This window comes from Solanum lycopersicum, chromosome 1, assembly GCF_036512215.1.
Source record: "Solanum lycopersicum chromosome 1, SLM_r2.1".
Taxonomy (NCBI): domain Eukaryota; kingdom Viridiplantae; phylum Streptophyta; class Magnoliopsida; order Solanales; family Solanaceae; genus Solanum; species Solanum lycopersicum.
Genome location: NC_090800.1, coordinates 54,562,064 through 54,634,152, shown reverse-complemented (window position 1 = coordinate 54,634,152; position 72,089 = coordinate 54,562,064). Strand labels below are relative to the sequence as shown.

At 33.6% G+C, this 72,089-nt stretch overlaps 3 protein-coding genes and 1 long non-coding RNA gene across 7 annotated transcripts; 2 read left to right on the top strand and 2 right to left on the bottom strand.

The window, feature by feature from the left end:
• Positions 1-22,314: 22,314 nt before the first annotated feature.
• On the bottom strand, positions 22,315-24,255 carry USP (universal stress protein). 2 transcript variants are annotated; one of them, NM_001319177.1, is made up of 4 exons: positions 23,821-24,255; positions 23,587-23,690; positions 23,401-23,519; positions 22,315-22,744 (listed from the first exon to the last, which is right to left on the bottom strand). In NM_001319177.1, exons 1-4 carry the CDS (start codon positions 24,017-24,019, stop codon positions 22,648-22,650), a joined length of 519 nt encoding a protein of 172 aa, NP_001306106.1. In that variant the 5' UTR covers positions 24,020-24,255; the 3' UTR covers positions 22,315-22,647. The 2 variants fall into 2 exon arrangements, with proteins under 2 accessions (NP_001306106.1, NP_001306104.1); NM_001319175.1 differs by having other exon boundaries at positions 23,587-23,660.
• Positions 24,256-41,189: 16,934 nt separating this feature from the next.
• On the bottom strand, positions 41,190-54,289 carry LOC101257802 (uncharacterized). The gene is made up of 8 exons (XM_004229083.5): positions 54,048-54,289; positions 53,767-53,970; positions 52,633-52,741; positions 52,182-52,252; positions 51,818-51,883; positions 51,618-51,730; positions 47,827-47,926; positions 41,190-41,454 (listed from the first exon to the last, which is right to left on the bottom strand). The coding sequence occupies exons 1-8, from the start codon at positions 54,157-54,159 to the stop codon at positions 41,360-41,362; spliced, it is 870 nt and encodes a 289-aa protein (XP_004229131.1). The 5' UTR covers positions 54,160-54,289; the 3' UTR covers positions 41,190-41,359.
• A 2,861-nt stretch (positions 54,290-57,150) lies between these two features.
• Positions 57,151-61,102, top strand: LOC104646783 (uncharacterized). Of its 3 annotated transcripts, none has more exons than XR_011221101.1 (3): positions 57,154-59,555; positions 59,940-60,002; positions 60,776-61,102. It is a non-coding gene; the product is annotated as an uncharacterized lncRNA (long non-coding RNA). The 3 variants fall into 3 exon arrangements; XR_011221100.1 differs by lacking the exon at positions 60,776-61,102 and adding an exon at positions 60,289-60,507 and having other exon boundaries at positions 57,170-59,555; XR_740970.4 differs by lacking the exons at positions 59,940-60,002; positions 60,776-61,102 and adding an exon at positions 60,289-60,668 and having other exon boundaries at positions 57,151-59,555.
• Positions 61,103-66,410: 5,308 nt separating this feature from the next.
• Positions 66,411-66,967, top strand: LOC101258098 (protein PELPK1-like). Its single transcript, XM_004229084.1, has 2 exons — positions 66,411-66,606; positions 66,717-66,967. Exons 1-2 carry the CDS (start codon positions 66,411-66,413, stop codon positions 66,965-66,967), a joined length of 447 nt encoding a protein of 148 aa, XP_004229132.1.
• Positions 66,968-72,089: the final 5,122 nt, after the last annotated feature.

Below are 72,089 nucleotides of genomic sequence, written 5' to 3'. Positions count from 1 at the left end.
CTTAAAGACTTCCTTGAACTTATAAGATCTTGAAAGATTAGTGAGTATGTCATCGAGGGCCACACAGAGTCTTAGAAAATACTCAAAGTCCATGACAACGTGGTTTCAGAGCGAGGTTTGATACTAACGGAATGGCTAACAAAGGAGACGTAAACGACGCCAGCACCACCAACATCCGTATGGATGGTGGAAAGAAGAACCGTAAGGGGAAGAAACATCAAAAGGGTAATGAGGAGGTGCTGCCCGATCCCAAACCTAGCGAGGTGCTAACATCTCATCCTCCCTCGACTATCGAAGAAAGTGACGATGAATTGGGATAAGGCGCCATAGACGTCACCAGTAAAGAAGAATGGGCCGCAAGGGTGGAAGTGGCAAGGCAGACCGTGGAGATATTAGGCCGGCGCATCAATGTGGCCGACGACAAGTTCAAGACCCTTGAGGAGACCGAAATAATCTTAAGGAGTTGGAGGGTCGCCGACAGGCGGAGTTGGAGGGTCGCCAACAGGCGGAGTTCGAGATGAAGGAGGTCATCACTTCCTTTGAGTGTCGTCTTGTGGATGCACTTAGCATGATTGAGACGCTCAAGGCTGAAGTAAAAGCACTCATGGAAGGCATGGAGGTTGGACAATCTACATCACCCGACCATGATAGGGAGGCCAAGGTCGAGGATCTCAAGCCACCCATATTCAAAGGCGTGTGTGACGCTCAAGAGGTGGAAAATTTTCTATGGCACTAGAATTATTACTTCAAGTGTAGTCGGGTGAGAAACGGTGAAAATAAGATCAAAACTGCCATTTTTTATCTGTCCGAGATGGGTATGCTATGGTGGAGGAGCAAAGAGGCCGAGATTGGAAAGTGGACGTCACCATCAACAGGTGGGAGCGATTCCGTGAAGAATTCAAGAAGACTTCTTCCCTAACAACGTTGTGTACGAGGTTAAGCGCAAGTTCCAGGAATTGAAGCAAACGGGAAGCATTCGGGTATATGTGAAGGAGTTAACAACTCTAATGCTTCAAATTCCCAACCTCACAGATGAGGACTTCTGTTCCACTTTATGGACATACTGCAGAATTGGGCCAAGACAGAGTTGGAGCGGCGATAGGTCAAGACCATAGATGAAGCCATCGCACAAGCCGAGTCCTTAACAAACTTCAAGTATGAATGCCATAAAAGGCGAAGAGAAGGGATGCAAGAAGTAGTCATGCAAAAGGTGGGGGAGATCGTAGCCGAGGCAAGGAGCAGCAGACACACCCCAAACAGCACGACCCCACAAGACAGACAATAAGCGATTCGTGCGCCAGAATTACACGAAGAAGCGGGCGCAGACCAATAAATGAGATAGCTGCTACATATGTGGTAGAACGCACGACTATTCTAGGTGCCCCGAGATGAAGAACCTTGGTTCCATCCTACGAGAAAAGAAGGAGAAGGATGCACTAGAGAAAAGGCAAGATACGGGCACGACGCAACTGGGCATGGTAGGATTATGCAGTGTTATAGCCAAGCAGACAAAAAAGCTGGGAGATTTCAGCATGCAGTATGTATACATCTCCATAAATGGAATACCAGCTCGTGCCATGGTAAATTCCGTGGCCAAAGCAAACATCATGACCAAGATGGTGGCAGAGAGGTCAGGGCTGAACTACGTGCCAAGCAACACCTGCCTACAGACTGTTAACGCCCCACCAACTCTCGTATGCGCGGTCTCCCAAGGAGTGAGCATCACGTTGGGAAAGTGGCAAGGAAAGATGAACTTCACCGTCGCTCCTCTAGATATATTTGATATCATCCTCCGGCAAGATTTCTTCCAACGCTGCCACACTATAATCAACCCCTACCTCCAATGACTCATAGTCATGGAGCGGAAAGTTCATGTATAATACTTGTGGTTATGGTGCCAAAAAAGGAAGGACACGCCCACTTATCGGCCATGCAGATTGTGAAGGTCCTAAAGAAAGGGGAATCAATGTTCCTGGCTACAATTGCAGGTACGAGAGAAGACAATGGTACTATGGAGTCATTGCCACCGATCATAGAGAAAGGCTTTGAAGACAACAAAGATGTGATGCCGGACGAGCTGCTGAAGACTCTACCTCCAATGCGCGAGGTAGATCACAAGATAGAGTTGGAGGTCAGAGACAAGCCACCCACACATGTACCTTATCGTATGGATCCACCCAAGTTAGAGGAGCTAAGGAAGCAGTTGAAGGAGATCCTCGAAGACGATCACACTCGTCAATCCAAGGCACCTTATGGCGCGCCAGTGCTATTCCAGAAGAAAAAAGATGGGTCATTGCGATTATGCATCGACTATAGGGCACTCAATAAGGTGACAATAAAGAAAAAATATCCTATCCCGCTAATTTCAGAAATGTTTGATAGACTTGGGCAGGCCAAATACTTCACCAAGATGGATTTCCGAAAAGGCTACTACCAAGTGCGTATCGCGCATGGGGACGAGCCGAAGACAGCATGCGTGACCAGATATGGAGCATACGAGAGGTTAGTGATGCCTTTCGGCTTAACCAATGCACCAGCCGCCACCTTTTGCACGTTGATGAACAAAATATTCACCCCTACTTGGACCAGTTTGTGGTGGTGTACTTGGATGACATAGTCATCTATAGAAACACCTTGGAGGAGCACATGGAGAACCTTAGGAGAGTCTACCAACTCTTTCGGGAAAACCAGCTCTATGTCAAGCGAGAGAAGTGAGAGTTTGCTCAGCACGAGGTACACTTCTTAGGACATATCATTAGCAAAGGCAAACTATGGATGGACGAGACAAAGATCCGAGCGATCCAGGAGTGGGAGGCGCCCACACAAGTGACCGAGTTGTGATCCTTTCTTGGACTTACAAACTACTATCGTAGGTTCATCAGTGGATACTCCAATAAAGGCGCTCCGGTGACCGAATTGTTAAAAAAGAATAATTCGTGGGTTTTGAGCGAGTAGTGCCAAAAAGCGTTCGAAGGTCTCAAGGTTGCAGTGACGGAAGAGCCGGTCTTGACTCTCCCCGACTTCTCCAAAACCTTCAAATTACATACGGATGCCTCAAATTTTGCCACTGGGGGAGTCCTAATTCAAGATAGACACCCAATAGCATTCGAGAGCCGCAAATTAGATGAGGCCGAATGGCCGTACATGGTGCAAGAGAAGGAAATGATGGCCTTCGTGTATTGCTTACGCACGTGGAGACACTACCTACTAGGCTCCATGTCCGTACTCAAGACCGAAAACATGGCCACTAGCTACTTCCAATAAAAAAAACTTTGAAGGAGGCTAGATGGCAAGACTTTCAGGCCTAGTTTGACTACGTCTTGGAATACAAGCCAGGAAGAGGAAATGTCGTGACCGACGCACTAAGCAGCAAGGCCGAGCTTGCTGCCATCACTACGGCTCACTGTGACATTCAAGATGCAATCAAGGATGGTATGCAACACGATCCAGAGGCCAAGAAGCTGATGGAATTGGCGTCCCAAGGCAAAACCAGACGCTTTTGGGTAGAAAATGGACTTTTTCTCACTACCGGACGAAGGGTCTATATACCCAAGTTTGGGTCTTTCAGGCGGCGTATAATTAAGGAAAGCCACGATACACCATGGGCGGGAAATCTAGGGCAGCAACGTACGTGGGCGCTGATCGAGGCTATTTACTTGTAGCCACGCATGCGGGACGTATCAAGTGCTATGTGCAGACTTGCCTTGGGTGCCTACAAGACAAGGTGGAACAAAGGCAACTAGGAGGATTACTAGAGCTACTACCCGTAGCAAAACGCCCATGGGAGAGCATGACTATGGACTTCATCACTTCCTTGCCCAAGTTCGACGGGTTTGGTACGATCATGGTCGTGGTGGATAGGTTTTCAAATTACGCTACTTTCATGCCCTCCATAGCCGGTTGCACCGCGAAAGAAGCTGCTCGATTATTCTTCAAGAACGTGTGAAATATTGGGGGATGCCGAGACATATCATAAGCAATCGAGACCCCTATTTTACCGAGAACTTTTGGAGAGAGTTATTTGAGATACTTGGCACGAAGCTTTACTTCTCCACAAGTTTCCACCTGTAGATTGACGGCCAGACCGAACGCGTCAACGCCTAATTGGAGTGCTATCTAAGGCACTATGTTAGTGTGCATCACAAGGATTGGACCAGACTCCTAGACATGGTGCAGTTTTCGTATAATTTGCAGAGGAGTAAGTCCACCAGGCACACACCATTTGATTTGGCGATAGGACAACAACCCAAAACTACGCATTTGTTGCCAGCTTCTTTTTAGGGTAAGAGTTTGGGTGACTACCATCTTGCCAAGGGATGGGAGGAGAAGCTTGACACTGCCAAGTCCTACTTGGACAAGGAAGCCAAGAAGATGAAAAAGTTCACCGACCGCAAACGTTGTCCCACACATTATAAAGAAGGCGACATGGTCCTGGTAAAATTCAACCCGAGACAATTCAAAGCACTAAGAGGCGTCCATAAAAACTTAGTGTGTAAATATGATGGTCCGTTCAAGATCGTTGCAAAGGTGGGAAAGATATCGTACAAGTTGGAGCTATCTCCATACTTCAAGATCCATCCGGTGTTTCATGCAAGCGTCTTCAAGCGGTACAATGAGGACAAGGAAGATCCAAGCCGGAACCGATTATAACGGGCACCCATAAAATCACTGCCACACATGACAGAGAAATTGAGGTTATCATAGACTACCAGTCCAAACGGAAGCAAGGTCAACAAACCAGCGCCATTTTCCTTGTGCATTGGAAGGGACAAACTCTAGAGGAGGCCACATGGGAGAAATATGAAGACTTGTGGCAATTCAAAGACGAAGTCCAGGAATTCTTGCAGCAATGTGTAGTAGTCATCGCATCATCAAGTGGGGCAGCGTGTGACGTCCCGCCACAATTCCAGCCTGATTACGCATTCGAATAAGGGCAGAACGTTCTAGAGTTATGTGGAGAACTCTAGAACCTTTTGGAAGTCTCAAGAAGGTTAAGGAAGGTCCCATAACATTGTAGAATTCTCAATAAAAGGGACCAAAGTGTAATTATTTTAGGGACTTGTAAAGTAAATATAAATTGCACTTTAGTCCCCAGGAAGTAGTATAAATAGAGGTTCCCTCATTTGCAAAGGCACCAAGGAAGTTGTAAAGCAATCTTCCAAAGCGATACAAAAGCCTTGTTCAAAACTCTCTTTCTTGTTCTTTCTAAGTCTTTCAAAGCATTCTCTTAGCATTCCAAGTCTTAAAGGTTTCCTTGAACTTACAAGATCTTGAAAGATTAGTGAGTAAGTCGTCGAGGGCCACACGAAGTCTTAGCAAATACTCTAAATCCGTGACATAACGCTATAAATTGTTTTTAATTTTTAGCTTCAATAATTCTTAATATAGGCCTACACAAACTGATAGCTTGAAAAATTTATGTATAAGTCAAAGTTTCCAACCTTTGAACATTTAATTAGCTCGAGGAGCAGATATTTTATAGAAAAATCACATATATATTACTATGCTAGATTATGGTACAAGCTAGTGGCTCCAGTTTATGTAGTCAAACAAAATATTTGACTTCCTATTGCATGTAGAAATAGACGTATGTAGATCATTTGAAGTTTATGTTTTTTGTAGATAAACAGTGAAGGAGGTAGAAAGGTATTTTGATGCAATAGAGTCTGCATTTTTATGATTTCTATTACTTGACATCTTTGTGGTCCAAATATTTTATGAAGTCTCATAGAAAATAACATATAAAAAAATAAAATTTCATATTGGTTAGTAATGTATCTGCATAATGCATATGGCTAAAACTTCATAGCCATAAAGATAATAATTAGAAGGGGCAATACTTACTACACACTAAAATGTTTCAGAAACACACGATCATACAACTATCTAAATTAAGATAAGAAATTGCAAAGATAATGATTTAAAGCATATACAAAATGTCAGTATGAATAAATATTAAAGAACTATAACAAAGATCTTTTGGACTTAAGATCCATAATAATTTAGAAATCAAGAAATTAAGAAGATAGAGGCAAACAGAAGAAGAGTGAAGATGAATAAAAAAAAGGTGAATTTAGTGTTGTAATTACTTAAGTTTTTGTTTGATGAATTATAATGAGAATTTTTTTTCCTATTTTCATAGCTTTTCTTTTAATTGTTTCAGCTTTATCGGGTAGAGCTAACATGTATTTGTATTTGGTTTGAGGTAACAAGTAATTGGTGAAATAGTTGAGGTGCGTATAAGTTGTCTCTAACATGGATAAAGAGAACGTAAATTATAAGGAGAGTCACCATGAATTACAAATTGAAGAAACAACCAAATCAGTCAACATGGATTCTGACGAAAAGAGAGTCCCTGGAGTTGAAGAAACAAACCGAATCAATTGTCATTCACAAATACTTAAGATGCCCCAGATCGACTAATGTTGAATGGCATAAGATGACATCAAGCAGCAAGATATGTATTGAAACGGTATCAATTGGAAGGGGCTTGCATTCTCACGATCTGATTTAAGTTAGCAATCAAAAATTTATACTCAATGTACCTAACATTCTTCAATTGCCTAGAGTGCTTATAAAAAGTTGCAAGTTATACCGACTTAAATTTTGCAATATGTTCAATGGCAATATATTTTTTTGCTCTGTTCAATATCCATACTTTTTCAATGATATTACTCATCTTTTGAGCATCATCTGTTTAAGCCAGATAGCAAGAGAAGTACTAACTTTTTCATCAAGTTGTTTGCATACTCTAATTAATTTTTAATAATCTCTAATAATAACACACATGCAAAGTAGACGATTTGTTTTTCTACTATAACTAAACTGTCCATTTTTTATGCAGTTGTGTCCATTATAGAAATTATGTTGTAACCCTATAAGTGGACAGAATCTAGAAAAATTCTTAATTTTCTTTGTCGTATTGACCATTACTATGGGTGGATGGTATCAAAGTCCACATCATTTTGGTCTTGCACTTGTGAGATTACAAATCTTATTTATTTGTTTTAACTATTTAACAAATATATGCAAGTTCAAAAAATTAGATAGGAAGTCTAAAATCAATGTTAGAAGACATAATCTCGAACAATCAAACAACCATTAATGCATCGAGCTAAAAAACAAGTTGTATAGAAGGATACAAAATAACCGTCTGAACAAAAATTACTTTGAACAATAACATTACACAAACAAACAATAAAAAAGCTAGGACTTTTAGAAGGTTAACAAGTATTTTTAAAAAATGAAGAAGAAGAAATTAGAAGAATTTACTGAAAACATACCTGAACAAATTCGAGTTTCAACTTTCAACTGAAGATGAAGTGTTTGAGAGAGAGAAGATGAAACCTAAAAGTTTATTTAAAGCATGACTAAAATTTTCTAGAGAGATATATAAATTGTGAACAAATAAAAAAATATCTATAATTATTTCCATCACCTCTGATATCTCTGTCAATTGTTTCCTCTTCTCTCGCATTAAATGTGCCAAAATTTCCTCCAATCGATCAATACAATAATAGAGATTTACATCTATACAACACATGTATATACACCCATAGATTAAGGAAGAACTTCAAAAATCGAACCAACACTCACCGGGGTAAGCTTGGATCTTAGAGAATGAAAGAGGGCAAGATGATACGATCGCGGAAGAATAGATATTTATGTTGATTTGACCACCAAAAAAATTATTCTTAATAGTGCAAAGTACATCAAAAAATTACGTATTGACACAGTAATGCAATTCATTTTATTTCAATTAATTTGTCTGATCAACAACTTCCACCAATAAAGCAACTTCTCTGTCATTAAAAAGGAAAGAAATAGTAGAGCTGGTAAGTTTTAATAGTGTAATTATTGAATGTATTGCTCAATTTTAATTTAATTACTCCATTAAAAAAAATTGTAGGTACCACTCAAGTCAATATGAACTACCTCGTCTCGTAAAGGAATTAAGAAGTTAGATGCATACATATCACTGATAGTAAGTAGCGATAAACTGAAAAATCCATTACTTTTAATAGCTATAAAATGATTTATTCAGTTATGAAACTTTAAGAAAACCTCATACATACATAAGTTCAACGAGTAAAATGAAAAAGCTTGAAACTTACTATAATAGCATATGAACAATGATAAATGTCTACATTTGTGGATGCCAAATATTGACCGAATAGATAAAAACTTGCATAGCTTCGTATGCATTAGGCACATGGTACTTGAGATGATGTTTTGAAAGCCAATATCTTACATGCATATTTGATTTGTTTGATTCCAAGGCCAACTCAAGATCCTTCTTCATTGTCTTCTAACACAAGAACCTGTGAAAAATATTTGATAAGTCATTATCAATGATAGATAAAAATTATGGATAAACTCTTCCAAAAAATACATGACAAATAAAACAAACCTACCATAGAGACATTTAAAAGAAACAATTTAACAAAAGAAAGTACTTGTAACATAGAAAAAATCCAATAATAGATTTTTTTTATGTTGATGGTGTTCCGGAGCAGTTTTTAAGCTTTCTTGATATATCAATATGTTATCCTCTCTCATTAAAATCTTCGTCATAATAGTATTAGTTTTCTTGGATGCAAAAAACAGAGGGACCAGTGTGTTAGGACCGAAATAAGCAGGTGTAAACGCGGAAGCTAGCAAAGCAAACCTCGAAAGACCACGAGTAAGAAGACAACGAGAAATATACCAAAAGACACAAAAATTTAATGTGGTTCAGTCAATCGACCTACGTACACAAAGGAGATGAGCAATACATTATAAATATGAGAGTACAAAATACAGAGGGAAACAACCTCAACCAAATTCACTCAGAATACATGGGAGGTTCACACAAGTGATAACGTATCAAGCTTGTGACCCACATTTTCTCCCCCTAACCAAAACTCTCAAAGCCATTAAGACTACATTGGAAATGTTGATTAAGTTGGAAGGAACATTCCTCTATTTATAGAGTCCTAAACCTTTTCCTACCAGAAAAAGGATTAGTCAATCCAAAACTTTTTTCCTAAAAGGAAAACCTATTTATAGTAAGAAATTTAGGGCAAAATAAAACCCAACAAATCTCCCTTTGGCCTGAATTTCTGATAAAATAAATTTGTCCACCTTCTTCACTTAATCTTCAACAACTTGTTTCTCCTCTCCATAATCTTCTTTGCAAAACTTAAGTCTCAACACAGAGAACCTCTCTGAAACAATTTCTCCAACAAAATCTTCATTACTGTCAAAAAGGTTGCTGCTAGAACTACACCCGCCAAGATGAACACCTCTTTCTAAGCTGGTTCAATCATCGATTATCGAACCACTGAACCTGACTCCATCATTGAATCTGGCTCTGATACCACTTGTTAGGACCGAAATAAGCAGGTGTAAACGCGGAAGCTAGCAAAGCAAACCTCGAAAGACCACGAGTAAGAAGACAACGGGAAATATGCCAAAAGACACAAAGATTTAACGTGGTTCGATCAATCGACCTACGTACACAAAGTAGATGAGCAATTCCACTATAAATATGAGATTATAAAATACAGAGGGAAACAACCTCAACCAATTCACTCAGAACATGGGAGGTTCACATAAGTCATAACGTATCAAGCTTGTGACCCATAAATTCTCCCCCTAACCAGAACTCTCAAAGCCCTTAAGACAATATTGTGAATGCTGATTAAGTTCGAAGGAACATGTCTCTTTATAGAGTTCTAAACATTTTCCTACCAGAAAAAGGATTAGTCAATCCAAAACGTTTTCCTAAAAAGGAAAACCTATTTATGGTAAGAAATCAGGGCAAATAAAACCCAACAAATGTACCCCTTGACCTGAATTTCTGACAAAATAAATTTGTCCACCTTCTTCACTTAATTTTCAACAATTTGCTTCTCCGTTCCATAATCTGCTTTGTAAAATTTATGTATCAACATAGAGAACCTCTCTGAAACAATGCTTCAACAAAATCTTCATTACTGTCAAAAAGGTTGCTGCTAGAACTACACCACCAAGATGAACACCTCTTTCTAACCTGGTTCAATAATCGATTATCGAATCACTAAACCTGACTCTATCATTGAATCTGGCTCTGATACCTCTTGTTAGGACCGAAATAAGCAGGTGTAAACGCGAAAGCTAGCAAAGCAAACCTCGAAAGACCACGAGTAAGAAGACAATGAGAAATATACCAAAAGACAGAAAGATTTAACGTGGTTCGGTCAATGTACCTACGTCCACAAAGGAGATGAGCAATCCAGTATAAATATGAGAGTACAAAATACAGAGGGAAACAACCTCAACCAAATTCACTCAGAATACATGGGAGGTTCACACAAGTGATAACGTATCAAGCTTGTGACCCACAATTTCTCCCCCTAACCAAAACTCTCAAAGCCATTAAGACTACATTGTGAATGCTGATTAAGTTAGAAGGACCATTCCTCTATTTATAGAGTCATAAACTTTTTCCTACCAGAAAAATGATTAGTCAATCCAAAACCTTTTCCTAAAAGGAAAACCTATTTATGGTAAGAAATTTATGGCAAAATAAAACCCACACAGTGCCACTTTAATTTGATTGTCAAAAAGAGTTCTAAATCATATTTTCACCTTATAATTGACCTTAGACATCCAATGAACATTCAAACAAAGCCAATGGAACAAGCTTCCATAATTGATTCTCTCGAAAAGACTCAGTCTCTTTTCACTTAAATATGTTTAAGAAATGCATGCAAAACTCTCAGCGAGATATTGTTGGAACATCTAGATGACATGATAAAAATCAAAAGCATGAAGAAATATAAAAGTATGAGGAAAAAATTAAAAATAAATGAACAAATATTACCACAAATTTGAGAGAAAACGTAAACCTAAAATTGTTAGCATTAAAGACTCCCCGTTGAGAAGAAGATGAATAATTGCTTGTAGAAATGGTGTTGCCTCTTTTTTGTCAGGGATGAGAGAGATTATGGATGCTTCTAGAGTTTTGGAAAGACAATTACCCTTACTACTTTGCTTATAACTTTGCTCTTACTTTAGGCTATATTTATAATTATGCCCATGGTCTTCCTAATTATCACTCTTCTATATAGTAGTAAAGTAACTAGATATGAAATGATTGTGCTATGCATGGGCCCAACATATATCATTTTGAAAGAATGACCAGTGACTTTTCTATTTGTAGTTTGATTCTCATAAACAAATATTAGTTGGCATGATCATAAAATTCACATGAAATTGTTCCTTCATGCAAGCTGCTAGAGAAGACCACAAATAGAGGAAGAAGAATAAGAGATCCAAAGAAAAATCAGAAAGCTGTGTCGGAAAGAACCTACAAGTTCCAAATGATGTTTTAAGACGATCAAGTAAGAAAATTTATCTCTTGTTGGTGGTTAACAGTAATGACAAGTCCCATGCTCAAACAATAATTTGACCTCTAAATTCACATCAGTATCGAACACCCTCACAAAAATTCGAGCAAGTTAGGTGGAAAGCGAAAGAGTTCTGCCCTAATGTATCTTGCAGACTATACTAAGAACTTTGCATTTCTTTTGAGTTCAAAAGTATAGAATATACAACACAATGATAAAAAATAATTGCTAGAAAAGCATTTTCAAACTTTTTTACAACTAAAACGTCCTACAGGACTATATAAGGACTAAAACCATTCAACTTGCCACATTTATTTGAAAATTCAAAAAAAAAATCTTTGAAATTTCTGCAAAACTTACCAACTGACAACTGAGTTATTTCTATAGAAATTTCAATAAAATTTGTAGATGAAGGAATTACATCCTAAAACGCTAAAAAAGAAATTTGTCTTGTCGCTCACTTCTGTTTTTATGTCTTTGAAAGAAAATACTTCAAACAACTTCTGTAATAAGTTGCATATTTCACAATCCGTGATTGGTTGTGTTTGATATGATTGAATTTATTTTGTGTCCACTTCCTATGAACACACTAAATATCATAATTGTCAAAATGTTTACGATACAGGGCCTACTTAATATATTGTGGCACATTCATTTGATGCTAGCAATTAAGATTAAGATTTGCATCAATTGCAGAAACAATATCAAATGCCAGTACATATTAACACAATCTTAAAGAAAATGACATCAACTATGTTTTTACATAGTGAATACATCAATTTCACCATAGTAACTCTTGGGACATATAAAATAGACACAACAACGCAATTAAACTTTCTGAAATGAAATCTACAAATTTCAAGTTTTCATATCACAATTCAACTCTAACTCAGTTGTACTTCATACATAAAGATCCCAATAAGAAGATTATTATAAGCTAAATCAATAAATTGGGGAATCAATTCATACCTTATACTAGCAGCTTCATATTCTTCCATCTTTTGTGGCGCACACAGAATTTCAAAATATGAAACACCAAAATAGCGCAAAGTTCAATATCATTTATATATGTATAATATAACAAAAAATAAATATAAGTAGTTTTTTTTAAAAAAAGGAAACATTTAAGTTTGCCAATTTTGATAATTCAAAGTTAAGAAAATTGCAAAAAGTTCCAAGTACATATGCATTGTGTACAGTGCAATAAAGGCTTCTAAGGAACGAAGCAACCATCATAACATGTAAAATACTACAAGTTCAGATTATCACTAAGTAAATCAAAAGCTAAAATATAAGGTATTTCCAGGCTTGTAATAGCACTGTTACAAAAAAACAAGTTTTAATAGATAGAAACACCTTATATTTTCTTGATAAATATGTATTTATGGTAGCGGTTAGAAATACTACAAATAATTTGGTGATTATTTATAAGTCGGCTAAGCAAACTCATAATAAACAATCACGAAGTTTCTTGTGATTTTTGGTTGCCTAACAATTGTCAGTCAACCGTGTCACAATCACAAAAATAAACAATACCATTATTTTGAAAAGTCCGAAGAGAACCAAAGGAAAAAACATAATATGCTTTTGAAATTGTTGAAAATTTTGTTTTTGAAGAGTTTGTTCATTGGTTGCATTTCCTTTTAGATTAAGCATTTTGATAAAAGTAATTGTTATTAATATTGAATTTAATATGTTAACTGATTTATTAGGGTTTTGAAAAGTGTAGAGTAGTTGAATTTTACCTAAAATTGATTATATGGACAAGTCTAAGTGATGCGTCCACTAAGAAATAGTGAATTCTACTTTTGTCTTAAAATTATTTTACAAAAACTGGGTCATTATATAGATAATTGATCGGAAATGTAGTTTTTAATGTTGAAAAAAAACTACATTGTTGAATTTTCTAAATTAGAGATCTATTTCGGAGTGTATACTATTCAAGACGCAAATAAAGAGCAAGAAGTTTATTGGTATAAGACATGAGAGGGAAGAAAATTGAGGAGTGAATGAAATGAATGATGAGTTAATGTCTATTTATTTGTGTCATACACTTAGTTTTAGAAAAGTCTTATAATTTGTAGTTTTTAGAGAAGTCATGTATCTTGTAGAGGAAATTTACCACTTGAAAAAAAAATATTTTAATGAAGTTTAAGAATAAAATTTATAAAATTTTAAATGAAATATGTATAAAATGATCATATTACCCTAGATCGTTCTCAAGTTTTAAAAGCAAACTTATATCAGTTCACATATTTAGATTAATATGTTTGAAACCAAGTAAAAGTACAAACTTGATTATAGATTTTAATGAAGAACTACACTTTTAAAATCTAATAAACATTTATAGTTTACTCTAATTACAAATATATCATCCAATTCATTTTATTTGTAAAGTTACATTTGAACATTTTTTAAAATTTATATTTTTAAAAAATTGAAAGTAATTTTACTTATTTTTTTAATTTCAATCTAATATATATTGTTAATTTTATCATACTTGTTTCTTTTCAGATATATTAATTAGAGTCAAAATTAAGTGAAAATAATTAACTATATTTTTAAGTAATGAATTTTTATGTTAAAGTAGACATTTTTAGTAAGCATAGTGAATATCAAAATATTAGGAACTAATTAAAATAATTGTTAAATAGAGTAATGAATAGATATCACAATAACTCATAAAAAGGGTAAAGCTATAACAAAATAAGTTGATAGAAATAACATTGACTAAAGATGTTTCTAGAACTGGTTAGTTTCTTGTTATTATTCTTGGTAGATTTTTATTAGTATGAAATTACATTTTTACCCTTGATCATCATTCACTTCATATACAAAGAGATGTTTCTAGAATTATTTGTCTCTCTTGCTATCTTTCTTAATAGATTTTTTGTTAGTATAAAATTACATTTTTACCCTTGGTCATCCTACCACTTCACTCTTCTATACATATGCATATATATATAATTGAAGACCCGTTCACGGACCCAATATAACTAATTATTTTTTTCAATTGTAAGTTAAAAAATTTATCCAATTAATATCTTATTATATCATAGTTTCTAAAGTTTTCTACTTTTCAAAAAAATTACAAAATCTCCTCTCATGTACATTTCTATCCTCTGTCAGACACATCAGTATCTCCTCAGGATACATTCCTATCCTTTCTTGAATACATCTTCATCTCATCTTGAATACATCCCTATCCTCTCCTGGATACATCTCTTCCCTCTCGGATACATCCATGTTCTTTCTTGAATACACCTCTCCCCTCTCGAATTCATCCGTGAGCTATGTGTCTGTAAGTTTCCTCAATAACAATATATCACGATCGATGTATCTGCATGTGTGCTGATTTATCTGAAATTATTGAATTCTAATAAAATTTTGTAATTTAAATCCGCATGTGTGCTGATTTATCTGAAATTATTTAATTCTAATAAAATTTTGTGATTTGAAAAAAGTATGGATATAATGTAATTAACTCTATGCACTATGAAATTTTATGAAAATTTTACTTTAAAATAATTTATGTTACATATTTTTCTTTGTAGTCAATTTCAAAAGAATAATGTATAATATATTTAAATAACATTTTGACTTTAAAATATTCATTTTATTCTTAGTAAGATAATTTATAGTCATATGAACATCTATGGTTTGTTTTAGACCACGAATTTTAAAAGTGTGTTTTTCTTTTAAAAAAATCTTCATGTTAAGTTAAATTAAAATTATATAAATCGAAAGGGAGTGAGTACAAACTTTAGATCAAATTTATATTTATAAAATTTAAGTTTTTTGTAACTATTTTGCCTTTTAACAAAATTTAAAATGAAAACAATTCACAATTATTTTTATAGTATTTTTTTTATCTCTATTCTATAGATAATAATCAAAATTTTTAATTTATATAAATTAATAAAGTATTTTAATTTTGAAATTCAAGTATTGACATCAATTGAGAAAACAATTATTTTAAAGTTGTAACGCATTCAAAATCTAATATTTAATGTGCTCCTTACTCTCGATGAATGAAACTAATTTATAACAATTCAAGATTGCAAAAAGTACAAATCAAGACTAAAAACTGCAACTCACTATTATATGAAGGTCAATATGTAGTTTATCTATTGTGGAAGTTTCATATGTATATGATATGTAATTTTATGCCAAATTAATTTTTGTTTCCATATATTTATACGATTTCAAAATTTATTCCATTAATTGATTATGTGTTTTATTAAACTACAACTACGTCATTTTTTTTATTCTTACATTATCAACTTTATTTTTTTTTATCTCTTTATAATTATGATATTTTTTGTCATATTTAAGTCACAATTTTTTAAGATACAAAAATTATTTTGGAGATTAAATAAATATTATTTTGGAGATAAAATAAGAAAAAAGATTTACTAACCTACAATCACGAAGATCCACTTTGAAACCCAGCGATGAAGAAAACTTTGCAACTCTCAGCAGCGAAATGAGGGAGAAGGAGTAAAATCATTTCTAGAAAATAATGTAATGAGGGGAAAAAGAATAATAAAGATTTTAAGAATTTAATCTATGTGGCAATGGAACCCTATTGGCGTGCCTTGTGGAATTTACATGGCATTTAACATCTTCTGTTAATAAGAAAGGTACTTCTGACCCAATAATTTGACGGAAATGATAGTTTTGAGCCGAAATATAGTTTAAAGGTAAATATGAGCTATTTCAGATAGTTTAAGAATATTTTTTACCCTTTTCCTTTAAGTCTATGTGGCAGTGAAACCCTATGAGCGTGCAGTGTGGCATTCACATGGCATTTAACAACTTCTTTTAATAAGAATTGGACTTTTGACTGAATAGTTTGACGGGAAGGAGAGTTTTGAGCCAAAATATAATTTAATTATAAATATGAAATATTTCGGATAGTCTAACGATATTTTTTACCCTTTTCTGTTAAGATTGTATGAATAGAGGCGGATCCAGGATTTTCAATAAGGGGGTTCAAGATTTGTAGAAATAGATAGACGAAGGGGGTTCGACATCTACTATATATACGTATAAATTTATTATAAACATGTATAAATAAAATAAATTTTCGCCCCTACGTATGAATACTTATGTTTAAAAAACATTGTATATAATTTAAAAGGAAATTATATCATGATAGATGGTAGGTTATATTGAATATGTTGTAGTAGCAATAAACATATATGAACTATTTAAATTGTTTAAAAAGTTTTTACATTATTATAATCAAACAAATACAAATAAATTTTTAAAAATAAAATAAAATAATTATGTGGGGGCCATACATGAAATAAAACTTTTTGTAACTCTTGAAAAAAATTATTGGATTCTTCTAGAAAATTATTTTGACCACTAATTGTGCAATTATAAAGTTATAACTTTGACCATAAATAATGTTTAAAATTACAATATTGTCATTGGTCGTCCTAATCATGACTCTTCTATATAATACATAATAGAAATATAAATAAAATAATAAATAAATATATATGTATATTTATCAAAATAATGGGTGAACACATCAAATTATTAAGTGAAATATTAATATTATGATGATGCTTAACATGTTTTGGACGCTATAAATGATTAATATAATAATGAAATGACAACTCAGATTTTACTAAATATCTATAATCTTATTTGTTTAAATAAGTCAAATTATATGATTTAGACATTTTTTACTTACATAATATTATTGTTGGGTACGAATATTGGTATTAATAATAAAAAAGAAATTTGCCTTAAAAGTATATATCAGTGTAAAAAAGTGTACATTGACGGTGGATACAAGTTAAACTCAAATCTGAATACATATTATTCTCTAAAATATTGTCATTTTGATATTTTAAATAAATACTCTAATGTGTTATTATTTTTACTAAACATGTTAGGTATTATGACTTAATTGCTAATTTTTCTTGTTTTTTTAAAAATAAAACAAAATGTAGCCCAAAACTAAGTCGATGGGCCGCCCCAAATGGTACTCAGACTTGACAGTATTAAAAATGGCTGAAAGTACGGACAATCTTATAAATGTGTATTTTTCCGTTTTAAATCATAAAAGCATCAAGGACAACAAAATCATCCGAGTAAACTCCCCTTTTTAGCAATTCCAAGTTTTTCTTCAAAGATAATTATTCAAGTGCAACAATCATATCAAAATCATCACAAGTCCCAAACCTTTAATTAAATGGTAATTCCTGTCACAATATTAAAATACTGACTTGAAAATCCAACTAGTCCAAAATCACATCCTCGAGCCCAACAAACAATATCAACAAGTTTATTAGCTCAAGAGTACCACATAAACAATCAAACCATTTAATACAAACAAAACATGCAACAACCTAAGTTACACGCTACCTAGAAGCCATTTGTAAGTATACTATACGATACAAACAACAAGGATCAACCTAAGCTAATGTCTTCCAGTTAAAAATACACTAAGCAACCTAACAATGGTCATAAATCGACTAAGGATCAAGTAAGTCTAAACTAATATAAACTCCAACCTGATCATACAATACTACTCACAATCCAATTAATATAAATAATCCAAGTCTAAGAAAAGGAAAATTGTAACCTACTTCAAGGAAAAAACCATACAAGAACAACTCGGGTGCTTTCCACTTATAAAGGGACTCAAAATGATGCAATATATCAACGACACTACGAAAACGGAAAAACAAGCACTTGGCTAAAACTCAAAAGTTAAAATACTTAGCGATACAAACACAAAATGAAAGCTTTGAAATTTAAACCAACAATCACTCTAGACCAAAAGTACCCTTTCGAAGCTGATGGAATATAAAAAGTCCTCATTCGACATCAAAATCTCAGAATGTTTATTAAAGTCGATTCTTTCATACCTTAAGCCACAATCAGGGGCGGAGCCACGTAGGCTTGGACACCCTTAGTCGGAAAAAACGTTATATATATACGTAAAATTTTAATTTAATGTTGGTATATATAAAAGTTGAATCCCCTAAAACAACTAAGTAAGACGCAGTGAAGTTGTCATAACTGGCGCATCCCTACACTTTGCTCGGGTTTGATTCCCCATGGGGTGTTTCATTTTTCTTTAATTATTTTTGACTTCTTGAATTTAATTAATTAAAAATACATGCGTAGTTTTAGCATAAATATGTAGTAGCGTGTTGGTCAATTGTGTCATTAATCCATCTAGAGACGTTGAATCCCTTCCAACACACTAAATATTTTTTTCCAATTTAAAAGTGAATTATTTCCTAAAATTTAATGCTTTTAGGTTTTCTTTCTCTATAAATAGGAGAAACAGTAACCACATTATATCACCATATTATTAAGAATAGAATCTCAATTATTCTCTTTTTTTTCTTCTTCTTGTTCGTTTATTTTATAACAAAATAACCAACTTAATATTTTGAACAACACTTATGATCTTAATATATCACTACAGAAAAAGGAACAAGATATTGCAAACGACATGATACTGGTTGAAGTAGCCAAGAAAAAGCTTCAAAAACTAAGAGATGATGGATGAGAGCCACTTATAAATAAAATATCTTTATTTTATATCAAACATGACATCTTGATATTCAATTTTGATGAGCCCTATGCTAACTCTGGAAGATCACGACGTAAAATTGTTGATCATACTATTTTACTTCATTTTCGTGTGGAAGTATTTCATAAGATAATTGATTGGCAACTCCAAGAACTCAATGATCGTTTCAATGAGGTGACAAGTGATTTTTTTTTATAGAGTAGCTTGCTTGAATTCAGTTAATTTATTTTCTAGTTTTGACATCGAAAAAATAATGAGAATGTCTGAACTATATCCTAATGACTTTGATCAATTTAGTATGGGCATCCTTCAAAATCAACTTGTCAATTACATTATCAATGTACGCGATACTGATAAAAGATTCTATAATTTAGGTGGACTTGGTGAACTTTCAAGAGAATTGCTAGAGATAAAGAAAAACTTAAATTATCTATTTATATTTCTCTTAGTGAAATTTGCTTTGCTTTAGCAGTTGCTACTGCAACCATCGAAAGAGCTCTCGACAATGAAGTCCATTAAAAATGACTCGCGAAACCGAATGGATGATGAGTTTTTAGACGGTTGTATAGTGTCTTATGTAGAAAAGAAAGTATTTCGTACTATTTCTAATGAGTCTATTATAAAAACATTTCAGGATATGAAACCTCGTCGAGTACAACTGTAAAAATATTTTTGAATTATGTTTTCAATAGTAATTTATTTTCTTTATGTCAGTTTTGAATTATACAATTGTAATTCTATTAAAAATATTCTTATTTTGAATTAAATATTACTTAACTTGATTATTTGTTTTGGTAGTTTAAATTATCATTTTATTTTTTAAAAAAATACTATTAAAAGTTTGAACACCCTTAATGAAATTCATATGCCACTGGCGTCAATAATGGAAAAACCAACTGAAAGCTCATTCGACTATACCAACACTATATAGAAGATACAAGGAAGCTACGAAAAGAGGTAAGTAATAAGCATGCAAAAACACCGAAATGACCTCAATGGCCATTACACTTTAACTCTTCAAATAATTTGAAGTTGTTTGAATTGTACGATATTGTTGGACTATTTTATCCTTGAGAGGACAAGTCATATGTGTTATTGTTGCATCGGCGTAGGTTATTACATAGTGGGCCTGGATCTTTTTAAAAAGACTGAATATCCGTGCCTCGGTCTGAATATATTTTTGTTATTTTATTTCAACTGTATCTTATTGTATTTGTGGTATATTACATGCACCAACAATTTAAGGAGATTTAGTCTTTATTACACTTTGAAAAATTCTGAATATCAAGATATGAGATCTCAACATCATTACACTCAAATCGCTTTCTTCAAAAGATGAAAGTTAAGAGATATGCGATAAAGTATTTTTCTACATAATAAATTCAAGCAGAGAAATGATAAGAAAATATATTTTTTACCTAAATTTTTTCATGAATAAAATGATACCATTTTTCATAGAAAAATGATATTTAAATATTTAAAATAGCGAGGATTAATGAAATGACAAATATTTTTTATTGTGAAATTGTGATTTTTGTATTAATTCTCTAAAAAAAAGTATTAAAAGGGCATATATTTAACTTTGACTAAATCACATATTATTACATATATTTTTGCGATTTTTGCTATCAAGAAATAATTGAAAGAAGAGAAACTTACAAAAAAAATTTATATATAGAGTTCTTGAAGTTCAATAGCTATAAGTATGTTATCAACAAAAATTAACTATAATTTATGCATTTTGTTAAAGCCGACAAACATTATTTTTTTTTGATCAATTTTCTTAGTAATACTTGAGGTTCAATGTTAACTCAAATATTATCTTATAAAAGTACAATATTAGTGTATCTAACTATACTTATATTTTTGAATGAACCTTTTAGATTGGGTAAAATATTTATGTATCCAGATACATTGTATTTCAAATCAACGTTTCACATCGTATTTATACAAAAATATAAACAAGTGTCTATATATATAAGTATTCTACTATATACAAAAGTAGATGATAACACTAACATCAATCTCTTGTCGCTCATGTTCGTCGTGTGTTACTATTGTTCATAACTATATATACATATGTATTGAAATACACTTGTATTACAAAATTACCATTTCAACTTGTGTTAATATTAAATATATATATATATATATACATATATATATATATACATATATATATATATACGTATATATATATATATATATATTTTTAATTTTAACACAAGTTGAAATGGTGATTTTGTAATACAAGTGTATTTCAATACATATGTATATATAGTTATGAATACACGCGCGCGCACAGAGACAGAACCCTCCATCTTTTTTTTCCTCATGTTCTTCCTGTTCTCACTATTCCACAACTATATACATATGATTCAAAATTCTATATTAATATAATCATAACTTGAAAACATGGAGATTGGATGGGTTCATTGGACCAAATACTAATCTTCAATGGAGTAATTGAGGCTCAGTTGAAACCCTAAGTTGAATTATTCGTCTTCTTCAAGTTTTAAATAGAGAAATATTTGAGAGAGTTCATTTTGATTAACTGAAAGATACTGAAAAATTTGGGAGTCATAATCCTTGATGAAAGGCAAGATGTTGCAGTGCAGGAGTTAATTGATTGGAAACAGACCCAAATGCCCAAAAAGTACTATCAGCTGCCCACCGACAGCCACTGATTACGGACTGTCATTCATGGTCAGAAACTCAATTTGTACCACGGGCCTCAACCACGAAGAGTGGTCCCACCGACCGGACCCGACCGTTGTGACCCCTTCTGGAAAGTGCTAGTGGTCAACCACAGATTCACCTACGATTTGTATTCCCATCCACTGGCTGTAGGTGGCCAGCGTGGGTTGGTACCTTCAACTTCTGAAGTCGGCCCTCTTGGGGTATTACATTATATTTGGAAGAAATCTGATAAATTTAGATTTATCATATTATTATTATCATCATATTAACAACAGTCAACCGGGATGCATTATTGGTCATTCTTAAGCTAATATAGAACTAATCTAAACATACATGAGTCTAACCAAAGAATGGAATATCAGGCTACACTATTCTTGGCAAGGGAATTCAATGGCACAACAATCTTCTGATAATATATGTGAGACTATTGCAAGCTTGAAACATAAATAAAATGAAGGCAAGTAAAGTAGATAATGAGACCATATGCAAGTGTGATCAAAATTAACACCGATGGGAGTTTCATGAAAAATATCAACAAAGCAGATATATATTGTTCTGCTTTATCACCAACATTCTCGTAGTAATGGACTACGGTACTAGCTGAAATCGAGGAGAAGAGGCACACAAAAAGAGAGGTAAAGACGTGATTAAAAAGACCAAGAACTGCCCTTTCCATTTGTTCCATCGAGGTTGAAGTGCTAGATATCTCTAATTTGAATTGTTATATTTATTAAAACCAAATACAGAGCCACATAAGCTGCAGCAACTTGCGTTACCAGAGGAATGAGGGTCAAATATTCAGATTGCACTAGTTGTGACGACTGGCTTTTACCCAAAAACCTATTGCCTGTGGACTGGGCTAGCTATTGAGACAACAGATACAACCTCCATTTATTGATAATATAATTAATATATACATAAGTTTTATAATCCTCAATGAACTTGTGTTTATTCATCATCAAGTAAATGACATTGTTCATAGACTGGCACATGATATATCCTTGTTAATTAGCTGCTTTTGGGGTTTTCCTTGGGTGGCTTCACAATGAGAATAGGACATTGCACATGATGAGCACAATAGTCGCTCACACTACCCAAGAAAGCCCTGCAAAACAACCTTAATATTACATACAAAAACAATCTAACAAGAGCAATTAACTTCATATGTTGCACATACAATCTACAAGTAAGGACGTCTCATCACTGGTATATGCCTCAATTATAATTTAGATTCTCTGTTAATTTAGTGAAAACTTTAACATGTCAGATTTTAGAAATTTCATGTGTAAAAGAATATGGAGATGAAGCAACGAAAGTCCATCGAGGAACAGGGGTGTTCATATTTGACTCAGGGACCTAAGCTCTTTTTTTATTAAGTATGAATGTAAAATAAAAGCTCAAGGCCAGATTGTTCTCTTCAGTCTTATCATAAGATTACCCACCTTACCTTTGCAGATGATATTCTCGCACAAGTAATGTGTATATATGTTTTGTATGCAGAGAGAGAATTGTGGAAGCTTTAAAACATATTTCATAGATTGGACTATTATCTCTTTAATTATGCCCACATATTTCCTCCCGAGATTCAACTTGTCGCACAACCCTGATTTATTGGTGAAAATACTTTGATATATATCACTAAGACATACAAATTAAATATGGCTACTTTATAAATATAAAGAATTGAGCTTATTCTATATTTACATGGGATAATCCTATTCCAATAATGTAATGAATGTGTTGGGCGAAAAGAAAATGAACCTTTTAATCTTGCCAAGTCCTCGGCTACCGATTACTAGAAGGTCAACGTGCAATTCATGTGCAGTTTGACATATCATATCTTTTGGGTCCCCTTCTACAATCAGAGTCTCCGCCTTCACCTAAACCCAATCATAAAATTAGCACAAAAATATATATATATAAGCAACCAGAAATATATTGTGATACCATCTTTTGTTGGCAGAGATGGAGTGCCCGAGAGAGTATTCTAGTTGCATTCTCCTGTTGTCCTTTTCTCACAGCTTCAACAACAGTAGGTGTTGCAAAGACAACTATAAATATATAAAAAAAAAACAATTACTTCACCCTCCCTCCCAAATTAAATATTTTAGTTTCATTGCATACAATTTTTTATCTTTTTAGATAAAAGATCTGATCCAATAAGTAGAAATACATACATACCAGGTCCAGCAGGATAAACCATGGGTGTAAAAGGAATTTGGACATTGATGAGAGTGATGATAATAGAAGGATCATTGATCAAATTATCTAATGCCCATTTCAAAGAATAGAAACTCTCTTCACTCTCATCGATAGCCACCATTATCATCTTCTTCCTAGTAACAGGAGTATCACTAGCTGCACTTGTCTCCGCCTCCATGTATTCTCTCTTGCCGCGTGCGTTTGATCACTAATTCTCTACTCTTTATTTTTATTTTTTTTTATAAATATAAATATTGCTTTCTCCTTCAATTATTTTCGAGCTGTTCTAATTTAATTTTGTTGTGTTTTGGGATGAGAATTTCATATAGAACTAAAAACTTTGACGTGGCAGATATGCATGCCAAAACAAGAAAAGTGTCATTTCCACATGACAAAGCTTGCCACGCTTGTGTCAAATCTCGAACATTCTTCTCCGCATCTTTATCCTAGCTTCTCCGTGGTGTGTGCATAGATTGATTCGATTTAATTTGTGTATTATTAATTTAGTTCATTAATTTTTAATTTTTAAATATGTTAAATTAATATAATTTAATAAGATATTTTTTATTAGTTTTTGATTATTATATATTTGATTTTAGATTTATTTAATAAAAAAATATCTCCAAAATATTATATGCCTTTTCACTTCTCAAAATATTTTGATAGAGTGAAACAAGAAAGATAATGACAAATTTCATCAATAAGAGAAAATATAGTACAAAAGCATATAATTACTGTTACCATTAAAATATAGTATGAATTTTTTTTATGTTTAATCAAATTACGAATCTTTACCAAGTTACAAATATTACAATCTATGATTACAAACTAAAATTAAAATCAATAGCTATAATTGAGAATCCCTTACTTCAATTTTTGGGTTGTGAGTAAACAGTAAAAACTAGTAAAACGGTCTAGTGTGAAATTGGTAGAGTACTAATCATTTGATATAGTTATAGCTAGTGTCTAATTATATTTTAAATCATTTGGAATAGTTATAGCTAAATATACATATTTATGTTTGCTATGGAGCTTATGCAAACCATAGTTATAATATACAAATATGATTTGTGTTCGCTATATGTGAAAGTTGCTCTAAAAGTAACCATAAATTATATATAAAATTGCCTATTTATTCCATAAAGTGGACAAGTGTTGTTGGACATTCAAAAATAGTATAGGGCACGAATAATTATTATTAAACGGGGGACTTTATTTTTTCTAATCTTGTAAAAGTATTATTGTTTTTTTAATCTCCAAAAGAATACATGAAAAACATATAAATATAAACTAATAATATATAAAATTATTATAGAAAAATAATAAAATAATTTGTTTAAATGAGACGTAACAAACATATGAGATACGTTAATGATTAATATGCGATATAATTTGATATGAAGCACGTTTTATCATTTTAAATTTATGTTTTATTCCTCTTTCTTTTGTAGACATAATTTGTGTTATAGGGAAGTTAGTTACTGTTTGGGTTCGATGCTGTTGATTTTCTTTGCGAAATATAGAAAAAATTGAATTGAAATCTGTGTGGATACCAATCCATTTAAGAAATTGAATTGCTTCTTTAAACGAACTCTCATGTAAATATTTAGAAACTATCAGTGCTGAGTGATCATAGAATAAATGAAATATTATTATACAAATAGTGAGGGAGGATAGATGCTTAACAAAATCCTCTGTCAATTGATTTTGTAAACGCACAGAAAAATCTGATAAATCTGTGAGCTGATATTGAAAATTATTTTTTGTGCTAAAAGTGTTGCTTAATGTTGTTGATGTGTACCTTAAATAATTATTTGCAAAATCAGTTTTTACATATTATATTGTAATCTTCATTCTGTTGATTTAGCCATCACATCCATGGGTAAACCTCCACCCATATTTCATATGCTTTAAATTTTATATACCCTATAAAAAATAATTATTCCCATACAATTCAAACCACTTTTGAATTTCTATACTAACTATATGTTATTTCACTTACCTTATATTTTTCTAACTTCATTAAATTTCTAATAGGAAAGTGAAATACAAGTTATCATATATGGTACAGATATCTCATATTATGGAAATGAGTTTGTTCCTTTCCAAACATATTTGCTATCGGGGGCATTTGTCTCTGAGTCAACCAAGGCGTATGGAAATCATCTTCATCAATTCAGATGGACAATTGATAAAGGCATAATTTTTGAACTAATAGATCAAGTTATACCCCCTGAACCACCATTGATTTCACCGACGTTGCTAAAAACTACATCGTTTAACAATTTCGACCATCAAACTATAGGCTCTGAATTCTGTACTTCTCAAATATCTTAACACTATACTTACCACACATATAATTCATTTTTTCATGACTATTACAACTTACTAATAACTCTTTAATTTCTACAAGATATTCTTGCCCTCGTGATAAATGGTAGCCCTCCATCATATGCCACAAATGCAGAGAAAAATTCAAGAATTCATTGTCATTGACTATGAGTAAGTAAAATTTTACTTTCCAATTTTTCAAAACTGAAAATTGTTATCTAAAACTCGAGATGCTAAGACATGTGCGATCATGTTTTCCTTTATAGCTATATACCAACTGTCACTTTTAAATTACCTCTTCTTCTATTTTTTTTTTGGCCGGCTGGTTTAAGTCCAAATCACAGTCGAAATATCTTTTTGAAAGTTAAGTCTTGGATGATTCTTGATTTTATCGCACTATTAAAAATGAAAGAAAGCTGAGTTTTTATGTTGCCAGCAGAATATATCAATCAAATGAACTGACAAACAATCAATAATTAGTATAATTAGTTGATCTGATTTAAAGTTGATAAATCTAAAACTCTGGTATATTAGTTACAAAAATATTTGTATAAAGAATTTCGTTTATCAACCTTGACACAAACATGGTTTGTTGCTTATGTGTTGACTATATTTACTGTTGTTTTGCTACTCGTGGAACAATACATTCACAAGTTATCTAATGTAAGTAAAGTTCTCTTTTGCATGTCTACATTATGTAGTATTATTGGTTTTATTAACTTATACCGGAAATAGCCTCTCTACCTTAGAAGTAGGAGTAAATTAGTACCAGAGAATTCATAGTCTACTATATATACAAAATAATAATGCAATTTTCAAGCCAAATGAATTTAGACTGACTTAATATACCTGCTAAACTTGCCCTAGATTTACATTCTTTGACAGTTGCTTATATATAACAAGTTCCCTTGAATAGGGAGTGAACATACAACCTTTTCAAGTCATTCCAAAATTTTGCTTTGGAAATCACCCCAGCGCATCTTTGTATTTTATAACAATTTCTGTTTTGGATCATCAGAATACTATGTTCTTGCAGATTCCGCCATAAGCCAATTGTGTCTAATACAAGTATACAATTTACTTTAGTTTCTATACAAATAGTTTTTGTTTCTTATTTTGTTGCTAAATAAGTATAGTTTATTATTTATGATAAATAAGCAAAAATGTTATCGCAACAATCAAAATGTGTGCACCACATATAAAAAAAATTGTTTTTCCATGCCATTAACGAAAAATATGCATGAAACATTGAGATGCCTCTCTGTAAATGTTTGTAGAGTCAACAAATTCATCAAATATTTGAAGAAAATCTGGCATACCATCCCCTTTTTGTACCTTCTGGACTGTCTAATAAGGAAGACATGACATATATTTTTGAAACTCAGAAAAGTCATGTCTTTTGTATTGTCTTTGAAATTACTGATTTGGTGCAGTAGACGGGATAGATGTTAATGCTTTTCAGTAATATCAACTTGCGGTATTACCCAGCCATAATGACCATATATACAAATGCACTTTTATCTTATCGTGAATGTAAATGTACATTGAACCATCTTATAACCTTCTATTTTCTTTGAGCTTGTGTCACATAACTGGATTTATTAATGACTTGTCATGTCATCTTCCTTTTCGTGAAAGTTGAAATTCCGAATGTGATGTAGGTGTCTGATTGACCCTCTTTCTGGGAAAGTAAATATTTTTTAAAAAATTCCCTTCTCTGTGAATTCAAGCATCTTGTATTTGAATGTTACCTTGCTATGGTATTTGGCTTGATCTAAGGATCTAAAATTTCACTCAATTTGGAAATTTTTTTTGGTGCATCTAATTCTCGATTGATAATGTTGCCCAAAAGTGAAAAGAAAACAATAAATAAAGAGAAAAGGATAAGTTGGATACTACATTTTTGATAAAAAGTTTCCATGTCACGACCCAAAAATGGACGTGATGGCACTCGTCTTATCCCACCAAGACAAGTAAGCTCAAAACTCAACTATTACAATAAAAATGCGTAAAATTTACTATCAACTTATATTATACCCCAAAACCTGGTTGTCACGTGTACAAGCCTCTAAAGTATTACAATCGGATCAAAAGAAAATATAAGTCTCATATGATATTGTTTCTAGAGTAGAACAAAATCATAAACAAGAGTAAGGAGGGATGCTAAGATGACCAACAACTACCTCACAAAATCTCCAGGAAGCCTCGGAAAAGAAGAGAATATATCATAAAAGTCCGGGCTAGTAACCTACAAAAATTGGTAGAGGCAAGGGGTGAGTACCAAACCACACGGTACTCAGCAAGTAAACCTCTAAACACAAGCTAAGGGGATGAAATACGGGTACTCCTACCACCCCCAACCGAACCTCCACAACTACAACCTGCATAAACATCAGCCCAACCTAACAACTCACAGTTTACATAGAACGTAACTCAACAAAAACATTTAGACAAATTACATATCCTCCACAACAACATTTTAACAAATTACATATCCTCCACAACAACACTTTAACAAATTATATATCCTCAACATCAACGCTTAAACAAATTAGATATCCTCAATATCAACACTTCCACAAATTTATATATCCTCAATAACACACTTCAACAAATTACATATCCTCAACAACAACACTTCAACAAATTATATATCCTCAATAACAAGCTCAGTATTCAACAATCACAAGTTCCGCAAAAAGGCAATCACTAGATCAGCAAAACACAATATCAAGTTCACTAATGATAAGTGTGTGCAATGTAATGGAATGCAATGTCAAGTATAATGATGCATGTCTGACCTAGTGATACACACCCGCTGTCTCTCAGTCCGGGACCCATGGGGGACATATCTGTCCATGCATCTGTCGCGGCGCACGACACGACCCTCGATAACAGTAACTATCGCGGCGCGCGATACGTCCCTCGAAATATAGTATCCATCGCGGCGCGCGATACGTCCCTCGAAATGGTACATCCTCTTTAAGTTATCATTCTTTCTCAATGCACATAACACTTTCACAACCATGTCTCAGAATAATGCAATGACATGTTCACACAAATAATGAGGAGATGACTATTTTCATAACATTGCACAGTTCACAACCACACAAACATGAAATCACATCAACAATGATTCAACAAGCCATCAAACTTTTCTCAACACATCACACATAAATAATTAATCACATCGCCTTTTGTTATCCCTTTTATTTCATCATTAGAATTAATCAATGTGGACAAGTCAACCCATCACCAATCCCATTACTCCTAAACATATATCACAAGGAAATACACGCATTCCATACACTTAACAAGAGTTTAGAAATCCACTTGCCTTAGCCAATCGAATAATTACTCTTGGACTTGAGCCTTCCCTTTTGTTGAACTTTCAACTCAAGCAATCTATTCACATACATAATCACAATAAGCTTTCAAAACTAATCACACCCATATTGCTATACGTCTAGCCTAGACAAAAAAAAACTCAATTAAGTATACAATCAAATTCCTAATCTTGAGATATTTCCATTATCGTAACTCAATTATCAAACTCATTAGTAATCATTGGTACCCAATGATTGTCCATGTCCTTGACTAAATAAAATAATAATTACACTATTTATTTTCTTTCGGCCGATTCACAGTGCAAAAGAAAAATTAATATTTTATCCCTCTTTCATAATACCAAGTGCTATATGTATGTCTATCTTATAATATATCATACCTTGGACATTTATACCAATTATATATGTCGTTTGAGGAAGAAAACTAAATCCACCAAAACTATTCTATTTATACGCTATTCGTAATGATTGCCTTAATCATTAGCATTAACTATACCATAACAATCACTCAAAAATGTTAATTCCCTAAGCAACAAAAACTGATTTTATATGCATATTAAATTAAACACTAAATTAAACTCCTTCATACATTATATTAATATACATGTATCCTCTTAACTTCAATATAATGGAAAGGGACTTGGAATTGTACTAGTTCTGACCTGGAGAAGTATGCCTCCATTTTTCATTCGTCAACCGCCGCTGCGTAAGTCCTCGCCTATTCCCTGTTCTATTTTTTTTTTCTAAATAAACTAATTTTGTACCAAAAAGCGGCAAAACCCAACTAGCCTAATTTAATAAGTATAATATAGGGTATTAAATAAATTATCGCTTAGTCCATTAACCATCAATTAATAAAAAATTTAATTATTTAATAAGTATCTGTCAATTAATTAACTATAGTTTAATAAATAGTTTAAAATTGTGAAATATGATTTTCGGGTTATTACAATTATCCACCACTAAAAATTATGTTCGTCCTCGAACATAAGGAAGAAGAAGGAAGAATAACCGACATTACTAAAAGTCTAAGTTATGACCTATCGATTAGTGTTCATCTCTCTTAGTGAGCTCCGCCTCTAAGACTATTTCATCAAGATCGACTACTAAGATCTAAACTTTCAAATAAAACTTTGAAAGATCTATAAATCAAGAGTGATTATCACGCTACAGATTACCCCATGAACCCAATTTAAATTGAAACTCACTGGACCATAACATAACCATCATAACGAATCTTTTTCTGACATAATCAAGAGAAAATTCTGAACTAATATCTCTACAGCAAAAAGTAAACTTGAATCCATTACTACATTCTCAAAATGTCCAAACCTCATCAATCTCATCAATATTCCCTTCTCACAACATAATCTTTCCCGAGCCTACGTTATAAGAATTTGAACTTTAAGCATCATGTACTCATCAAGGGAGAATCAAACTTATCTGAACCAAAGATGAACAAAATCCAGTAAACATCCAACAAGCGATATACTCCAAAATGCAGAAACTCTATAAACACTTTTAAACAATTGTAACTCTTCGTATTTAGGGTTTAGGGTTTAGGCCTCATTCATTGATTGGGAACTTTTGCTTTAACTAACATAGATCATGTAAGCATCATGAAATCCAGTGTCTTCCCCAAACCGAAAACAGGTGGAATCACCAGCCAAAGTAATTCAATAACATGCTAGCGTATATGGGAATTTAACCCCGCCAGATCCCTATATTGGCAGTATAGGTTCAAAGACTAGGAGATGTATGGAGACCCATATCGGGCAAGCTGGACAGTCTCATCTCATGAGAGTTTCGTGAACCTTCACCCTTCCCGAAAGAAGGCATCACCGCTCACAGCTAGCCTATCGGTGCTCAGTATAAAGTTCCATTATATTTACCTTATACGTCATGGAAGTTGGCTTCTACTATGAGGAAAACATATCTCATTAGATGATTTCTCATCTCATAATTAGTATTTAGTGTGTTAGACTCAACACTTTTATTAGAGTGTTCATAGAGACTGGTCTCTTCATTATCATACACTCTCCTTGGTGAGTACGTATTGGTAACATTTATTTAGGCTCACCTGAAATTACTCTTATCATATTAATTAGCCTCATGTCATGTTGTCACCACATTCTTCATTATTAGCACCTTTGCTTTTCATAGTTACTCACTTGTTATTACGTGAATGCTTATTTCATCATTTCATAGTTTATCTCATCATATGCCAATGCATTTGGACACTTAGTGTATCTTACACTCATACTTAACCCTCCTAGGGTTCATCGTTTCATTACATACATCTTAGATTCACTTATTATTGAACGTATGTTAGACTTATGTGTCTATACATACAAGCCATGAGGCTTCATTCATAGTTTGCTAAGTGATTATTACTTTCCTAAGATTATGTAGTACAAGACTTATATATCTTGTATATATGCCAAGATCTTAATTTTTTATCTAAGCAAATGACATTATTTTTGGATATTTTACTCACGTATGACTTATGCATCAATCCGAAACTTTGGGCAAGGGAACCCAAATCTTGGATTACTTGGATATCATTTATATTTTTAATTAATTTTATTTCTAATATTCATAACATTAGAACTCTAAATTAAATCTCAACATTTACATTGAAGGATTGTTTTTCTATTTTAATTTCACTCTTAGATGACCGAATGGTTCGGGGTTCGAGCCCCCACAACCCTCTTATTTCTTTTTAAATTTCAGTGAGGAGGCTGTGAGGTGGTAGGTTCGAACCCCCACAGCCCCTCTATCTTTATTTATTTAAATGGGCGAGTGGCAGTGAGGTTGTGGGATCAAATCCCCACAGCCTCACTTTATTTCCTTGTTATTTCGCCTCTCCCTTCAGCGCTAAGGTCGTGGGTTTGATCTCACGCCTCGCATTTTCTTTTTATATTATTTCCTCTCCCTTCGCATGTACTGGGAGGTCGTGGGTTCAAATCCCACGCCTCCTATTTACTTGTTTACTTAAATTTTTTTCCTTCTCCTCCCTATAGGTCGCGAGTTTGATTCCCCACCAGCCCCATTTCCCTTAGTTTTTCGCGAAAACAGGAGTTAGGATCGAATCCTTCAGCCCCCATTTTCTTTTTTCTTTGCCTCACGAAACCAGTAGCTAAGGGGTTCGATTTCCCTTAGCTCCTTCACATTGTTCTCTTATTTTTCAGCCTTCTCAACATGTGAGGTCTTGGGTTCAATTCCCATTGACCTCACTTATTTATTTACCTTTTCAAAAACCCAGAATTTAACGTTATGGGAGAGTATGCAATCTGGAAAAAAAATTTCTTATCATTCTTCACTCATCTTTAGTCACCTCTTTCATGAGTTTACTTAGCTAAAAGAGTGTTATTCAACCCAACATTTTTCATTATAATGAACAAAACATTGCACACACCTTACACACATAAAATACACAAAAAACACATGAATATTCAACCTCGAAACAGTGGCTAAAGCCATTGCCCACGATGCCCACACAACACCAATTTTTGGTTACACTTCAAATATCATTTTTGTAATTTTCCTCACATAAAACATGTTCACACTTAATATAAGTACGTCAATCATGCCTAAGTCTAGTAGCACAACATACCAATCCTACAAATTCGTTTGGGAGCTACGGACAAGGTTATACAAAGGGGGACAACTTTAGTTTTTAAGAGCTTGAGAAACGTTCGAAGGAAAGTACTCTTGGAGAAAGAATTTCAGGAGAGAAAACCCATATCTTTTGATGTTGTTCAAGTGTGAAGCTTCTTCCCGGGAACTCCTCCAAACCACGCCCAATTCACTTCAACGTACACCCCACTCGACGAACCTCTCTTAGCCTTCACATTTTGATTACTTTGTCTTTTACTTAAAAGTTCTTGTGAGTTCTTCAAGTGTGAAGAAATCTTGATGTACTTTCTGGTTTTTGGTTGTGTCTGGCAGAATAACGTGAGAGAGAGAGATTAAGAACGTGAGAGAGAGTTGAGAAACATGAGGGAGAGAGAGTTATTAGGATTAGGAGACTAAATTCAAGACTTAGTCAAAATACGATTTAATCAACTTAATAAAAATATGATTCATTTTAATTAATAAGTTGAACGGACCATTTTACCCTTAATGAATAGATTTTAATTGATGATTAAATCATCAATTCCTTGCTCCTAGTGGGGCTCGAACCCGAGTGGCAGCCCATTTGCGAAATGGGTCACTCTGGGTCGCCCCCAATTCGAAAAGCTCTTTTAATTAAATTAACCAATTAATTTATTAATTCCTCAGGGTAATTACAATATTACCCTTGGCATGGAAATGACCATTTTACCCTTGGACCCTCAAAACATAAAATTTCTTCTTTTAAGTCCGGTAAAGACTCTTTCAATTAAATCTTTATTTTTGCGAGCCTTACTTGGTTGGTTCCAACCTTTCAAAGGCCAACTAACTCCCCAAGTTAGTTGACTTGATTGTAGTAAGGGTTCTAAGGTCTGGTTCTATGCATATCAATCCGTGTGAACCTTGGTTTAATCGCAAGCATTCTTGACACCCTAAGTCTTGATCCTATTCATTTTTAGGGTTGTTACACATGTATTGATAATTCTTTCGTTTAAAATGTCTTTTTAACGATGGCCAATGTTAGAACTCACCTTGTTGCTTCTTGCCAGACCAAGGAAGTAGATAATAAGAAAAGAATTATCAACGTAGATTTAGTATACACTATCTAATAGGCTAGTGTCGATTTGTGTGAAGTAATAACTAAGTCATACATCGATTATGATGCTTAATATGAGGTAAAAGGAAAGTTTTAGTAAAGTACACACACGTAGCCGCACCAAGGTGCGGAGTGAAATTCACTAGTTGCTGGACCAAGGAATTAGGGATACATAACTTGCCACTTTGCATGCAAGCTACTAGGAAAGAGTTGTTATAGCTAGGCTTACTGCGTTATGAACCTATGAGGAAAACTTACACACTAGTTTCTCTCATCATTTGATAAACATCAAATATTTGAACTAGCTACTTGTTTACTTATTCTTAATTCATTACTTTTGTTACACAAAACAATCCCCCCTTTAATTGTTTGTTCCCGGAAAGGACTTGACTAAATAGAAGTAATCGTAGATTGAAGTTAAGTCTAAACTATTTTCCTTGTAAGATCAATCCCAACCTAACATTTGGATTCTTTACTTGATACGACCGCTTATACTTCTTTAGGGAAGTATAGTTTGAGCGTATCAGTTCCCTTATAACTTTTGAGAATTTAACTCAACTATTTACTCTTTACTCAACTTGTAACTTGATCCTTAAATCAAACTTAAAATGATTGTTTAAAACTCTTTGAAGACTTTAAGAACTTACTTTGACTTGCTTCTTAACTTTTAAACTTGATTCCTAACTTCTTTGACTTTGATCTTAATTTTTCTTGAATTGGATTATGAATTCAAGGATCATAATATCATGTTTATGGATAATATCATAATTTTTAAATGCACTTTAGAGTTTTGGAAACTAGAAATGATATGTACATCACTTAGGAACTAGTACGAAAAAATAGGGAAAAAACGGGATCTCTAGGGGGTCTTGGCACTCTGAGAGGCGCAGAGCGCCAGAACGTGTCGGACAGTCTCTGGTCTGGGGCACACTCAGAGAGGCGCAGTGCGCCAGGGCTTTCCAGACAAACCTTGCCCGGAGGCCTTTGGCGGGTGCGACACCCCAGGGGTTGTCTGACGGGACCTCCGCTTTCATCTCTAAACCTCCTAAAATTTCATGGATCCCACCCCAAACACTTAAGGATCTCTAAGTACCTCATTGACCAATAGATAAGACCCTAAAATAGCCCAGAAATATGAATCAAATCTAGTAGAGATACACTACAATTTAACCTACAAGAATTTAACGAATTTTTATCAAGAACTCCCATATTCATCATTCCTATACTCTAACTTGCTGAATTGAAACAAATTGTGTGTGGGTAAAAGGACCCAATACCGAATGATATCACATACCTCGATAGGGATCACCACCAACGAAATCCACGCAACGATCTTGGCGTTCTTGGATAATTCTTGATGTTCCTTTTCTTTTCTCTTTTCTCCCAAGCCTTAAGCGTTATTAATTTTGCTAGGGACTTGGTTTTACCCCTAATATAACAAAAAAATGAATTAGGAAATACTAGGATGAAAAGACAACTTACCCTTAATAAAATCAAAATTAGATTTTCCTCAGCTCAACAACCCAACTTCCGAAAGGCATATCTCCCTCATACGACATTGGATTTATGCAAAATCGGTGGCGTTGGAAAGATATTCCCAAGGGATTTACAACCATATAAAGAAATCATGCAAAATCCTCCTGATCTGGAAGTTATAACCGTTTGAAAATGACCAAAATCACTTTTGAAAGCTGAAAAGTTTCCAGATTTCCCTACTTATTCCCAAAATTGATTATCCTTGGTTTGTTAGGTTATTGTCAGTTAGTTCGAGTTATGAGATGTTATATTAAGTGTGTAACTAAAATTTTTGAATAATTTCAGGAGGAAAATTATGTTTTTTCTCTTCTTTTAAGATAGTTTAGATGATGACATATGATATAACGATAATACATTATTACCCCATGAAAGTAAGACGTGTTTTTGAAGAACATAATTGAACTTGTGGGAATCCAATAACCCACTAAACAACTTTGAACTTGTACTATTACGTTATTTTTAGACCAGCCCCAATTTTGAAAAGCAAAGTATTAATCTGTAATGACCCAATGGTACCCCCTAAAAATTACGGGCGTATGAGACTCTGAGAAGTCTCATACAAGCCTCTCGTATCAATCATTGCATAATATACTCCCAAAATAAGTAAGAATTTAAAACCTTCTTCACACACAAAGAATACTTTCATTAATCACAAGCAGAAGACTTTTAAAAACATCTAACTTTACCATGTCTCTTTAAACCGTCTAATACTTTGAATGTACAACATTGGGACTGAGTCCATAGAAGACTTGAAATAAAGACTAAAAGACATAAAAGGAACATGTGGGTTTTGTCCTCGAATCTATAAGGACTTACCAAAGCTTCATCATCAAACCTTAGAAACATATCCATCATCCATGGCATATCAAGACTTACAATCCCTACACTTTAGTCAAAAGGAAAAAGAAGGGGTTAGCACATTGAATGCACTAAGTATGGAAGTCATGCAAAACCATGAAAAAGGGACATTTAATATTGAAACATGCTTTCATGACATTTTGAGAAACCTTCATAATAAGCATTTAGACCCCCTATTAAAGGTTATCCAAAGACTCACTTAAGTAATACAAGAAGAGACCGCCCATACACCCTCTTCAAGCACACCTATGTAATCCTTAAAACTACCAAAAGTAAGAATATTCATTTTCATCACATATCACTTAGTTACATATTCAATAAGATAAGCTTTTACATCATTTAGACTCTCTACCTAATGTTACTCTAAGATTCACCTAAGTAATACATGAAGATAAATTTTTGCACCCTCTTCAAGCCTACTAAGCAATTCTCAAAGCTACCCCATATACGAACCTTTCTAGAAAACATACTACATTAAGAGAACCTACTTTAATTTAAGATAAACTTATTCATTAAAATCATTTAAGATACAAATAACCATTTAGAGGACTTCACGTAACGGTTTTGAAGGACCTAGGGAACTCACCTAGCATCTCCAAAGCCTACTCGTGCAATGTGTAGATAACGTCTCATTCCATTACCCACACATTGTAGAACTTATCCAATAACTAGAGTGTACATCCCATAAGATAAGAATAGGCACTAATCGACATAGACCATACTAGCTAGGTATGGAATTCGGAATCTATCCTGCCCCGTGGAGGGTGTTCTACTTGTCAATGGTAGAACTAGGACACATCCTATGTTGGCACATGGTTAAGGAATATCAAAAGCTTCTTTGTACTCTAGTCTCAACTTAAGTAGATCTACTACCACAAACATATCCGCTCAGTGTGTTGCCTTTGTTCTTATAGAGTAATCATTCCCTAGGTGTGTTAGAGAAGGTACCATCACTTTGCCCTGCCAACTCTTAATACTTTTTCTTCCAAGGGTGGGTCCACTGTGGCTTCCAACCAAGAACTATTAGGATAGATCTTTTGACTTCCTTTAAGATGATTTCATATCGTTCCAGCCAACCTACCCCTAAGTCTATCATTCCACTCGAGAAAGGCACCATTACGGTCTTCCACTTCAAGGCTTCTATTAACCTTCTTTTCTATATTCAAGGTCTTCATTCTTAACCTTCTTTTCATGTTCAAGGAACTATATTCTTGACCTTCTTTTCTTATTCAAGGTCTTTTATTAGTCATCCTTAGAGGGCACCATTTTAGTTCTATCCTAGACTTCTATTCATTATTCATTTATACACATACATGAAAGGGTTCCTAAGTCTACCAAGTCAAGAGATCACATATTCACATTACTTTTATCAAGAAGAGGGACTTAGGTCTACCAAATCATGACGCTACATTCATCATATCATTTACTCAATATCATTCAAGTACTTAGTAGGGACACTAAGTCTACCACATAATATACAACATTCATAAGACTCTTCTTAATCCTCCGTCATCATATATCATCAATTAGAGAAATATCATAACCTTAGAACTCATTCAAGATCATATAGACATCACATGAGTACTTCCACCCTATACATTCACATTATACAAGATCACACATATATCACATCATCCTTCACTTTACATATTCATATATGCCATAATATCTCCTACATGATCACATTACTTCAAATAAACAATTTCACATTGTACCTTCACATAGGCGCTAACATGATACTACTAAAATTCACATAATAATGGTGACAAGGCCATGATTATAATCATATAAACACATAAGCATCGCCACCATAAGTGGACCATACCAATTAATAGCAATTATATGTCAATTCTATCTTAACTAAGGGAATTAGGTCAACTTACCTTCTTTCAATAGTCAAGATCACCATTCCTTAACATCTCCACCAATTCACAATATAATATTATAATTAACAATAGAAATCAACATCACAACATAATGTAAACTCAATTCTATCATCATAAGATTTATAAGAAATTAACCCATTCATAAGCCAAATTTAGAGATTTGAGAAGATCAAGGGTTCATGGAGATTTTCATTGGAAAACATCAATTATATCATATTTAATCGTTTGAAAACGTTTCATGTAAGAACCCATGACTTAGAGTGAAAATTGGACTTTATTATAAACTTTGAGATCTTTGAAAATCACTTTGAAATTGGCTCTAAGGTGATAGCAAGCCTTAGATAAAGAACTCCCACATCTTATTACAAGAACTCCAAGAGAATTGAAGAAGAACTCCATTAGAATCCATCATCGTAGCTCCATCTTGATCTTGAACTTCCATGGTGGTTTTTGGAGAGAACTTGGGAAGGAAAGGGTTTTCATTTAGGTGTTAGGGTCTAAAGAGAGTTTAATCACGTTAATACTCTTAAAATACCCAACTAACCCTAAAATAATCGTCCTCACAGTTTAAAAGACTTGTGATGAATTTATCAAAACACACCCCCAAACAACGCCTTACAATGACAGACCTTCATTTGGACAATGTCCCGTCAATGGGGGTTTGTGGTTTGGGTCTGCAGCTCAAAAATGTGCACGCCTGCAGGTCCAATCAACGGACCATGTCGACGAGCCATCGTTTGGTTCGTCGTTTGACACTGCCAAGGAGGTTGCCTGGCAGCTTCGAGGCTAGAAAATGGGGTCCTCCTCTAGGGCCCCTCGTGTGTCCCATGTTGAGTCGTACCCGGACATTAAACTCCTAAACATGCTCATCTAGGTCTTAGGATCTCCTCAATCAATTTACTCACCAAACAACTCATGCAACATGCAAAGACATACTAGAACACATGCAAGCACATAGATGACTAGTCATCGAACGTCTTGGTCGTTCCTTGACGTTTGTCTTCAAACTCAACTAGACTAACTTCAATACTCATTAACACATTAAATAAGCTAGTTAACAACCCTTAAAATACAAGTGAAGATCTAGCCCAACCTAGTTCATTTTGAGGGTCGTTTGCATAATCACCCATCGAACAATGTTTGACACGTATTAATTAAATTAAAAACATAGATTTTCTTCCTTCTATTTTTCTTTTTTTTCCTTCACTTTTTGAATTATTTTTATCCTTTTTTTTAATTTGTACACCTCCCTTTCACCCCCACCCCACCCCTCTACGTTCTGCAAACCCTTTCCCCCAATTTCTTTACTCTTCTTCTTCTTTTATAGTTGTTTTCATTAATTGTGCTGGGTTGTTGATAGCAAAAAATTATTGTTCTTTGAGCAAATTCAAAGTTTAAAAATATCATCAGTTGATTTATTTTTATATAACTTTAAGAGATAATTTTGAAAAGAATCAATAAATTGTTCAAAATTGTAAGAATTCGAATTCTAATTCCGAATTCTAATCATCTTGAAATCTAATGAGTTTATAAAATTATTCGAAATGTAAAAAAGTTCAATAGTATCTTCATATTATACTTACACCTTGATGCCCAATAAGCAATAAAATTGGTGGCTTCAAGTTTAATGTCCGTGATTTTTCATTTGGTCCAAGTTGTTGGGACACCAAAGTGCAGTTCAAATATGAAAATGATGAGAACTCATACTAGTTAATGTGGTTTGGTCACATCTCAGTTAATTTCTACTACCACAACAAATTATTTGTAGCATAATTAATTAATTTCTAGTCTAAACAACTTGATACTAATACAACTTAATTAAACTTGAAATACTTAATTAGGTTTGGATTTTTAGAGTGGAGTACTCACGTCTCCAAAATTGGCACATACATAAAAAAAATTAAGATAAAAAAGATGGATGTTTTGTTTTTAAGATTGATTTTTTTTTTAAAAAAAATATATATGACCACATGGGTCAGGCTTTTTATTGACTTAATAAAGACAACTACAACCAAATTCCTACAAAGCTAACAGTACGGAAGAAACAAAAACAAAAAACAAAAAAATTTGAAATATCTGGAAAGTTAACTAAAGCTCTAATAAAAAATATTCAAATAGTTAAATAAGATAGTTGGTGTTTTTGTAAACAAACAACTTGCTTTAGCAAATATTTAATAAATATTATATTTAGTACAAATAAATCAAACAACTAATAAAAAATAAAATCAGCACAACTTATCTCATCATAACTTGTATTCAAACAAAATGACCTCTAAAGAAATGATAGTAAAAGAATATTGTGACAAAAAATGGCAACACGAAAGATGGTAGAGTTTCATCAAAAAAAATGCAGCTAATTTTTAAAGAAGGAAGAATTAAAGAAGGGAATAGTAAGAAAAAAAGTTATAACCATGAGAAAAATAAGAAAATACATTTCATGGTAAAATACTCATAAAACTAATATTATAATGATTATCTTAAGTTTCTCACTCTCTTTTAAGCTATAACTATGAGAAAAATAAGGAAAAAGTCAAAATGTTTTAACACCAATTTAAAATGTAACCCCAGTCAATTTAACATTCAACAAAAAGCAACTGCTTAGCCAGAAAAATCAACGTAATTACCTGTAATCAGTGAAAATGTTATTTTCACTTGCCTAATGTCTGAGCTGGTAAGAGATAGTAAGAAGTTGATAAAATATCAATGTGACACTACCCGTGCAGTAGAGTTAAAAAATACAGGAGAATTTCGAACAACGTAATACAAACATTTAACCATTAACTTCAGCTAAATATTGCTAACACGTTAATGTCAATACTGTTTTTATCTCTGCACTCATTCATTATACACTATAAGATTCTATAACAAATCAAACCACCAGTTGTCTCCACTATTACTCGACTCATTCTTATAAGCAGCAGCAGATAGGATCTAGCCTTATGCCCTGCATCAATAAACAACCAGTCACTCTATGCCTACTTATAAATCTAACGAAAAAAAACAAATAAACTCATTTCACTGGACAGGGCACAACTATTGGTTCTTTCCATTTCCTTGTGAATAAATATTCAAGTGTGGTAAACATCGGTTAAAAATAGCACACATACTTTCACACAAGTACAAGCCAGCTCAATATGACAATATGCAATGACTTATATATAATAGAAGCTAATTAACTGCATGTGAATGACAGCTCACTGAAGGTAAGAGAAGTACTGCAGGGAAGGGAAAACAAAGTTTAAGAGCTAAGCTACACTATGGCTATATTTCTGCAAAAACATGATTACCATAAAAGGAAAACATCTTATTAGAAAAGCTAAAATGCACTGCAAAGCTAAGCCACAAGTAATTTTGCTTAAATGAGCTTATTCACGTGAGTCAGTTACATGCTAGAAATTTATATCATATCAGATTCAGACCCTTGTCCTCAAGAGTGTGATAGTGTGAAAATGAAAGACCTAACACTGCCAGAATCAAGTGGAAATTGTGAAGTCACCAAATATAGCTGTTGTGCCTTTGAATCAATCTTGCAAGCTGTAAACAAGAGCATTTTCCTAATTGATTCTTGTCTCTTCTTTTATTTAATGCCAGCACCATTCTCTAGAAACTACAAATCGTTCCAGTAAACCCAAAACCTTGCATTTTACTGATATAATCCCTCTGACAGTATGCTTTTAATACTTTCTTCCAATAATAATTGGGCCTTTCTTCTTGGAATCTTATTTTCAATTTGCAGCACTTCCACTAACTCCTCGCCTGCAACTTTTCTGAGTAGCTCATATAGCTTTTTTGGAGATAGCTTGACGGCATCGAGCATTTTGTCCTTCCGCATTTATGCATTAAAGTTTCCACCTTCAAAATACCCGCACAGCATTCTGCCCTACATCTGTAGCTTCAACCAACTTGTCCTCGAGAAGAAAATCACAATACCCTTCAACCATTAATGTTGCATTCTGGTCTCTGCAAATAACAAATCCAACTGTAAGTTCTCCATTTCCTGAATTGTTGGCTTCACAATGTTCTTATCACCAATAAGACCAATTTGAACTCCTAGTATAACTTATAAATCTGGTACTTCTGACAAAGCCATGTCAATTCCAGTAGCCTCGAGCATATTTGAAGGAAATGCATGGTTCCTGTTATCCTTTTGGTTCAAATTGGAATGAGCTCTGAGATCCAATCTTCCCAGTTCAAATTCTCACTTTTTTCTTCATATATAGGCATATATATTTTAATTGTTCCACATGCATTACCAGTTGCTATATTCCAAGTGATCTTATTGCTCTCTGTATCATGAAATTTGCTCTCACAATCACCCACATTTCTAACATTCCTATACATTCCAACTATTGAATTTTCAACAGGTATGTTACCCTTAACACTAACCTTTAGCGCAAAGTCATGGACAGGCATTTCTGGATCAAACACTTCCATCTCTTTGCAAGCATTACACACTTGAAACCACAAGATTTTGTTGGTTCGGTCTTCTTCTTGTGTGCCTTAAGTAACACAATAAGAGCCTTGCAATTCAGAGGAGCTGAACTTGGATCAACAAGAGAGGAAGAAAACTGTTGAGAGAATAAACTCTGAACTTGATGGTCATGCTTTTTTCCCTTTGCTCAGCATTAGTTACAGCAGCAAACAGAAAAGTTGGTTCGAATCCCCGGTAAAACTCTCATAGACTGCTAACTTCTACAACGTGCAAACATCAATAAGGGCATGCTCAAAGATATTTCTTGTATTGAATTGCCAGTTAATGGATATGCAGACTGTTTGGTCAGGTTCTTGGAGATAGCTCTAGTCCCACCACAAAGAAACAAATAGATAGACAGACCACTCAAGCTCAAATAGCTATGGAGTTTCATGAAAGGCACAAACCCAAGATCTTCAAGAAAACTTTCCTTTTGTGGGCTCAAATGCAGCTCCCTCATCTGAACATACAAAATCCAAATCATGGACTCCCAATCACTTCAATGCATAACCATTTACCATCAAATGCCACAAATTCACGTCTTCATCTCGCATATATAAAGAAATTTAAAGGAGCTTGTCCTACTACCATACTTCAAAAGCATATTGATAACTTTATTGTGAAGATCACTTTGTGATTGAGTGATCATAATCACTAACTTCCAAACACTTAGAAGCCACCCTGCAAAGAAGGATCAAGCTGTACCATGGAATCACTCACAGACTCACAGTAAGACATTATCCCACTCATACTGCCAGCTCGATCTCTTTTGTGGTCCCATTGATTCCAAATTCAAGAGTTCTCACTCACAGTACCCCAAGCAGAACTCAGTTTATGACATATCATGAAAATGCTGAAATCCCAGTCTTAGTGTTCTAGGCAAGCCAGTAAACACCAGAACTGCCAAAAGATAATCCCAAGCCATATCCTTCTCCAGAAACGGATTTGTGAGAAATAAAGGCACGGGAGGATATTATTAGATGTCTTACATAACGATACTGGAGGATATTGTTAAGATGTTGTGACAAGACAAGAGTTTGAGAGAGAATTCAGCTTGATTATTCCAACAAGCTATTGGAGTCTAAATAGGCAAGTTTACATGTCCTAAAAAGGAAAAGAAATCGATACAAATCAATACCTAATTAAAATAGGATTAAATTATATTTACACATATGCTATAGAACGTTCATATGATTCTAACACCCCACCCCCCGGCAAGCTAGTGTATACAAATTATATGTACTAAGCCTGTTACATGTATAACTTGTTCTGGGACCGGCTAGGGACTTGGTAAAAATGTCTACAGATTGATCACTTGACCGCACGAACCTTGTGAAGATGCTTCCTGAGAATACAGTTTCTCTAACGAAATAACACTCAATTTCGATGTGTTTGGTCCTCTCGTGAAATATTGGATTTGACGCAATGTTAAGAATAGCTTCATTATCACACACAAGTTCCATCTTTAGTACCTCCAAAATTCAACTCCTACAACAGTTGCTTGATCCATATGAGTTCACTGTCCACACATAAGCCCAATATTTAGCTTCTATACTAAGGGCCCGTTTGGTCATTCGATATGGTATCATGAAATGGAATTATGAGATGAAATTGAAGTTTTGTTGTTTGGACATGCGATATGGAATATTGGTGTTGTATATTTTCACATAAACATAAAAATCTCATAAGTTCTAAAACTAATAAAATAGCCCCAATAGTTTATACAATATCATCAAATAAACAAAATATCATAAAATCGTATAATAAATTATTACAAAGTTATTTGTTCTCCACTTACGTAATTGTTTCATAAATATATTTGAGTAAAAATGAAACACCTCTCATGGGCTCTTCTAGATTTTATTACTCAACAGTGGGTTAAAGTGACTATACGTTGGTCAGAATAATAAATTTTTAAAAGTAATGATGTGATTATAAATTTTATTTACATGTGAAATAAATGGTTAGTAGATATAAATGTGGGGTTGTTTTAACAAAATATAAACTAGTGGATCAATTTTGGTACTAGAATAACTCAAATCATGATATGGTATTCCCATATGATTTCATATCATGGTTTTTGGAGAATATGATATCACATCTAATGATATGGAATCAGCGTAAAATCGCATATCCAAACGTTAATTCTATCTCACGATATCATATCGTGATATGGTATCACATGGCTAAACGCCTACTAAATCTAGCAACCACATTTTGGACTTGAACAAGTCTCCCCTCATGAGAGCTAGTTTTTGGGATTAAGTTAGGCCCAGGCACCATATCTTTTTAGATGAGATGGTCACAAACTTCATCATGGTATCAAAGTCACGTCCATCTCAATTTGTTGTTTAGCAATGTTGGGCCCATATTTAGAAGCGTTCACACTCTAGTTGAGGTATGGGCGTGCAGAGGAGTGTTAAGAATCCCACATCAGTAGAGGAATGGAAATTTGGTCTCATTATATGGACTTGGAAAACCTCCCCTCATGAGCTAATTTTGGAGGTTGAGTTAGGTCTGAGTGTCATATCTTTACAAACTCAAAACAATATTTGTTTGAGAAAAGGGTAACCATATATTCACACCAAAAGATTCATCATCCAAAGAAAGATGAATTGGAAACTTACAAGTTACATCCCACAGGGTATTCTTTACTAATTTCCTATAAAATCAACTAATTCTACTATCTCCCTTATCAGATTTTGTATACACCAAAAAATCAAAAGGCTTATACAATTCATTCTAATTTTCTTTAAGTTTTTTGTCCATCAAAGCATCTTGAGTTCCTTTCTTACCAAAGAGTCTACCATATGCATGCTGGGATAGTTCTCCACCAAAATTCTTTTCTTCCTTTGTTGCCAATGCCTTTCCAACTACTTAGGAGTTCCATTGTCGTGTTAGGCATCACCCACTTAACACCTAAAAAAAAACATATTCCATAGGCTATACAGTGAAGGAATACATGATCATTAAGTTCTTCTTCATGCTCACACATGACACATCTTGAGCAAATTTGCCAGCCCCTTTTCGGTAAGGCCTCATGAGTTAGGCATGCCTTTCAAAACCAACCAAGTAAAACAAGCCACCTTTGGAGGACATTTGGTCTTCCAAACTAGCTTCCAAGGCCATCTGTCTAGATCGTAGTGTGTTAAGATTCTAATAACATGATTTCACTATGAATACCCCCTTGTTGTGTAGTTTCCATCTAGGTTTGTCATGTCTCACAGATGCTGGATGTGAGTTGAGAACTTCGATTAAATTGGCAACTTCTCCAATTTCCAGTCATTAAATGCTCTTCTAAATAAGAGGTCCCAACCTTGTTGACTCCAAACTTGGGATACCTTGGCATTCCAGTGTGGAAATGAGTTTCTAAGACTATCTTCTCCAATCCACACCTCATTGCAAAAGTCAGTTATAAACCATTACCCATGGTGATAAAGATGTTATTGCTGAACTGGGGACACAGTCTTATGGTTTTCTAGACACTACACCCAATGGTGCAAATAACTTCCTCAGTTGTCAAAACTCAAAAGAATATTTCAGTACGAAAATCCACATATATTCATCATGAAACTAGCAAAGTAGTGAAATCCTAAGGTCTGGATCTTAAATATTAGCCACTTCCCCATTGTGGAATTTGATTCTACATCTCAAATCCAAAAGTTTTTCCACCTTGTGTCCCCCTAATTTGTTTAACTGTCCAGTTTCTTTGAAAAGATATTTTGTACAAACTCTAAAATTCACCCTTAAAACTAAGTCCCCACACCATTTATGGCCCTTAAACTTTACTCTCCTCTTGTTGCAACCTTGAATGAGATGTTATCCCAAAAAACATCCTACCCCTTCAAGATATTGCTCCACAAACCACAACCGAAAGGCAAAGTGATACTTCTAGTGCTCCACACCCTCCTTCCTTCCATAACCCCATATTTACCAGTTATCACCCCTCCCCCCCCCACCCCAAACACAATCACAACGCTTGTACCTCCAACCTGAATCTCCGAAGTCCTTTGCTCAGTAAAGCTTTATTAAAACCCTTTAAATCTCAAACTCCAAGACCTCATTTTTTAGGAGATGTGATGGTATCCCACAGCACCAAGTGGAACTTCATTGCCCCAGCCAGCGCATCCCATAGGAAATTTCTCTACATCTTTTCCAGCTTTTCAGTGAGCGATATTTAGCAAGAAACAAGGACATGTAGTAAGTGGGAACGCTCGAGAGTGATCTAAATAAGCACTTGCTTCCCACCCTTGGACATATTTTCTGCCATCTTGCTGGACTCTTGTCAACCTTCTGAAGAACCAGATTCTGCACCATTTGATTTTTGTTCGATGCACCTAATGGTACTCCAAGATAGGTAGTCGAAAGGGCCCTAACTCTACAATTCAAAATTTAGGTAAACGTAAATCCATGTCCTCTCCTTCTTGCCAAATCCCATTTATAGCATAATAGACTCTAGGAACCTCCAATTCATATGATTGTAGGCCTTTTCAAGATCAAATGCACAACACACTTGGCACTCCTTACTTTCTCCTTGAACCACCACTTCGTTTGCCACAAATGCCACATCCAAAATCTGTCTACTCCACAAGATCATTCTGTGAAGTAGAAATAGTCTCGTCCACTACATTCGTAAGTCTGATAGAGATCATCTCCACTCTAGTATATTAGTTAATTGCTCTACATAATTTTGGTGTCAGTTTTTGGAACCACTAAAATTATGTAGAATAATTAACTAATGCTCTAGAATGGAGATCTTCATTTAATAACAACTGCACTTCCATGTCTACAATTAACATATACACAAATACAAAATGAAAAGGGAACAAAGTGAAAAACACATACCTAATCCTAATTCCACAATTTCAGCTTGCTGGAAGGAGTATGGCCTGGTCTTTTTTGTGTCAAGGAATGAGTTCATCTTCTCAACAGCAACAACTAACTCCTATAAAAGTATTTCAGAACTTTAGTGTATGAGCGGAAGCCATATAATACGTATGCAAGGGAACAAGAATGATAAAATGGAACAAAGGAAAGAAGAGGTAGAAAAGCATTACAGCACTCCAGAAAACATTTCGCTGTTCAAGGTGAATAACAAGCACATCAACTTAGAAATAAGAATTTATCATCTTCTACAAGTCTTACAGCAGTAGGATAACTTCTGAAAGTAGATATTTCTTTCTGAATGTCTAGAAACTGGAACGGCATTACTCCAAATGGAACATCACAGATTATATTGAAGTTCAGATATAGTTAAGTGTCCCAAAAACACTCTAATAGCTAAGAATACAACACAAGAAAAAAGTTTAATGGCAACCAATTAGTGACATTAGTATCAATTCAGTATCTAAGATTTAACTTAGCATGTAACATTCTGGCCCATTATTTTTATTTTTTAAGAAAAGTAACAGTTATATTAATCTTCAACACGAAGCTATGCTGGTACCAAATTCCTGAAAAACGTATAAAAACCTATCCTTGTTCTTCATACAAGGATTCTAGTTTCAAAAACTTACTTACACCAAAAGTGATAAATATTACACAATTCAGCTTTTTATCTTCTGAATCGCGTTTCACCTATCTTAAAGCACCTAACATTTTTTTTCTTTCAGTGCTATCCACCAAATACAAGCTGGAATCATATTTTAACAGTTCTTCTATCTTACATTGCTACCCTGATTGTGCCAACACATCAGAAGCTCAACAGTGGACTTAGGCATAGTCCATCTAAGGCCAATCATGTTAAGAAATAATTGCCACCTGGCTAGTAAATCCACAATACAAAATAGATGAATATTATTTCAGCATCTGCGTAACATAAGTAGCACCTGGAAGTCATACTAATTCCTCCTCTTTAAGCTATTCTGAGTTAAGCAAGCCTGTCTAGACACAAACCAATCAAAGCAAGCAACCTTGAAGGGAGCTTCAGTTTTCCAGATCTGTTTCCAAGGCTAATTGTTGTCCAACTGACCATTATCTGCGAATACAGCATGTGATGACTTCATTATAAACATCTTGATGTTGGCTACTTCCATTCCAGGGAATCTTCAGTATCAATGTATCCTGGAACAGTTCCAAATGTTTCGGGGACAGGAACTGAGGAGGAGTCTCACTTTTGGACCTCGCAAGAGTTTTTGGGTTCGTGGTAGCCAATTTGAGATTCCCAAAGAAGGAAAGTAAGATAACGAATTGAAATGGAGCGAGTGAGTAAAGTAAGGCCTCAATACATCTATTTAATTACAAAGCTTCTGATAGAACTCCATAAAATTCCCTCTAGATCAGTGATCTCTTCTACATTAACTAGCAGCTCATATAGATTACTAACCTTCTACGCGCATTTGTCATTCTTTGAAAATCTTTTGTATTCTTATCTCCTTTGCTTTAAACATAAAACTTGCCTCCAAGATATTTCTCTTCCTCAAACTTCATCTCCAAGTTAGCTTTGGTAAGGAGTTCATCATCATTAAGGTTCCTTTACTCCTGAATCTTGTCGATTTGTAATACTTGATCTAACATGTCTTTCTTTTTCTTCTCTTGGATATAATTATTAGAATTAAATTCCTTCTGTTTAGCTTTAAACAGTGTTAACTTCATTGCCAGTATATAATCCAGTCAGCCTCCAACCACCTTGACTTTCTGCCAAAGCCCTTTGTCTCAAGCTACAGGGTCAGGAATTTGAAATAGGCCTTCCTGCTCACCCCATCCCCCCATTGTAACAAAATTGGGATATGACCAGACAGTTCAAAGTAGCAGGGTTGTGTGATGTTATTGAACTCCACATCCCATTTAGTTGAAACAAGAAATCTATCAAGTCTCGATGCAGCTACATGATTGTTCTCCCTATACCACCACCAAACGAAGATCAACCAGTTCCAACAACAATAACATATACAGTGTAATGCCACAATTGAGATCTTGGAAGGGTGGTGTATGCAGCCTTACCCCTACCTTGCAAAGGTAGAGAGGCTGTTTCCAATAAAACTTGACTCAAGTAAAACATATCAGAATCACTAAAAAGAGGAGATACAGTAGTGAAGAAGTCATGTATAAAATGATGGAAGAAAGAACCGTAGCAACAACAAATAATACGATAACCAAAACAAAGGAAAGAACAAGTACAAATATAATCAAAGAGATAGTAGGACAGCAATATTACTAATAATACTGATAATGAAAATAAGACAAGGCTCAACTACCTACTAACCTTCTACCCTAATCATTGACTTCTATATTCTTTTACTAGGGGTTATGTCCTTGGTAAGTTGTAGGTGTGTCATATCCTATATAATTACCTCTCTCCAATGCCTCTTCAGCTGACCTTTACCTCTCCTTAGATCAACCATACCTAACCTCTCACACCTCCTCAATACGCATCTAGGCATCTCCGAACTATCTCAGCCTCGCCTCCCTCATCTTGTCCACCATGGAGGCCACTTCTACCTTATCCTCAATATCTTTGTTCCCAACCCTATCTCTCCTAGTGTGTCTACACATCCATCTTAACAACATCATTTCCGCTACTCGCATCTTTTGGATGGACATGACTGACAAACACTCTGCCCCCATATAACATAGTTGGTTTAACAATCACTTTATAAAACTTACAGTAAGTCTTGGTGGCACAATCCTATCAATAACACTAGATGTGAGGTTCTATTTCATCCACTCTGCTCTAATACGATGTGTATCATCGTTGTTAATCTCCCCATTTCCTTGGATAATTAACCCATGGTACAAGAAATTTCCTCTCTTGGAGATGAATTATGTATCAATCTTCACATCCCAATTTGCCTCATGAGTTACGTCACTGAATTCGCACTCCAAGTACTTTGTCTTAGTCTTGCTCAACCTAAACATTTTTGACTCCATGGTTTGTCTCCAAACATCCAGCCTATCATTAACTCCATCTTGTGTCTCATCAAATCAACCAGTTTTAATTCTACTATTAAGTTAGATAATTTGCATAACTCTATTATTTTCAGTATCATCCCTTATTTCACTAACAAGTCTTGTGATGTTAAAGTCGTCATAAACAACTCATGGTCATGAACACACTCTTATGGAGACAACAAGTTCCCACCACAACTGTTTCCTACCAATTTTATAATTTGAGGCATAAACCCCTATGATATGCCAAGTGTAGTTTTAGGTCACTAAAGTGAATTTGCATGCAATACTTTGTGTCCCAAAGTTGAGAACCTCACCTTCCACAGCTCTTCTGTTTCATAAAAAGGATTATTTCACCACTTCTTCCATTGGACTCAAGATAAGCCCAACTAACCTAATTGTTTCCCAAAATATGCTTATCATTGTGTTTATGGAAGCGCAAAACGGAAAAAAATGACAAGACCCCGCTCCACAGTTCAATTGAAGCGTGAAGAAAAGTGCTTGCCTCATTAAAGTGAAGAAAAAATTTAAAAGACCAAAATCAAAAATTTATACTTGGGGCTGCCTAGTGCTTAATCCACAGTTTACTGGATGAAAAGAACAAAAATCTTAAAAAGGAAATATGGCTAAATACAATTAAATTCATAAACTGAAAATATTCCTTGGTCTTCTCATTTTCTACTCTTAAGCTCTTTTTTTCTTAGAAAAAGTCTGTCAAGTAACTGAGATCACCAATACAGAAACCACACCTGCCATGAAGCTAAATTCTTCATATGTTTGGGGAGGTTTTCATAATCATCTTCTGACACAGTTATCAGTGACTGAATATCTTCAGATGACTTCAATTCCTCGTTCATTTTCCCTATGTTCAGAAAAGCAAGAAACACATCTTAGACACCATGTTATACTAATTTTACAAAGTTAATGATGCGGAATGTGAATTTTGTACCATCTCTACTATCCTGTTTCTTTTCGGTGGATAGATAGCATCCCTCTTTCTCATATATAGTATTTGCTGCAAACAAAAAATACCAAAGAGACAAAAGAAAATATCTCAAGTAAAAAATTATCATAAAAAAAACAAAAATAGAGCAAAGGCATCAAAGAAACTTTCTTCCTCTGCACAAATCTAAAGTGTTTGAAAGAAAATGGGGAAATAGTTTTTACAATTATGTCCAGATACATCTTGGCGATGCCCCTTGGCGTTGAAGACAACACATGTAATATATATCTACAAGTCAATGCACACCTCGAATTTTTTTCTTAATATCCCATCAAGATATGGCAATTTGATTCCTGAGTTTAAAACTCACCTTCAGATGCTATGGTAGCTAGGCAAACATCAGAGAGACCAAGGTTCTGCAAATTCAGAGTATCATCCAGCCTAAAAATGTTAAGAAGCACTCATAAAAATCTCCTTAAAAGGGAAGCCCAGTGTACGAAGCATCCCTGGTTCACACATAGTCCGGGGAAAGGTCACACACCTCAACTTCTTAGTAATCATTCAAAATATAATCGGATGCAAGTTGATGGTGCCACAACTCTTTCTTCGTCACATTATTTCGCTTCATTTTTTTCAGGAAAAATGAAAATAAGCAAAACACCTAATTTTCTTGGCAGAGGAAAGCCATGTTGAACATGGACCTGCACTGAGTTCACCAAGTAAAAATATCCACTATTGTTATTATGCTAAGAGCATAAAAGTTTAGAAGGATTCAAGTACAACATTTGTGTTTGATTAGATAAAACATTCATAAAGGATACAAAGGATCATCTTCAATTTTCTTGAAGTCTAAGCTGCAGTCATAAGATAAATCTTCTGAAACATTAGGGTCCTCTTCTTCTCCTTCACTATCTTCACCAATAAGATTGACTTGTGGAGCAAGGAAAATAGCAAACCAGGCAATAAGCAATTACTACACAAAATGAGATGATTAATCATTCAAAGCGAAAGGCAGAATGTCAAACGATAACCAGAATTTCTAATGTTCCCCAATATGACAATTTAACATGTTTAATGTACAACGATCGAGGCTTAATGACTCCTGAGTTGGTGATTTGTCACCAGGCAACACATTGATAAAGATGGTACAGACTACCGAAACCTGATACTAGCTCTATGGAAATTCCCGAACATAAAATTTTAAAATTCCTTGATACAATTATTTCTAAAATTAACTCACATGGAAATTAAGTATGAAAATGTTCATACTGTGAAATTACCAGATTTATTGACCTTCAAGAGTCAATCTTGTAGCAATTTCATGTATTTACAGGTTACAACCCAAAAATTGACCCTTCAATATGTAATAATTCCTATCTCACTACAAGATTGAATTTAGAGCTTTTTCCTCCCTTGGGCTTGTGGGAGCTTGGAACCATTTTTCTGTCCATCATGTAAAGCTAAAACATGGTTATTTGTCACATGATCCAGTTCTATTTTTTTTTAAAGATTTCAAAAGAGGTCGAACTTCGGCACACCTATGTGCCCAATTCAAAAACGTAGACAGGAATACAGCACTTACACCAAAAAAAAACAATGTATTTGTTTTCTGAAAGAGAAAACTACAAGATAAAACATTTAAAATAATTATAACAGAGTAGTACTAGCTCCAATGAGCATATCCCAATGTTAAAATCTTTTGTAGATTTAATGGAAAACTTAGCAGGACATTCAAAATGGTCATGTGACACTCAAAAGACCTAAATCACTCATAATCAATGTAGACTTGACTAAGGAAATAACCAAAAAAACAAAAAAGGTCCGGCTTCAACCAGTGTGAAATTGACAAAACCTCTAGTTTTAGATCTCTAATTTGCCAGGGCAAAAACTTTATAAGCAAAGTAGCAATGGAATGATAATAACAGCCATAACATTGATTGATTGATTTTACTTACCAGAAGCAATGTAGCCAAGATTATGGAGACGGTCCTGAAGGGACAGAAGATCAGTTTGGTTCTTCTTGAAAACTTCATTGCAATGGCCCAGCAGCTCCTCGAACGACACCGTTCCACAAGACATGGACTCCAGCACATTGAGGTTACCGCTTAGTGACATTACTCTCTGGTTCAGGCTTTGTACAAAGGTCGTCGAAGCTGAATCTGTACAAAGCTAGACTGTACAGATTTATTTTGAAAGAAGACAAAGAAAAGAAGGTAAAACTGTAGGTAAGCTATACCAAGGGGTATGGGGCGACGATCCACTGACTCTTTGAGAGCGTAGCAGCTGTTTTCGAGATTGTTACAGAAAACGGCCATGGTTTTGCAGAATTTGCTTAATGAGTCGTCCATTGTTAGTTTGGCAAAAGAAGAAGCGTATCGTATTCTTACGCGGGAGTGGAGATTTTTGAGGTTTGAAAATGGTAAGGAAGAAATAAAAAGGAAAAGAAAAGGGTAAAAAGAAGGATGAAATGCAATTTATATTTTACAAAGATAATCAAATCCAAGAGGCAGATATGCAAAAAATTGAAAATATTTATTTTTAACTTTAAACCATTTAATTATTTAGGACTAAGATGTAATTAACCAAGAAAAAATATAAAATAAATTTATGTGATTATTTGTTAACGTCATTTAGGCTTTATTTATTTGCATTTAATGGGGTCTGTATTTTAATCAATTATATTCACCTTATTCAATGTGTTTGTTTTCAATGACTAAATCTTAATTATTTAGATTCAATTCATTAAGTTTGTTTGTTTTATTTTCTTAGAAGGTACTTAGTGGGTCTGAATACATCTGAACGAATCAGGTCTGCAACATGTTCTTAACACCATTCATACTAAAAAATAAGACTCATATCTTAATTCAACTACATCATAACAACTCATAATTTTTTTCTATTTAATTAATTTTAATTACATGCTTACCCGTTATAATTTTCTTAATTCTTATGAACTAAATATACATATTTTACTTTCATAAATTAATCAATACATTTAATTGATAAACACTTCATGATATAATATTTAGCACGGTTCTAGAAAATAAAAAGTATTAATTATTTGATTGATAACAATAACAAATGTCCATTATAAAATAAAATATTTTCCTAAACATTATATTACTACTCTATATAAACTATTTTACATTGTATTATATTAGACTGTCAAAGTTGTTGAATGCAAAGAATAGTTATATTAATGATGTAACTTAATGTTAAATTCTTAACAGATAAATCATATTACCTTGTTACGATAAGAATGTTCAGCATATTATTTTCTATAAAAAAAAATTATTTTTGCTAAAATATGGGTTTTATAATATTTTGATACAGCGTTTTATTTTATATGTATATTCAGATATTGAAAACAGTCTTAATAATTCAGTATTCAGATTCAGAGACAATATCTTAATATTCATATGTTTATTCAGATTTACACATTTAGATATTAATGCATATCTTAATATTCAGATGTGCATTCAGATTTAGACGGTTTAATCTTAATAGAAATTTATGAGGCCATATTTATGGAGCAAAACTGATTGGATCTTTTAAGTTAGGGTTTCTAACATTTTATTATAACTAAATAGACATACACTATCATCTATAACACTTCTTTTATATGTCAAATGTTAGAAAAAAGTTAATGCAAACACTCTAACGAAAGAAAAGAAAATCTAACAATACACATTTAAGCGATCCCATTAAAGATCTTACAAAAATTCCAATGACAAAACTTTATATGGGAAACAGAGTACAAGGCATATTAATTAAGCTTCACTAATAAAAACATTAATTTAAAGACTTGAATTTTCTCATTCCAATCTTGTGCATCATGTTGTCGAAAGTTGCAACTAGTAGAGACTTGATGAATAAATCAACTATATTATTATTCGAACAATTTGTTGCACGTTGATAACGCTTAAACACATGATTTGTAATTCAACTTATACACGGTCGTTGATGAGTCCACGATTTGGACTCATTTAGTGTTATATTGATAGATTTGGTGTCTTCAAATGTATATTTTATCTCAATAACCGATGAAAAACCTTGAGTTTCAGGTATTTAGACTTGGAGACAAAGCATGGACACAACTAATAAAAAAGGAACAAGGTAGGTGAAAGAACGAAGAAATGAAGGCCTGAAGATCGCCTAATCCATTAGGTGAGTCACCGAATGACCTTAATCTCGTCTAATGTTCCAGAGTGTTGAGCCTTGATGGAAAGGATCAAATCGACGGTGAAGAGGAGCAGTCGACGTGTCGCCGAATAGTTCCGCGAAGCATTACTATATCGTCCAATGTTACAGAACGCGAAGATGTTGAAGGCAAAGACAAGATGGCGATGAAATATACTGAAGGTCGGGTCACCGAGTTGATCGACGATCCCGACTAACTACGCCAAGTGATCCTTCGCAATACAAATTGTCAAAAACTATAAATACTCGTTGAGAGTTGTAACTTAGTATCGAATTTTGCCGCTTTTACATCTATTTTCAGATTTTGTTTCTAATTTGAGTTCTAAGAGTTTTTTGGGAGACATTATTCTTGAGTATTAAAGATTTGTAGGTTCCAACTTCAAGAAATTGGAAATGGGTGTTGACACCCAATTTTGGCTCTCCACATTTATTTAACTAAATTTTTAATAATAATAATAACAATAATAAGAATAAAAATAAAATATATCTATGTTATGAAATTTTTGTTAAAAAATATGTTTATTGGGTAAATTTATTTCATAAATACTGTTTTTTATAAAAATTAAATATATTATATAAATATTACTACGTAATTTCTCATTTTTTAATTTCACATCAAATAAATATTTTTCTTTAAATGTTAACTCGACTTTTCAATAAAATATAATTTCTATTAATGCGATAAATATTTTCAACATTTTTTTAAAGTTTGGAAAGCTTAAATAATTAATGAGTTACTAGTTTCTATTAATTTTATTTTTAGAAATGACCAATTTTATCAAATAAGCTAATCTTATAAATTAATTATTTTTTTAATTTAACAAATTATGGCTATTTAATAAAGAAAGGGTTATAATTTAAATGAATTTAATTTGAGCAATTTTGAGAATCCAAGTCTCCTTAAACCGGCCAATTCATGTGTTCAACTCAGCCCTCTATTTTAATCCAACAGCTTTAATTAATTCATCTTTTAATATATAATAATAATAGTAATAATAATAATGTATATATATATATATATATTATTAACTAATTATTTTAAACCCTTTATTTTATTAACCGTCCGATCAAATGATCGGACGACCGAGATCAAACAAGACTTTTCAACATAGACTCTACCACCACAACCCTATACGCTCGTAACCTTCTTCCCCAAAAGAAAAAAAACAACAACGCTCTCTTCACCTTTCTAGACGCCCAGAGCTCCGGTCTCTACCATCGTTGCCCACCTTCTCCCTCATACTAATCTCTACGATAGCTGCACCATCGCCTATGGCTACCAAGACGTCCTCTCCCATCAATTCGTCAGACCTGATCCAACTAGTTAGCTTCCTCCTCAGACGCTCCAAGCTACTCTCCCATGGCCACCCCACGTGATTCCTCATCCCCTTCAACAGAAACGGCTCTGGGCCGCCGGAAAATGGTACATCAGTCACTTCAACCTCTCAAATCGATCAGAAAAGGCAATTCTTCAGAGATTTTTCTTCTGCCTCATTTTATTTTCTCTGTTCAAACTTGGCTTCCCAAGAATTCAAAAATTTTGAATTCTAGGTCAATAGAGGTTATGATTTTTGCTATAAAAGGGTACCATTTGATCCTTAGAAGGGAAAAAAATATACAAAAATCATCCATAAATATCCAGAATCCTTTAAGATCGATCTACATCGATGAACATCCAAAAAACAAATCTAAAAATCGTCTGAGAAATAGATTTTAAGGTTATCTTTTGTTTTCTGCTTCCGTTCTTCTTCGAGTCGTTGTTCGAGTTCAAAGTTGAATCTTGACGTCAAAACCCTTGTTTGATGCTCCACAAAAGGATTGATATGGATAGTGATTTTTCCTGAAGAATATCCTTAATCTAAAAAATGCATTAGCAAGTTCAATAATTATCTGATTTGTTAGCTAGCAATTTGATGTGCTTCGTGTAATTGTGTTGTTCACATTTTTCAAAGTAGAATAAATGTTATCTCTCTTGCGTCTAAATTCTTGAATCTTGATTAAGTTGCGGAATTTTCCGTTTCCCTCTGATTTACATTAAATTAATGAAAAGTGTGGGACATCTTATACTTTGATATGAATTATAACACAAGTCGTCCTGTGAGTGATAGCTTGTTTTCAGTTAAGGCGTGCCAAAATTAATACGATGAAGTGGGTTGTGAAATATTCCTTGTCTAGTTTTAATTGTAGTAGCTGTTCTTATTGTTTCATTCAAATAACTGCCTAAGCTTAGTTCTTTAGCATTTTATGAACATGTGAACATTAGTTGGGTGTTATATAATTTGTTTATGATCGTAATGTGCTAATATCTTTATTTGGTTTCACTAGAATTTGTTTAGTTTGGTTGTTTCTCTCGTTTTTAGTATGGTTTTCCTATTATTTAGTCCATAAGATATGCAATAGTCATCAATGTACGATGTCCTGTTGTTAGCCCCATTGTCTTTCAAAAGAAATCTCAAAACCCCTTAGAGACTCCATCTAGCATTCCCTTAACACGAGTTGTACAGATTACTTCTTGAAGATTGTAGTCCTATCTAAATGAATCCATTTGGCTTTGAACTTGTCTGTTAGGATCTTGTAGTGCTGGAATTTTTGTCAAGTCGAATATGTCCATTGTGTTAATAAGTCGTCGTTCGTCTAAGTCTCCATAATAGCATGCATATTTTCATTTGATAGTTGTCTATTGTAAAATCCTAACCTATCTTGTTTTTTTCTACATTGGTTAAATTTAGAAACTTTAAATATTTTCCCTCTTTCCATTGTGACTAGAAGCATTCTCTGTTGCATAATACTTAGAATCTGATGTAGTCAAAGTTAGCTTCCCCTCTATTGATGGTCTAAGTTATTTTTCGTTTTAGCATCATACAAAATCTTATGAACTTGTCTTGGGCACTACTATCCTCATAGTTGTTGATTTCAACCATCCTATGAGAACCCGAGTTAGACTTGGGTTCTTCAACTACAATTTTTTTCTTTATTGAAGATCTTGAAATTTCTTCAGCCTTTCTTTTCTTATTTTTAGAAGGCTTAGGAACAGATCGTTTAACAAACCCACCTCTAGTTTTAGCCATAACCAGAGTAAACCTATAATAAAACATGCAAAATAAATAACAGATACAACAGAACTCAACAATGTGATTGACAGAAAACGTCACTGAAGTCGATCAAAGTTTAGGGGATTGTAATACCCCATAATTTTAGTTAAGGGTAAACGAGTCTTTAGTTAAAAAAAAGGAAAAGAAAAGAGACTGGGCTAAAAGCCCTTGGCAGCCACGCTGCATTTTTTAGCAGAGAGAAATGAAGAAAAAAAATAGTTTCCTTCCTACGTTCATCATTGTTGTCGGTTCTCACTTGTTAGTTATTTGTGTGAGTAGTAATGGTAAAAAAGGAAAAGCAAATGCAAGAACAAGCCAACATCCTCAAGTTCCATATCACTGGAGAAATTTGTTTCCACCATGGCAATTTAATAGATTTGGAAGAGAGAAGGAGCGAGGAAGAGAATTGATAAGCTTGGATTCTTAAATAAAGAAAGAAGCGGAAGAGGAAGGTAAGCTTCTGAACTTAGCTATAGATTTCATCTGAATTTCCCATAGCTATAGAACTGGGGTTGAGAGTTTGAGAAATCGTGATTTAAAAGAAATAGAGGGAATTGTCAAATTCTCATGATTTGAAGGAGTGCACTAATAATTTGAACTATAAACCTTGCTATTCGGCAAATATGAAGTAAAAGTTGATGGGCAGCAAGGTTATGTTGGTTTATTACAATGTGAAATTAATCAAAGGGAGGTTGCTTTGTGTAATTAAAGCACCAATTAGGTGGTTGGTCAGATTTTGAGTCATTCATGGAACTTCTAGGGCTGGGTGTTTTAATTTATTATGAAATAGCATGTATGACGAGGTTAATACGAAATTAGTATGAATGTGATTATAGATTAACCAAAGGGATTCATACGGATACTCAAGTGGCGAGCTTGGTATTTTCAGCACAAGTAATGTGAGTAGTAATGCTACCACAATTGATGTTTTATAAATTGCATGATTTTCACATGGTTTATAAAGTAAATGTGTTATTGAACGTTTTGAACTTGCCTGTAGGACAAGTCTCTTACTGGATATGATACTGAAAAGATTATTTAATTTGAGATGGTCTTATTTTTTACAAGATATGATTTCTGTTATTTAAAAGGTTTTACACTTATTTGAGAAATAGTATTTTGACAGATGATGGTTGAACTTTGAAATGATATGATTTGATCTGTTTGATTTTGAAATGCTTTTAGTGATTACAAGAAGAATATGAATGGGAGTAGACCTTGATGAATCCCGTAGCTGACGGCGGGATCGTTAGACGTGGTGCACCTTGTAGTTATTGATTTTTGATAAAGCCCTTGCTAGTGGGATGTGGAACTAGTATTCTGTTACTGATATCCCTCGAGTAGGAATCTACTGATATGAATATTTAACTCCATTACGAGGATTTCACTATTATTGATTACTTCTTAAAGAGAAGACCACTCTAATTACATGTAACGTCCTTGGAAACCTCCTAGAAATAAGATTTTATATGAAAATGTTCTTTTATTGATTTTGCTATTATGTATTTACACTGATTATGCTTATATGAGGCATATAAGATTGAAAGATCATTATTTCATCATTATGACTATCACACTAGCATGTTTTTGACTTTTCCCTCGTTAAAATGGTTGTGGTTTAGTATTATTACTCATTGAGCTAGAGTCTCACTCCTCACTATATTTTTTACAGAAATACAGGTGACTTTGGTAAGGTCTAGAGCTTTCGAGTTGATAATTTTCAGTGAGCCCCACACTTGTTCGCGTGGATAACAAGATTATTAGTTGTTATAGACATTTGTTGAAATTCTTAGAGTCGCTCCACAATTAGTTCTTTATTAGAAGTTATGAGTATTCTTTCGTATTGCAAACTGGTGTCTAGTATGAGACTTATGTTTTGGAGTTAGAAATAGTATGTTTACTCTTCGAATAGTTTATTGATGAATAAGGTGGGAAAAAGATGATTAGTTGGTTGTGTTATTGATTTATGTTACAAGTAAGTTCAGGATAAGCCCAAAAACAGAGGAAACTCTATCGGATTTTCTATAGATTTTTTGTTAAGGCTTGCTTTGGAACTCTTATCCTTAGCACCGGTCATGATTCTAAATTGGGTCATGACAAGGCGATCTAACAAAACAGTGCAATGAAAAACAATGTACTTCGTGTAACAACAGATGTAATGAGAAAAAACAAGACCAACAAAATCAAACAAATACAACGGAGAAGAAAACAATCCACAACAAAAGACAAAATTTCAAAATCAATAGGCAAGATAAAAATAAATTATTTTTAAAAATTAAGAAACCACATAGGTCAAATATTTATATCCAAACAAAAACGTCATTAGAGACCACAAATATTCATGAAATATGGAGAAAAGTTCGTCCTAAACAAGAACATGAGTAAAAACAGTCCGTACAAAGGAATCATTACATCATTACACTACTATAACAAAATATACAACCAAATACGATTAAAATTACCGAAAACACTATTACAGAAGATTCAACTTACCAAAGATGAAAGCTTTGAACTTGGAAAAAAAGATTGAATAAAACAGATGAAGATTTAAGAGACGTTTAGGATGATGAAATGGTTGAAAAGTTTGTATAAGTTAATGGAAGAAAAGTTTGTATAAGTTAATGGTTGAGAATTGTATGGGGAACAGAATAGATGATTACACTTGTATAGAGGTGTAAGGGGAAGATTAAGAGGCCTTGCACTCGAGAAGAAGAAACGTCGAAACAAGGTTTCAGAAAAGGTGCCCTTTATATATATATATATATATATATATTTTTTTTTTTTTAATTATTTTTTTTAAATTATAAAATTAGGTAAAATGTGTTGGGATTATAATATATTTTTGTAAAGATATACATTTTTCCCAAGTTTTAAAAACAATAAACAAGCCCATGACCCCACTTTAAAAAGTATACTTCTAAGTTTTTAAAAACCCAAAGAGACCCATGACCCACTTTGTTCCTTTTTAAAAGTCCAAAATCAGAAAATAAACAAAAAATAAATTAGGGAATTTTTTTAAAATGTCAATATTTTAGCATTTAAGAGGACTCATTAGCAACAATTTTAATATTTAGTAAAAATGTCATTTTAGTTTGTTATGTATATTTTTATTATTTATTTTTATTTAAAGAATATAATTATTTAATAACAAAAAGGAGAAAATTAAGGGGGGAATATTTCAAAAAAAGGTAAGCATCCTTAATTTTTTCATCAGTTACATTTTCAAATTAAATATAAATTTGTTTTTTTTCCTCCAGAATTTTACCTTTTTAAAATTATATTCATTCCACAATATATTCTATTTATATTTATTATAGTTTTTTATTAGTTTGTATTCATTTCAATAGGTATGCCGAATTTATCTATATAGTCATTTAAGAAATATATTTGTATTTTCATATATTTTTTCCTTATATAGTTATTTTTTTCTTCAAAAATCTTGTATGTATTTATTTCAATATGTATTTCTTTTGTATTTCTATTTATTCTAGTTTTTATTTAGAATTTTGTATAATAATATATAAAATACAAAAAATTAGTATGATGAAAAAGTGAATGAAATAAAAATTGAAAAGAAATAATTGAATATTTGGTGTACTCATTCTTAAATAAAACACATAACTAGTTGACATACCTTTAGAATAAATACAAATTAGAAAAAAATATCAAATTCAGTTGACATACCTTTGTTAGTTTGTATTCTTTCCAATACGTATGTCAAATAAAATGTAGCTATGTAAAAAATACATTTGTATTCGTATATATTTTCACTATGTATTTATTTTTCTTTTCAAAATTTTGTTTCCTTTTCTAAGTTGTATTCATTCCAATTGGTATGTCAAATAAAATGTAGTTATTTAAGAAATACATTTGTATTCGTATATATTTTCACTATGTATTTATTTTTCTTTTCAAAATCTTGTTTCCTTTTCTAAGTCGTATTCATTCGAATACAAATAAACTAATAGAAAGTTGTTCTTCTTATAAATAAAATACATAACTAGTTGACATACATTTGGATGAATACAAATTAGGGACAAATACAAGATTCATAAACCATGCAACATGAAATTTTTAATAAATATAAATATTGATAGTATACATAGTGATTTGAATACAAATTAAAGAAAGCATACCAAATTCTAAAAAAGAACTATAAATACAAAATAAACTAATAGAAAAATGTTCGACAACTATCCGATCTTCGTCATCTTTTTCAAGATCCTCACGAGTAGACAAAGATTCTACATTTGCGTTCTGAATTTGAGGAAGGTTTTGCACACCAATGAGTCTTGCAAATGTTCTTACCCTCTTTCTTCCCTCATTTTAGCAGCGGATCATACATTATACACTATTTGTTAAATAATAAATAAATTAAAGGATGAAAAATCACCAGAAATTGGTTGATTAAGATGAATACCTCTAGTAAGCCTCTTGGATTCAGCCATTGGAGAGTAAATCATAACGGAAATTGAAAAATACAAACAATATTTTTTAAGATTTAAACAAAAATAAAAAATTAGAAAAGAAATCTGAAAATAGGATAAAGATTAGAGATACCTTAATCAAAGGGATTCTTGTTCATTCAATTTTGGATTAAAAAAACAACCAAAATATATGGCAAAAAAATATTTGCAACTTGAATGTTGGAGAAAAATCAGAAAAGATAACCATGAGAGAGAAAAAAAATTAAATGGGAGAGAGAATTAACAATTTGAAAAGATAAATATGAGAGAGAATGATTTTTTTTTCTAAAAAAAGGATATATAGAATTAATTGAAAAAGAGAGATAAAATAGGAAGAAAATTGAGACACATAAATTTTTTAAAATAATGACATTTTTGACATTATTGCTAATATTTATAAAGTATGGATATTTTTACTAAATATGTTATTTATTTTGACTAATTTACTAATTTTTCCAATAAATTAATTGGGTATAGAGTACATTAAGTTATTAAGGTGTCACCAATGCCAATTCTTCTTACCATCTTCATAAAAATGGGTCAACATTACCACTTATCTTCCCTCTTACTACTTGCATTTCTTAATGTATTCTTCATTCATGGATCATAACTGGTGCGGTGTACTCCACCTCCTAGATACGCCTGTCCCTAAGATGCCTAAACCAGATCTACCAAGTTTACAACCTTGCCAAATCTTGAAATCCAAACTCCGCCAAAGCCTAAGATCCCCATTGTTCCAAAGCTTAAGCTACCAACTTTCCCTGAGACAGAGTTACCAAATTTGTCAAACCCTAAAATATTAGCTATACAAAATCCTGAATTATCGACTTTACAAAGTATGAGATTCTAGATGTGTCGAAACCCATGATTCAAGCTATGCAAAAGCCTGGGTTCCAACAATGCCAAAACTCGAGTTTCCTTAGGAAAAAGCCAGAAGTTTTGGAAGTGCCAAAGACTAATCAAGTTCCTCTAGCCATAAAAAAGGCAGAGGTCCCAACTGTTAGTGAAAAGATTACAATATAATAAAATAAACAAGATTATAATTGAAAATAAAATGTAGAAATAAAAGTTTCTTCAGGCCGAGACGCGAATATTTCGCTCTCTTTAAGGAGATTCAAGCCCACTGAAACAAATGTTTTCCACCGGTCCAGCAGTAGTCCTTCTTTACTCGTCCCCTCGAGGATACAATAGTCTTAACACAAAGTATAACTCAATAACTCTAGACAAAAGTTGAGTCCGAAGCTCCACATATAGAACATCTCCCTTCAACTAATAAGAACTCTCTTTTTGACTAACTTTTTGCACTCTCTATTTTCTTGTGTACTAAACCAATGAAGACCACCACTATTTATAATTGAGAAAGACTTCCTAGTAATGAATAAAGAGCCTGTTTGACTCAGCTTAAAAACTGGTCAAACTGACTTAAAAGTTGATTTTTGACTTATTTAGCTGTTTGCCAATACTCAAAATAACTTATTTTAAGTTAAAAAAAACTTATTTTAAGCCAAAACTTAAAAGCTGGGGTAGGGGTGCTTTTTTTTTTTCCAGCTTATAAGCTGTTTTAAGTTGACCACATTTTTACCTTTTTGCCCTTAATATTTTTATACAATATCCAAATTATTACCCACATAACCCTAACATCTCTTTCTTCTATTTTTCCCTTTTCACGTGTAGATGATAGACAATTACTATTACTAATGAATGAAAATAAAATAAATCTTAAATCTTTGGAGTGATCTATTCAAATTATATATTATTAAAATGTAAAATAAGTTGCACACATAACTTATATAAAAATTTATATTCCTCTTATAAATAATTTGTGACAATAAAGAAATATGTGAATGATAGACAATTATTATTATCTATGGATGAAACTAAAATAAAATTTTAAATCGTTCTTTAATCTATTCAAAATATATATATTTAAAATCTATAATAATTTTTTATTTCTCTTATAAATAATTTGTGATGAGAAAGAAATATGTGAATGATAGCAAAATATAATTATTTATGGCTGTAAAATATAAATTAATTAACTTTTATTATGTTAACAACTTTTAAGGGTATTTCAGACATTTTGATTTAAAAAGCTGTTTATCAGCATTTATTTGCCATAACTGCTTATTTTAAAAATAAGTTTCAGCACGTAGTACTTTTTTAAAGCTGCTTTTATTAAGCCCATCCAAACGGGCCTAAGAAGATAACGAGGTGGTAAATAGTAAAGACAAATGGCATTAGGAGTTACAAGGTATAATGGAGAAATAATGAAAGAAAATAATATATAAGAAGTTACAAAAGTTTCTGCTGGCTGAATGGTGAAATCCAACCATTGGTGACATGCCACAAGAATCAATAACATTTGCATTAACTAGAAAATGGACTAATGCTAAGCAATAACTCCAAATGAATGCTATGCAATAACTCCAAATGAAGTAATGTTATGCAGTAACTCAAAAATGGAGTAATGCACTAAGCAAGAAGTAATTGTCATTACTTCTGTAACATATGAGAAAGTCAATCAAACATCAATATTTTAATCTCCAAAACTAAGCAAACTAATATTATATATTAATATTAAAATGCTAATACATTACCAACACCAACTATACCAACACCTTTTGCAAAAGCATGAGATCCTAGCTATACCATAACACGAGATTTCTATTATGACAAAGCCTAAGATTCCACCTGTACTAAAATCTGAGTTTCCTCCCTTGAAAAAACCTGAAATCCCAGTATCACCAAAGACTTGAGCTTCCTCTAGTTATTCCAAAGTCTGAAATTTTGTTACTACCAAAGCCAAAAGCCCTAGAGCTTCTAAAGCTAAAAGTCCCAACAATGCCAAATCCTGAAGTACCAACTACGTCAAAGCCAGAACTACCAACTACAACAAAGCTTGAAATCACAGAACTAGCAAAGTTAGAAGTACCAACTATGACAAAGCTTGAAATTCTAGAAGAACTTCCAAAGCTAGAAGTACCAACTATGGCAAAGCCTGAAGTCCCAAAACTGCCAAAAGCCCAGAGCTTCCAAAGCTAAAAGTTCCAATTATGCCAAAGCCTGAAATCCTAGAACTACCAAAGCCAAAAGTCCCCTAGCTTCCAAAGTTAAAAGTTCCAACTATTCCAAAATCTTAAATTCCAGAACTACCAAAGACAGAAGTCCCTAAACATCTAAAGCAAGAAGTACCAACTATGCTAGCAGTTGAAATCCCAGAATTACCAAAGACAAAATTACCAACTATGCCAAATTCTGAAATCCCAGAACTACCAAAGTCAAAAGACTCTGACTTTCCGAAGCTAAAAGTCCCACCTATGCCAAAGCCTGAAATTCCAAAACTACGTAGACCAACTCTTCCTTCAATTTCTCCAACTTACATACCTGCTACTCCTTGATGAAATTATATACTACTTTCAATCTATTAGAAAGAAACCTACTTATATTTTGTGATTTCCACCTCATTATATGAAGTTTGTGACCTAAGTCGAGGCATGCATATAGTTTTTGATACTTTCTGTTAGGAGTAGAAATTGTAAATCTTTTATAGTATTTGAATTTGATTTACCATGTTTGACGTGTAATTATTCTATACAAGTGCTTTATGTACTTCGTTATAAATAAGATATGATCTATGTTATTTTGATTTTAGTTCGTATTCATTTGCAACTTCTGTTTTTGCTCAATCCTTATTTTGTACAAGCTTTTCCTCTTGGGTTTTTTCTTTCCTAATTAATAGTAACCAATTTTTTCCATTACATAATTATCATATTTAAGTGTAGAACTAAATTGATGATTTAGTTATTTTTACTTATTATTCGTTATCCTAATGCATATGAACCAGATTCAATTACCTCTATTTTGCCTGCTCTAAAAGAATGATGAGAATAACCAATGCTTCATGCTTAAATGTAGCTTTATTTTTTTAAGGTAAAAACAACAATCAACCACCAAAAACATGGAGGTTATCAAGCAACATTTTGACCCTAGGTCGGTAGGCAACATCCATGGCTACTAAGGCCCTGGACGACCTCCTTTCAAGGGTGTTCTACCCGTCCCACCACCCCAAACCACCACATACGCCACCCTTTTAAATTCCAATACTATAAATCCTAAACAATCTTCCCTAAGTAACTGAAAAACAATTGTAAAATCAATCGAAATAATTTATGGAGAACCTACTTTCACGTTTTCAATGGAGGAAAAGCAAGACTTTACGATTGAAGAGGGATTACATCAAGCAATGGTGTTGAAATTATCCCATGGTGCACCAGATTTTAAGGTATTAAGGTCAATTTTATCGAAACATATTGGTACCAAGGGAAATTGTTTAATATTCTTACAAATTTTGTTAAGGTTCAATCAAAATGAAGATTATGTACTAGTTTTATCACGCTGAGTTAATTATCTTCTCTACAACAGAGAGGAGAACCTGTCACGACCCAAAGTACATCCTAGTAGATAAGTCATCCTTCAAGTCGCCCCACAGCGTACTCGACCTCTCGAAGGTCTTGCACAAGCACTGAGACATCATTCATCGCATATGTATATATGAAAAGTATTACGGAATTAAAACTTTTCACAACAATTGAATAATACTTCAAAATCTTCAAAATCTCTTTTATGGAAAATCATAGGAAAAGGCTAAGTCTCTTGTAGCCATCTTAGACACATGAATATCTTGGGTCACAACCCATACACTAACATAATAGGAAATATCAAAGTCTAATACAATGTCTCATAACTAGAAAAGCTAAACATGACTATGTCCTTGAATCAATTGAGGACATACCACAACTTGCTTGAATGGATGCTAACTCCAAGTTTCACTTCAAATGACTCCTCTCAAATTCCACCTACACTTTTAGAGATAAGGCAGCATATGGAATTAGTACATTAGAATGCACTAAGTATGGTAACATGCAATAAAATCATTCTAAAAGAACATTTGAGTTATGATATACTTTCATGCTCTTTTTGATACAAAACCTCATCACAAGTATAAACAACCACTTCAAGTCAACATATTCACATAAGTCACATTTCAAGTAATCCACATTATAGCATCAACATCACTTCCAACCATATAAGCACATATATCTCCTAGCAAAGGTCCTCCTAAGACTCACTCAAGTAAGATATGAAACGGTCGCCCATACAACCCTTTCACACACACCTAAGTGATCCTCAAGACATCCTAAGATAAGATTATTCCCATTTCATCATTAGACTCCCTACCTAGAATTACTCCAAGACTCTCTTGACTAAGGCATGAAGAGACCGCCTATACACCCTCTTCAAGCCTACCTAAGCAATCCTTAAAGCTACTCTAGATAAGTACCTTTTAATTTACATGCATTAACTTAAGTCAAATATGTTAATTAATCCATTTAAGAGACATTCAACATTAAGGACTTTCACATAATGGTCTTGGAAGACCCAGGGAACCCTCATCCTAGCATCTTCAAAGCTACTCATGCAATGTCTATATAACATCCCATTCCACTACCTACACTTTGTAAAACTTCTCCAATACTAAAATGCATCCCACATGATGAGAATAGGCATTAACCTACATAGACCATACTAGTTAGGCATGGAATTCAGAGTCTACCCTACTTTGATGGAAGGTGTTCCACTTGCCAAAAATAGAACTAGGACACATCCCATGTAGGCACATGGTTAAGGAATATCAAGGGTTTCTTTATACTATAGTCTCAACTTAAGTAGAGTCACTCCCAAGCATACTCACTTGGTGCTAGCGATGTTCTCATAAAGTAAGTTCAATCACAAGGGCATATGAAGAGGTACCATATTTTAGTCACTACCAAATCACAATACACTTTATCAATGATGGGCCTACTAGGACTGCCACTCAATGGTCAATGAGGATAGCTCAATGACTTTCTTAGTGATGGTTTAATGCCGTTCCGTACAACCTATCCCTAAGTCCATCGTTCGCACAAGAAAAATACCATTATGGCTTTCAACTTCAAGGATATCATAACATTCTTTCTAGTTTGAAGGTTCCAAGTTAATGATCCTCTTAACCATGTTCAAGGTAATATTTTAATCATACATACATATACATGACAAAGGTGCTTAAGCCTACTAAGTCAAGAGTCATATTCATATTCTTCATGTATTAAGTAGAGGGACATAGGTTTACCAAAACAAGACACACATATCATCATCTTAACACGTGTACAATCACATTCAAGTAGCAATGATGAACAACTAAGTCTACTACAAGTCACCCGATCCATTCCAATAGAAACATAATACGTCATAGGACTCATATTGTAACAACCCTAAAAATGGATATGCTAAGTAATGCTTAATGTGTCTAAATGCCTATGATTAGAACGGGTTCACACGGATTGGTGCGCGTAGAACTAGACCTCTGAACCTTTGCGACATCTAAGCCCACTAACTTGTGGAATTAGTTGAGTTAGGAAAGTTTGGGTCCAACCATATAGGGCTCCCGAATATGAAGATTTACTCGGATGAATCTTTACCAGACTTAAAAAGGAGGAAATCTTAAGTTTTGAGGGTCTAGGGGTAAAATGGTCTTTTTCCAGGCTAAGGGAAGTATCGTAATTACCCTAAATATGTAATTAATTATTTAATTAATAAGGTGTAGGGACATTTTGAGTAGAAAGGGCCGAAATTGCCCATTGAGCAAAATCTTGATCCACCCAGGTTCGAACCTAGGTGGTAGCAATGATTTAACTTGATTATTCGTATTGGTGAATTAATTTAATTAATTAATATTTAAATGCTGATTTAATAAAAAAGGAAAATCAGATTATTATTAATTAATTTATTAATTAATTAGTGGGGCTATTTGGGTAATGTTGACCCGGAGGGACCCATTTTCGCGATGGGGACATCGCTGGTTCGAACCTCGACGGAAGCAACATTAAGTTCTGCTTTTTTGTAATGGCATTACGTTCATTTAACATAAAATTCAAAAAAAAATCAGATTTAAACATTTGAACAAACCTTATTTTGACTAAGTCTCAACTACAATCCTAATCGTAAGGAACCTCTCTCTTTTTCACGTTTCATCCACTCTCATGATCTGCCTTTCTCTCTGTTTCTTTCACGTTCTCTCTGCCTAACCAAAACACAAAAACAGAAAAGCTACAAAAGTTCTTCACACTTGAAGAACTTTCACGAAAAATATAAACAAACAAGCTAACCAAAAACGTAAATCAAAGTTCCGTCGGGTTTGTGTTGGACTTTTGGGATTTGGACGTGAATTTGGAGAAAGTTTTTGGGCATCAAGTCGTGGGTTGAACAACATTTAAATCAGGTATGAGTTTCTCTCCTGAACTCCTTTCTGCAAGAGAATTTCTTTCCCATGAATTCAACGAATCTTGAAACTAGGGTTGTTCTCGTTCTCGTGGAACTCCTTGTCCCAATTATCCCATTGATCTCAATGTGAACTAGGTTAGAGATCATGTTGTTGGTACGTTTGTTCGTAGTTTAAGTATGACGTGTGATTTTCGTGATAATGTGTTCATGATTATGTGTTTGGAATCGTAAGCATGTTAAGTTATGTCAATCGAAAGTATGTGAAAAATGATATGTTTTTATGGTTGAATTTTATGTGCGAATGTTTGTGTAAATCATGAGGTGTAAATGTGGTGAATGTTTCTGGATGTAATGGTAATTTTTGGCTGAATGTAATAATAAAAAGAGAACACTTAAAAATCCACCAAATGATCCACGAAATGCCTTAAGAATTAACATATGAATGATGATAAAAAGAAGCTGAAAATAGTGAACAAATTTCCAGCATTTGGTAGGTTGGGTTAGGCCAAACAAAATGGTGCAAAATGCAACGAAAAATGAATGTAAAAAAAGTCAAATCTCTAAGGATTGAAGCCAAGGCATCATTACATGAAAGCTACCAAAAAAATCAACAAAAGATTAAGACAAAAATGGATTGGAAGAGACTAAATTTCCAGCCCGCTGGAAACTTTAGTCTCGGCCAACTTTCAAAAAATGAGCTTCGTTTGAATTCTTTTTTAAAATGTGAGGTCATTGGGGATTTAACCCATGACTTCACTAAATGAAAATTTCATAAAAATTTCGTGAGAAAAATGCAAGAAAAAATAGATGTGGTGAGTGGGGATTAAATCCACAACCTCTTGAATGGATGAGAGAGTTAGGAGAAAAATAAAGGAGAAAGTAAATGTGGAGAGTGGGGACTGAACCCACAACGTCTTGGATAGGTGAGAAAGTTAAGAGATAAATTAGATGAAAAATAATGAGCTCGTGGGGGATTGAACAAACAACCTCCTTGACTTAAACGGAAAAAAGGAGAGGAGAAAAAGAAAGGAAATATTATGGGGTTGATGGGGAACAAACTAGGGTCCCCCAAATCTGAAAAATGCAATTATCAAGTGTAAAATAAGATTGTGTTGTCCAAGGGATTCAAAATCGGGTTCCCTTACCCAATTCCGTATTGACACATAAGTCATACGTAAGTAAATATTTAATGAATGCTGC

Coding starts and splice junctions, on each gene's coding strand:
- LOC101257802 (XM_004229083.5), bottom strand. CDS start 54,159: ATGGACGACTCATTAAGCAAATTCTGCAAAACCATGGCCGTTTTCTGT. Junction 52,742..53,766: donor TCTTGGCTACATTGCTTCTG/GTAAGTAAAATC, acceptor TTGCTCCACAAG/TCAATCTTATTGGTGAAGAT. Junction 51,884..52,181: donor AGCTACCATAGCATCTGAAG/GTGAGTTTTAAA, acceptor TTTTGTTTGCAG/CAAATACTATATATGAGAAA.
- LOC101258098 (XM_004229084.1), top strand. CDS start 66,411: ATGCCAAATCCTGAAGTACCAACTACGTCAAAGCCAGAACTACCAACT. Junction 66,607..66,716: donor AAAAGCCCAGAGCTTCCAAA/GCTAAAAGTTCC, acceptor CTTAAATTCCAG/AACTACCAAAGACAGAAGTC.
- USP (NM_001319177.1), bottom strand. CDS start 24,019: ATGGAGGCGGAGACAAGTGCAGCTAGTGATACTCCTGTTACTAGGAAG. Junction 23,691..23,820: donor GGTTTATCCTGCTGGACCTG/GTATGTATGTAT, acceptor ATATATTTATAG/TTGTCTTTGCAACACCTACT. Junction 22,745..23,400: donor GGACTTGGCAAGATTAAAAG/GTTCATTTTCTT, acceptor GTTGTTTTGCAG/GGCTTTCTTGGGTAGTGTGA.